The sequence below is a fragment of the Mytilus edulis genome, chromosome 4, assembly GCF_963676685.1.
Source record: "Mytilus edulis chromosome 4, xbMytEdul2.2, whole genome shotgun sequence".
Classification (NCBI taxonomy): Eukaryota; Metazoa; Mollusca; class Bivalvia; order Mytilida; family Mytilidae; genus Mytilus; species Mytilus edulis.
In genome coordinates this window covers 62,164,927-62,237,015 of record NC_092347.1, presented here as the reverse complement: position 1 = coordinate 62,237,015, position 72,089 = coordinate 62,164,927, and the positions used below count along the sequence as shown (strand labels likewise).

Below are 72,089 nucleotides of genomic sequence, written 5' to 3'. Positions count from 1 at the left end.
TAGAGCACACCCTGATCCAATATTTTTTAAATACAAAAAAAAATCATAAAAGTAACCTTTGAAGTCCTGGTCATTTATGATGTGAAAGTTGTCACATAGAATAACGGGTACTTTTCTCTCAAAATGACTACATTTGTTTGTTAAAAAAATGTTTGATGGTGGGCCAAAAGTCGTTGCTAATTTCTCTGGGTTATGTATTTTCCCCTATATCTTTAGATTTTTGCCTAATTATATTTATTGTAAAAGCTAGTCTAAGTTCATGATTCATGAATGGAGCAGGATTTTGTATATTGTTTTTTTTTTTCTCTTTTTCAATGGTACATGTATGTGTTATTTTCAATATCTAAAAGAACAGATTAAAAATTCTTCATATGCTACATTGACTTCATTGTTCACATTATTTTCATTAATTTTCTAGTTAAATTTATCTTCCTCAAGATCTCCCAAATAGTCAAACTTTTTGAAACTTCTTAACGATCTTACCAAAAAAAAATATAATTGTAAAACATATGGAAGCCCTAAAACACTTACAAAACCAAATGTTATCAACCAAAGGAACAAGTGAAAAACAACTGTTCTGTCTTTGTACAGACATTTTTTTCCGACTAAAATGATAGATAAACCTGGTGTTATAGCTAGCTAAACCTCTCACTTGTATCAATTGAGGCTAAAGTGCTAACGTATTTGTTTTAACTGAAACGATACCATATTGAGTACATCGCTTATTAGACAATTGCGAAGTTTTTGTATACCGTGTTTTCTTGTAAGCTAATATTGTCCAACAGCTAACATTAATAGTTGTTTATTTAATATCTAACATTTTATATTGATTAACATTTCAATCAGTTGTATACGAATCGAATTTTACAAACCAATCGTTTAACTGTTAGTTTTTAAAAGTGTATCCCCACGGTTCACTGATTTAGATGTATTTTCCTTGGCCAAAATGTCAAAAGAATGGATATGATATGTGCATGTTTGTATTTTTGTGTCATGATTTAATACAGCATATCCTTTTTTTCCAATATACTAAAAAGCAATGTAAAACCTAAATAAGATTCATCTCTAGCTTTTTTATCTGTTGTTTGACCTTTGAAAGCAAACTCAGACTAGAAATGCCCTTTAACAAACATTGTTAAGTACACAATACATATGAACTGCAACTATCGATGAACTTTGTCTTTTAACATGTAAACTAATCATATGGTACACTTTTTGATTAAACAATTTGATATGCCAAGTTTATAAATGACTGCATATATTGATAGCATGAAATGTATGAGTTCTGAATATTTTGGAAAAATGCAAGTAAGTTCTTTTATGCGGAATACATATGATTTATTTATAAAGATTTGTTTTTTAGAACAAGAGACACTGAGACTGGAATTGTTAGAACCATAATGATATGGGATTAGAATGAATGGATTACAACGAATGATTTTTCGTTCGTGTTTATGTGGAATATTAATCATGTGTATTTTTCTGAACTTAAATATTGATCCCTTGAACAACAATATACACACAAATGGTGCCTTAATCAGAATGCAGTTGTTGCAAAGTTCTGAATCATCAAACATTAGTATCACAACTAACCGTTTGTACAACCATAATTTACTGTTCCGTAAACAGATCTGTCCAGGGAAAGGCCTTGGATCAGCTGGACAAACAAAAGTCAATAAACTTTTAGATTTTCACAAAACGGTAAGAACAATTAGTTTCATTTCCAAAACAACACGTAAAACGGTATCATAATTTAAAATGGTATGTAAAAACTCACTACTACAGACTCAAACTAGAACCCAATCATATGTAATATCAATAATAATAATAAAGAGTTGGTTAGTTAAGCCTTTTTCAAATGATTTTTATAGTTCGTTCTTATGTCGTACTATTATACCACTGTCCCAGGTTAGGGGAAGGGTTGGGATCTCGCTGACATGTTTAACCCCGCCACATTATTTATGTATGTGCCTGTCCCAAGTCAGTAGCCTGTAATTCAGTGGTTGTTGTTTGTTTATGTGTTACATATTTGTTTTTCGCTCATTTTTTTTACATAAATAAGGCCGTTTGAATTGGTTTACATTGTCTTATCGGGGCCTATTATAGCTGACTATGTGGTATGGCTTTGCTCATTGTTGAAGGCCGTACGGTGACCTATAGTTGTCAATGTCTGTGTTATTTTGGTCTTTTGTGGATAGTTGTCTCATTGGCAATCATACCACATCTTCTTTTTTATGATCAGTTTCGAATATTAAGTATATCGAATCGTGTTAATTGGACATCTTCAAATAAACTCATGATTGGTTCCGAGATTAGAATAAATTTTGAATTCAAGACATGTTTTTTTTTTCTTCAAAAAATAAACCATCATGGACGCTCGAATCGAAAAAATTGTAAATACTATATAAAGTGTAAAGTTGAAGAATATTAAGTACTTCGAATAGTGAATATCTTTTATTATATTTTTTCAGGGTCCTTTTATGTTTTTTAAAAACTACAAGAATCCTTGTTTTTATCGTAATGTGACATACTTGGGCGGGAAAGAATTGAAGATGCCAATGCTTGCTATACGCTGTCTCCCTTACTTCTTTATTATTGGTATGCCTAAAAGTGGTACTACAGATGTTTGGCACGGGTTAGAGCAACACCCAGGAGTAGCCATCAAACATGGAAAAGAACCTATGTATTTTACCAGGAGACGTTATCCAAGAGGTTGTGGAAATGAAAATTTTTTCTTAAATGTTACATTCTTGAAAACTTGGTATGAGTGCCAATGAGACAACTATCCATCCCTAAACATTAAACCATTATAGGTCAAATAAGGCCTTCAACGCCTTACATTGGCTCACAACACACAACAAGCTGTAAAGGACCCCAAAATTACTAGTGTAAACCAATTCAAACAGGAAAACCGACGGTCTAGTCTATATATAAAAAAACGAGAACACGAAACAAGCAAACAAGCAAACAATGAGGAACAAAAATGCATTTCACATTGTGGAAACGGTACTCGCAGTTCCTGAAAGCTATTTAAAAGACAAAAACAATTAATAATAATAATAAATCATGCATCAGAAATCTGTTTTGACGATAAATAAAATAAAAAAAAATTGTATTTAAGTTATTGTTTTAAATTGGCTTATTTTATACTTTCATCTTTTGTGTTGATAGGAACATCTGTTACGTTTAAATACGTACGTGTATACAATAATGAAATTGTGGTAACGGACGCAGGGACTGAAGGCTAGTTAAAAGACAAAAACAATTAATAATAATAATAAATCATGCTTCAGAAACCATTTTTGACGATAAATAAAATTTAAAAAAAACTTGTTATTGAGTTATTGTGTTGAATTGGCTTATTTTATACTTTCTTCTTTTGTGTTGATAGGAACATCTGTTATGTTTGAATACGTACGTGTATACCATAATGACGTGGATAAAACAATTTTACAAAGACCATATGAAATTAACAAACATCTATTTAACACCAATCAGATACCGGCTAATACATGCGTTTTCAATTCTACTATGTCAACTTTTCTCTTCTAATAGATAATTAATCATTATTTGTGGTGATTAATTTTTCTTTTTTTTATTATTGTTAAAGCAAATTGGAGTCTAGATCAGTATCTAGACCATTTTGACGCTGCATCTGATATAATCAAATCAACACCATCACCAGACAAATGGACAGATGATGACTTGTATTACTTTCTGGTTACAGGTTTGTTCACAAGAATATTTATCAATGTTACAACTGTAAATTCGAACTATAAAAAAGGTCAATAATATATCATAATTCCATTGTTCTTCAATCTTTTAACATTTCTAAGCAAATATATATGCTTTTAAATTGTAATGTTTACCTACATTACTCTAGTACAATGAATTGCAATATCTGTGCAGATTTTTATTAATCTTTCTTTGGCCAACCTTTGCTTAGTCCATGCACTGATAGATATTTTAAATGAGGGATGAATTCTAATAAAACAAGCTTGTCCCATAACATGTTTATTGTTTGTCCGAATTCAGGAACTTTTGTTATCTCTATTTTTTGGGGTTTTGTCGTTAAGAATATTCAAATTTTGCCAATCGATAAGAGACTTTCCAATTTGAATTTTCCTTAGTGTTCGGTATTTTTGTTATTTCAATTTTTGTGTGAAACTTATTACAGGCGAAGGTACAGTGGACGTGTCACATGATAATGACAGATGGCAGGAAATCCCTGGGAATGAAGATTGTAACGAGCCTCGTATTTTAAATGCTCATTACCTCTACCATTTAAATCCGGACATGAGACTCATATTTATGATGAGGGATCCTGTTAATAGGTATATATTACTAGACTGAACATGCGGATTGAACGAACAAGATAGAATTGTTAGAAACTGAAATCTACTTTATAGTCTAAGGAGAAGTACGGTGACTTCCAAGACAAGAGCAGTAACAGCTTATTTCATTGTGGTTTAATAGTGGGTTGAATCTCCTGCTTACATCAACACCTGACACTTCTGCCAAAAAAATAACTTTTACTCAACACCAAATAACAAACACATTGTCAATATTGTGCTACTCAGTATTGAAATTTGAACACGTTGAATAACACCAGTTTCACTTGCATACAAACCCATCTTTTGAAATTGACTATCTTAACTACATTTCATCAAGGTAAACACGCAATTGTAAACTGTACACTCAAATGTGGATCCGGCGATTTTTTAAAGAGAGAGGGGGTTTAAGTCGACTAAGCGAAAACAAACAAAATAAACACATATTGATATCTTTAATATATTTAATATATACTGTAAGTCAAATCAATGAAATTCTGTTATGTTTAGAATTGTAAAATGAATACAAGCTTATCCGTCAAAAGTAAACACCCAGACTAAGATACTCGAATTAACGCGACTTCAGTGCATTTAGATTCGATGTTGTTTATAGATAATGAAATATCTTATTGGTTTCAGTTTTGCCCCTTTAATTGCAAGGTTATGTGATCCTCGTTTTAAATTAAAGTTGATGACTAAAATATTTGAATAATTTTTTTCTGTCTGGATAAAGAAAATGTTATGAATAGTACATAATTTTTGAAAAAAAAACCAACTGGAATCTTTTTCGTTAATTTTGTCGATCAATGTTTATATAGAATATGTGAGATATGGTATGATTGCCAATGAGACATAAGTCAACCCGAGGCTGAATGAAGTGGATGTATCACTATTCATTTATAGGCCAAAATAAAAAAAACTAAACTCATACCCTATAGTCAGTCATAGAGGGCACCGTTATGACTAAAAATATGAAACAATTAAAATAAGAGAAACCAACGGTTTGATTAAGGACAAAACAATTAACGAAAAGCAAATACGACCGAAAGTAAACAATAACCATCGACATAAATACCGGTTTGATACATATAATGGTTTTGATTTCAAGTTCTTCTAGGTCTACGAAAAATTTCAGTTTAACAGTATATGTGTAAAATAATTTTAAAATTATGTATGTTATTCATTTCAAATTATTTCCCTATATCGTCTACGCAGTATTCACTACTATTCTCTAAAATTGGTTGTAAAATTTGCTTGAAATTGTGTGTATGTTTATTAAAAACATGTTCAACCATAATTGCATATCAGTTGTGATTTGTGACCCAGATCTGTTTTCGCTCAATCGATTTATGACTAATGAACAGCAGTATACTACTGTTGCCTTTATTTGTTAACAATATAATTGCATATTCTTTTTCAGGGTATATTCAGACTATTTATACGAATCTCAGTTTTTTGGATATAATAAAACGGTAGAAGATTTCCATCTCGCAGTTCTTGAATCCATCGCTCAACATATGTTATGCCGAAAACATTTCTCAGAACGAGGTTGTGCTTACAATTCTTCATTGGAATCATTTAAGGTATATAAGTGTAATGTTCTTATCCATGATATTCTGTAAATGCAGAAATTATTGCAGATTAGTTTGAAATTGAGTCTTTGCAAAAAAGGAGAGAAAAATGCGATGCAGCTTCATTTCTCCCAATGTGTTCATATAAAAATCATAATACCAGGGTTAAACTGTATTACTTAGTATGGTTGTTATGTAAATGGATGTTCTTAAAAAGGACGCACATCAGTAAAGGTATTCAAAGGTCATTTTTTTATATTTCCATTTTAGTAATAATCCGTTTTTTATTGATTTTTTGTCGCTTTTGTATCAAAGTATTGGACCTCTTGATATTGATGTCATATGTTTTTTAACTTAAAATTCAAGAAATTCATAATAAAATTGTTGAATTTGTTATATTTTGACCTTTAAAATATATTACAGTAGGTGTTTACTTTATCTTGCAGGCTCGTTTACGAGTAGGAATGTACTATGTATTTTTAGAAGATTGGTATAGGGTCTTTCCAAAAGAACAAGTGATGGTGATTAAATTTGAGGAGTATATGCGAAATCGTATTGTGTACTTGAAAGAAGTTTTCAAGTTTTTGAAATTGAGTAAGTATATATACATTGTAATAATTAATGACGTCATAAATACATGCAAATAAATATGCTTGGATATGTAAAATCAAAGTTGAACTATTTCCGTTTGTAATTTAGTCAATTAAATGGATTTTTTGTGATATGGAGTGATAATTGTATCGTAGATATGCAATTATACAAGAACATCCTAATGACATCGATAGCCAAAAGACATATGGTGGACAGTATATACAGTCTTCAGTGCCGTAGGGTATTGATTGCATTTCATGCAATCTTTACCTTAAAATTGTGAATAGAGTTAACATATTTGCATATACATTTACCTTTAGGAAGTCCATCACTTCTTTCTTCTTCCTTTTTATCTCTTCAGAATCAAAAAAGCTTTCTATTGTTACCATATCATAAGAAGTCTTACCCTGAAATACAATCAAAAACTCTTTTAAAATTGATTAATGTCGGCATTTTAATTGTAAGCTGGAAAAGGTTATTGCCATTTATTCAAATACCGTTAACTTTATTCATGTATTTAAAAACAAAATCAAAACTTTCGGTGGTGGTCAAAGAAGTTCAACTATGGTATCACTAGCCTTTCAACAGTAGGGTTGTGAGTTGTGATCTGGCACGTGGCATTTGCGTTCGACTTCAATCTGAATTTTTCACTAAAATTCAAAAAGGAAAGTCCCTGATCAAATGGCGAAAACAAAAGCTAAAAAAAAACACGGCATATTCCTGACTTGGTACAGGTATTTTCTTATGTAAAAATGGTGGATTCAACCTGGTTTTATAGCTAGCTAAACTTCTCATTTGTAGAACAGTCGCATAAAGTTCCATTATATTGAAAACGATGATTCAGATTGAACAAAGCAAACAGACATAAAAGTTAAAAGTGTCAATAAGATAGGGGTACAGCAGTCAATTATTGTGTTAAAAACTTGCAAATGGTTTTGTGATATTTGTCGCAATGAATTAATTATGTCCCCATCAATTTTAGGGCCAATATCAGTGTCTGAAGAAAACAAACAAAGAAAAAGAAGTATTTCAAATACAAGAAGTAAAGAAGACCGACAGATTGGAGACATGTCGAAAAAAACTAGAATTTTATTGCAAGAATTTTATCATCCTTTTAATAAACGTTTGTCAATTTTACTAAACGATAATAAATACATGTGGGGAAGCTGACAGGAATGGTCAGAATTGGGTTTACGTTGCATGGGAAGTCAATATAGAAATATAACGCATTCACTTTTACCCTCAAATTAAAAAGATTGGGAACTTTGTGTGTTTAAAAGTTTAGATAGACAGAAGAAAGCATCGATTGAATGAATTACACAATACTATGTGAGCTGTATGATATAAAACATTGAGTTTGGTTGGATTTATTAAGATGTAACATTTGATAAATTAAAATCTAACATGTACTTGGGATAACATATTTTACATACATATTGTTAATGTATTTGACTGAGTCATGATCTATTTCATATTGAAAAGGAAGATTAGATACAAAAAAAAGTATACTTATAATGTTGACCATTAATTAGTATTTTACAAAGAGATCCATATCTAAATACAAAGTCATTCTGTAGTTAAGCAAAGAAGGTAGTCTTTGGTTTGTGTGTACAGTATGTGTTTTGACCTGTTAATGGTGTGTTCGTTCTTGCGCTTTTGTGTGTGTTATATTCATTGAATATGAATATTGTGTTTATGTAATGAATATCTGTTTTAAAAGTAAATCTAAACTTAAAAAGAATAGCCAACTTTGATACAACTATCTTGTCTTAGGGAGGATAAATTCTTCTTTGTAAAAATCACTTCAATTTCTCTGAAACGGACATGTCAAGATGCTTGATTTCTTGATTGACAACATATTTGATACGTTCTGAGGACGTTTTTTAAGCAAACTATCGGCATTTCCAAGGGAACCAAATGTGCCCCTCTTCTTGTCGACTTGTTCCATTATTCTTATGAGGCTGACTTCATACATGAGCTTCTTAGGAAGAAAGTCAAGAATTTAGCAATATCCTTTAACTCTACTTTCCGCTTTATAGATGATGTTCTCTTACTAAATAATTCAAAATGTGGTGACTATGTTGAACGCATCTATCCCATCAAACTAGAGATAAAGGATACAACAGATACAGTTAATTAAGGCTGCCTCATATCTTGACTTACATCTAGAAATTGACAATGAGGGTCTGTTGAAAACAAAATTTTACGACAAAAGAGATTGTTTCAGCTTCCCAATGTTAACTTTCCATTTCTATGAAGCAACATTCAAGCAGCACCTACATACGGAGTAGATATCTCCAAATTAATACGATATTGCTTGATAGAGGGTTGCTGCTCACAAGGAAGCCAATTCCAAATGGTGATGTTGAAATCATCCCTTCGTAAATTTTATGGACACCATCATGAGTTGGTGGACCGTTATGGAATATTCGTTTGTAATAACTTGAGCAACACGACGGGTGCCACATGTGGAGCAAGATCTGGGTAACCTTCTGGAGCACCTGAGATCACCTCCAGGTTTTGTTTGGGTTCGTGTTGCTAAGACCTTAGTTTTCTATGTGGTGTTAGAGTTACACTAGTACTGTATTGTAAGCAGATTTAACAGTCCATAGAGATTGCAGTCCAGCATAAGTTTAAAATTCAACAAAACCTCAACTGAGGGCAGGGCTATATAATCTTTATAGAATTAAGATGTACAATTGCTAAATCAACTGCATACAAAATACCATTATTGGACTAATAGTAGTGCGTCTTAAACTGACCAAATCACAAACTTTTACATGCAAACCTGGCAAGAGTTTTGAAGTCAACAGGCCAAAACTTGTGTTGATTAATTTTGCAGTTTTATTATGCTTCTGTATAACTTACTGGGAAAGTTGAAAAATTTAGATATCCGTGGAATTTATCACAACTTTGCACTATGCATTCCATCATGCTGATTAATCCAAACAAGCAATCAAAATGCAGTTTTGAAATGAAACTTTGGCGTGGTGTACTTTGATAGCCTAATTTCATATAACATTTAAAACATGTTGGTCACAACTTCTCCATTTACCTCAAGCTGTTTTACCATTAAAAAAAACATAAATTTTTGACCTGCAGGACCAAGAGATGCTATTAAACGTAACTTATATTTACCTAAGTCATGTTGACTTATTTTTAGGTCTTACTTTGCTGTACATTATTGCTGTTTACAGTTTATCTCTATCTATAATAATATTCAAGATAATAACACTATACAGTGTGGTCCAGATAGCAAGGGGCTTCCAACGAAAAAAGGGTTTCTTCGGAAAAGTGCTCTTAAAATTCATGAATGTCAAGCTGCTGTGGAGTCGTTCTGTTTAGAGGTTCCGGAGAAAAGTTTGACGAAAATATTTGTTGGACAATCAAGGAGGGATGTACAGACAATGCTATTGCCATAAAACCTCCACTTTTAGAGTGGGTGTATAATATAAACTAGAGGCTCTAAAGAGCCTGTGTCGCTCACCTTGGTGTATGTGAATATTAAACAAAGGACGCAGATGGATTCATGACAAAATAATGTTTTGGTGATGGTGATGTGCTTGTACATCTTACTTTACTGAACATTCTTGCTGCTTACAATTATTTCTATCTATAATGAACTAGGCCCAGTAGTTTCAGTGGAAAATGTTAGTTTAAATTTACAAATTTTATGAAAATTTTTATAAATTGACTATAAAGGACAATAACTCCTTAGGGGGTCAATTGACCATTTTGGTCATGTTGACCTATTTTTAGGTCTTACTTTGCTTTACAATTTATTGCTGTTTACAGTTTATCTCTATCTATAATAATATTCAAGATAATAACAAACAAGAGGCTGTCACAACGACAGCAAACCGGATTTATTAACATTTATTTGTGTCCTGGCAATATCACAAGAACCATAACTGATGAACGGTGAAAGTGAAAATAGTCAATATCAAATTGACCTGCATTTTGTCATCAGTATCAACATATTAAAATTTGAAAGAGCTTAGGTTGAATGGTTCATGAGTAAATGCAACAACATGAATGGAAACGCCATTTTTTTTATCTTTCAAGAACCATAACTCCTAAACGGTAAAAGTCAAAATCGACATTATCAAACTTGACCTCCATTTTGTCATCAGTAACAACATATTAAAATTTGGGAAGCTTTGATTGTACAGTTCATGCGTAAATGCACGGACACGACTGGAAACGCCCTTTTTCAATCTTTCAAGAACCATAACTCCTGAACGGTAAAAGTCAAAATCGTCATTCTTGAACTTGACCTCCATTTTTTCATCAGTAACAACATATTAAAATTTGGGAAGCTTTGGTTTAAACAGTTCATGCGTAAATGCACGGACACGACTGGAAACGCCATTTTTCAATCTTTCAAGAACCATAACTCCTGAACAGTAAAAGTCAAAATCGTCATTCTAAAACTTGACCTTCATTTTGTTGTCAGTAACAACATATTAAAATTTAAAAAGCTTTGGATGAACGGTTCATGAGTAAATGCACAGACAACATTTGGTTGCCACCCGCCCGCCGTACATCCCCAAATCAATAACCGACATTTTTGTCACAAAAATTCGGTTAAAAACGACAAAATTTCCTTAAAATACCGAATTCAGGGGCAGCAACCTAACAACAGTTTGTCCGATCCATCTGAAAATTTCAGGGCAGATAGAAATTCACCTAATAAACAATTTAAAAGCCAGTCAGATTTGCTCTAAATGCTTCGGTTTTTGAGTTATAAGCCAAAAACTACATTTTACCCCTATGTTCTATTTTTAGCCATGGCAGCCATCTTGGTTGGTTGGCTGGGTCACACCACACATTTTTTAAACTAAATACCCCAAAGATGATTGTGGCCAAGTTTGGATTAATTTGGCCCAGTAGTTTCAGAGGAGAAGAATTTTGTAAAAGATTACTAAGATTTACGAAAAATGGTTAAAAATTGACTATAAAGGGCAATAACTCCTAAAGTGGTCAACTGACTATTTTTATCATGTTGACTTATTTGTAAATCTTACTTTGCTGAACATTATTGCTGTTTACAGTTTATCTCTATCTATAATAATATTCAAGATAATAACCAAAAACAGCAAAATTTCCCTAAAACTACCAATTCAGGGGCAGCAACCCAACAACGGGTTGGCCTATTCATCTGAAAATTTCAGGGCAGATAGATCTTGACCTGATAAAGAATTTAACCCCATGTCAGATTTGCTCTAAATGCTTTGGTTTTTGAGTTATAAGCCAAAAACTGCATTTTACCCCTATGTTCTATTTTTAGCCATGGCGGCCATCTTGGTTGGTTGGCCGGGTCAATCCACACATTTTTTAAACTAGATATCCCAATGATGAGTGTGGCCAAGTTTGGTTTAATTTGGCCCAGTAGTTTCAGAGGAAAATTTTTTTGTAAAAGTTAGCGACAACGACGGACGCCGGACAGCAAGTGATGAGAAAAGCTCACTTGGCCCTTCGGGCCAGGTGAGCTAAAAATAGCAGTATTCTATCCTTGCATAAAAAATACAAAAACAAACAAAAACTCAAAATTAATGCATTTTCACTTTTATTACATAAATAAATGATAAAAATATTTACAAATACCTCAAAAATACATAGGTCCTACCTAAACTACATCACTCATTAGTACAGTACTAATACTAATAATGTTATATCTCTTTTAAACAATTAAAGCCCTATAAGTATTTTTAATCATTTTGAAAAATAATTTTCAAGTAAAACAAAAGTTGGTCAAATCTTTCGTTTAGGTGATAATGTTGGACAGTGTTCTTAAACAGATGTCTCACATATCCCCTCAAAAAAATATTTAAAAAAAAACTCCACTAACAATAAATAAACTTTAAAAAGAGTAGTTTCTTTGCTTTCAGTTTTGTCAAGATTTTAAAGGATTTTGTGTCATGAGAAAATATAACATATTGCTACTTTCCAATTCTTTATATTGTATTGATATCAATCCTTTAACAAATCTTTTTGTGAGAAAGGAATTGATTTAACTCACTTCTGGTATAATGAGATACATAGTATTTCATAATCAAATAAGTTAAGATTAATAAATATCAGCATTTCTTTTAAACAAAAATATCTATAACAAAATCATAGCACTAGCACCTGTATTGCTATATATATATTAGACGAGTTGTATATATATATATGTATACACATTTGAAAAAAGAAACTATTTTTTATCTGCTCTTTTAAATTACAACCATTGAAATTTACAAGTAATGTAAATGTGTTATTACATGTAAAAAAAGCATTCAAATACATGTATGTTATCTACTATATTCAAAGTGGACGGAATGTACAAATATCACAGTTATAATGGTGCTTGTTGGTTATACAGTGTACTAATATAATTATACAGAAAGACCAATTGTTCAACCTGATGATGAAAAAATAGTTCGGAACCACAATCCTTATTCAAAATGCTGCTTTAATCTGTAAATCCTAGGAATTGTTCCCGAATTCAGATCATTACATTCCAACATACAAATTGTAAAACTTCAAATATCATTGCATTATTAGTTTTGCTGGTTTCATATAAATATGAATAGTTATGATTGTAACCTGAGTTGTGAATTACATAAATGCACAATGTCTCAACAATGTAAAATATCATGAGTACATCTGACTCAAGAGGTCAACTCTTTCTTCCATCTTCTGTACAAACAGTTCTACTAATGGTATCACAAAATCATCCTGTAATAAAGAAAATATTTTACTATTAAAAATCCTAAAAAATATGTTGTGCTATTAAAAATCCTAAAAAATATGTTGTGCTATTAAAAATCCTAAAAAATATGTTGTGCTATTAAAAATCCTGAAATATATCAAATATTGTGCTATTAAGGTGGTACCTAACACTACAGGGAGATACCTCTGTAAAATAAGCAGCACGTTTTAATGACGTTGTGTTCATGAGGGAATATTAAGCTTCTCAATGATCAAAATAAGTGTTTGTCAAACTGCTATATAACCAGTGTAATTTTTCTGATTAAACGGTTAGTTCAAATTGTTTGAAATTTTTATATTTTTGTCAAAGGGACAAAGTAAATACTTTGTCAAAATTTTATGAAAATTAAACGAGCCAAATTAATTTTAGTGAAAGTGTTGGGTACCACCTTAAAAAGCCTTTTTGGTCATATAGCTCTTTTTATATCTGTTATCTGTTCTTGTATATCATTAGCTTTTAAATATTTGGTTATGAATGTTAGTGATGAAGGTAAATCCAGAAAAGCACTTTACACAATATGAGATTGCAGTTCTTGACAAAAATATAACAAAATATTACATTATATGCTAAATATTTCAGATGTATCAAGCAATACTGTTATTCGGACATTGTTGACATCCCTAATACATATCATAAACATTTTAAGAAATACTAGAAAATAAAATCTGCTAGAATATTTTTAAATCAACTAATGGGGCTAAAGAGTTTGGTAAGATCTGGAGTTTGTATGTGACCAGCAGTTTTATCAGAGTCAACTGACCAACTCATACAAATACTGTTGATTCATTTATTTTCATGGATATAAATTTCCTGAATTGAGGAAATTTTGCATTTTTTAGAAGTATTTAATTCCGTTGTTTTAACAAAATCTGCTAACAAGTCTAAAGATAATTTGTTCTTTGAATATTTAACTTTGTGGTTAATCTATGAAAATTAGTATCCCACAAAAAATTATGAATCCAAAGTAATGGGTTGATTTTGCATAGTTTTAGTCTTACCTTACTGACAACAAGTTTTTCACATTTTTTCAACCATCTCTTGTCTCTTCGTTTGTCATCACTCATATCATCCTAGGTAAAGATAATTGTGTTATATGAATACATAAAGTCATATTAGTTATAATATTTCTGACCCCTTTAACCAAATTCTATGGGGAAAAAAATAACAAACAATAGTTAAGTTCAGGATATATATGATCATAAAGTCATAAAAAAGTTGAATTTATTTTCATGGTTACCTCAAATGAGGCAACTATTCCTATTCCTATTTCAATTTTTTGTTGTCGATTTCTGTTTCACAGTAATAACAAGAAACAAGCAAAATAAATATAAAACAGACTGTTAAAGTTAATCTGCCTCAAAAAATCTGAGACGATGTAATAGCAAGGTTTTCAATGTTATCAAATTAAATCATACATACCATTGCCATTCTCTCTGGATCGCCGTCTGCACTCATGATATCATCTATATCTGATTGGCTAAGATTGAGGATATTTTTAGCTAGACTCTGAGCCTTTTGTAAGGAGGAGTTAGCTTCACGATTGACATCTCTTTCTCTCTTGTTTAATGATTCTCTGGCTTCAGATCTTGTTCTACTGGTTTTCTTTATTAAGTCATGGCCTAGTGACTAAAATTAAAACAAAATAGACTAAATTATGTATGCAGATTAAGAAATAATAATTCAATTCTATTGTTTATCTGCAACCAATATGGTGTAGAATTACAAATAAAATTTTAGACTCTCTGTTGAAGTGGTCAGCTAACTATATAAAGCCTTGAACTTTTCTTCTTTTATCCAGTCAAAATCTGACTTAAAAGGCTAGATTTTTAGTGGAGTCTATAGAGTTTCAAGCATAATTTTCAGATCAGTGAGGTAATATTACAAAATGTTTCAAGGCAAGAATTAACATGTTAACTGTAGATTCATTTATATTTTGGTTCACTTTTTTATTGATTAAGGAACAATAGTATTGTCCTAATCTGTCATTACAGACAAAACCATACACAGGTAAAACACTTCTTTACCTTAATGAATTGTTGGTAGTTTTGAATCTGTCTATATGCATTGGTTAGTTTATCTTGTGCTGCTTCAATGGCCATTTCACTTTGTGAAGCTAGTCCTCTCAACTGTTGCTGTGCTGTGTTTTCTAGTTCACCCACTGATGACTCTAGTTCCATCTTCTTATTTTGGGTGTCTATCAACTGCTTTGTCTAAAAATGGAAAATAAATAGAATGAAACCCCTGTTTAAGGCTCACTTAAAATTTTTAAGATTTACTGTTTTTTTTAAACAGTGCATTTAATGAATGGCTATAATCTATTTTGAATTTATTGAACCATAAAACTAATTTTTGACTCTTCACATTGAATACACAACGTCAAAGTGGGCGTGTCGCCATCAAAATTGACAACATTGAAAATAAAACTAATAATTTAACCAATCAGAAGACAGTAAAAACACAAAATTTATTTATATCTAATTGTTCTATTCTTTTTTGTTGCCAAAAAATTGTCATTCCATATTGTGTTCTTCTAAACTTAATTATTCTCTTTTATTACTTTTTCACATGGAACTTTCTAAATAAAGGTCTACAAAGTAAAATAGACCTTGAATTATCTTGTATAAAAATTGTTTTTACCTTTTTCTCTAACTCATTTGTTAATTTAAGGAACCTTTCCTCATAATCTCTTTTTTCCCTTGTTACTGCACTTAATCTTTTCTTCAGTGAATCAGCCTAAAAATAAATACAACGTGATAAAAATTTACATCTTTTTTCACTGTGAAAAGGCATTCAAAATCAATAATAATATAGAAAGAAAATTATTAAGTTTGAGATAAAGAATAGAAAGTTGTTCACTTAAAAGAGGTAAAACTAGAAATTCCTTCCATATTTGATAAAGAAAATAAACACAAATAAACACAAAAGGATTAGATTGTACATAATTACAATCAGTTATGTTTCATTTCATTCGTATGTTAACTATTTAAGAATTTCATCCATAAACTTCTTTGACAAGCAGATAGAGTGAGAGAACAAAATTTATATTTTATTTCATTCAATTGTAAACTATAAAAGAATTTCTATCCATAAACTTCTTGAAACACAAACAAAATAAAAGAACAAAACCAATATGATTTCTTAATATAATATAAAAGGGAGACATAATAACTACTTTAAGTTACTTTACAGATCAAAAATATTTGATTTCTTACTTGGGTCTTGTTTTTATCAATAGTCTCTTGTAACAATTTGATTTTTGTCTCTAGTTCCTCCTGAAAAATAAAATAAATAACATAAATAATTTATAATATTCTAAAATCAGATTACAAGTTTATTTAATAAATAGAAGAATAAACTGTTTTAGCTTACATAAATGAAGTAAGCAAGGATTTTTAGTGTGAACAGTAAGCTCAAATCGTGTTTCTACTTTATGAAATTCACAGATTACACATTATATCACAAGGTAAACTTTTCATAAACTATGATGGTAATTTCTAAACTAATTTGAAAGGTAGCTTTCAAAAGTCACATTTGTACTTATTTTGAAAAATCTTTCAGAGTCAAATGTGACACTAGTACCAGCATTTTGCTTTATACAAATTACCATGAGTTGAGACCTTTTAATCTGATTTCAAGTTGTGTTCTTATGTTGTATATAGCATCACTGTCGCAGGTTAGGAGGAGGGTTTGGCAACATCAGACATGTTTAAGTGGCCACATCCTGAATGTGCCTGTCCCAAGTCAGGAGCCTATGATTCAGTGGTAGTTGTTTGTTGCTATATATTATATTTGTTTTTTGTATATTGTTTTGTACATTAATTAGGATGTTAGTTTTAATTGTTTTACATTTGTCATTTCATTGCCTTTCATAGCTGACTATAAGGTATCAGTTTTGCCTATTGTTATAGGCTGTACAGTGACCAAATTATACGTCCTTTGGTCCCTGGTGGAGAGTTGTCTCATTGGCAATCATACCACATCTTCTTATACTCATAATGACAAAATAAGGATGAACAGTGTACTGATGTTTGCCCTTATAAAATAATGGTGATAAAAAATACAGCTAGTCATAAATATTGACTTTTAATTTGACAATTATAATTTGCCTCCATGATATACAAATCTAATTATTTAGTTTCTGTATACTTACAACTGCATTAGCATCTGTTTTTGCACTTGATTGAACTTGTTTTAATTTTGACCTCTGTTCTTCTAATAGGTTTCTCTTCTGGCTTGTATCTCTTTCCAATCGGTTTATTCTGTAAATAAAGCAAAATATTGCTAACCGAACATTATCACACTAATTATTAGGTTTCAATTCGCTGAGAGCTGGGACTTGAAACTTTCATACAGGTTGTGAGGAGAGAATGTGCTATTGGAATGTTGAATGGATTTGACACTTGGTCGGAAATGATGATATTTTGCTCCAATAAGGCCTAAAATGCCATCAATATGTTTGAACACATAAATCTTTCAACTAGACTATACTATGTTGTTTTTTGAAACTTTTTCAATATTGCAAAATCAAATCTTATCTCTTTATATCCTGAATAATAATATCACATGGATTTTGGTGTGGATGTTGGGGTGTTAAGAACTTTTTTTGTAAAAAAAATGTCTACAAACAAAAAAAAAATATCAATGTTTTTCTTCATTTGCTTAAAATATAATGTTAATGTAAATGTCACCAACCTGTCTTGTAGATTACGATTTTGTTCCTGTAACATATCATTATCTTGTTTCATCTGTCTCATCTGTGCAGACTGTCTACATATCTCATTTGATGATGCCTAAAATAAACATTAAATAGAAACTTGTAAAAAAACAAAATATAAAAAAAATCTAATTTTACAATACAAAATGTACTAAAATGTTTGCCTTGGACAGTACTGTCAAATAGATGACTATATCATTCTTGCATTTTCTTATATATTTCTAATGCCACAATGCCAATGTTATTAAATCACAGTAAGAGTGGATTATTCAATGTCAGACATCATTTATGCTGATAGACTACAGTTTAACCACTGCAACTCATTCATAAAAAGAACTCTTCAAAGTCCTAATATCTAGTGGTTACTATCTTTAGTTTTATCAAGTGCATAAACAAGGACAAACATGGTGGAAAATCTAAAACTCAGCAATGAATTATAGAAAAAAAATAGCATTTTTAAACTTATGACAGATTTTTCAGTGAAATCAATGTCACAAAATTGAAAAGTTGTGAAATTACCAATAAATCATAAGTTTAACAAGTTATGATAACAAGAAAAATAAATAGATAAAAAAAAAAATAACAATTCGCTTGGATTCTCTTTAAAATATATAAAATGGTTGACATTTGATCCTTACCTTAAGTCTAGTTTCTAATAACTTCCAATCTTGTTCTGAATGTTTATCTACAGCAGTGTCTTTAGAAGCCAGTAATACTTCAAGTTGTCCTTTTTCATGCTGCACTTTCTCTACATCTGTTGTCAGTTTCTAAAACAATAAGAAGTTATGGTCATTTAAATACTTTTTAAATATTTGAAATGATAAACTAAGGTCAAATACAACCATAACTCTTACTTAAATTTTCAATGTATCTTGTAGCTTCTGTTTTAGTATGAAATAATATATCTAAAGAATCAATTAAGGAGGTAGACCTAGGTTAAGGGAAATAACTCTTAAAATCATCAGTACGTTTGTGTCAAACATTTTCATAAATATATTCTAAGCTTCTAGGTTACATAGATTATTTTCAATCTGTTTCAGGTAAATGCTTAAAATTCATTGAGGAAACTTGACTTTCACAAACACATAACTGATTTAAAGAGTTATCTCCCTGTACCAAGGTCTACCCCCTTAAAAGGATTGACAGACAATAATCAAAATTAGTCTCCTAAATGATGTAATAACAAAATTCAATATCAGGTGCAGATTCATATGGGCAGTCCTGGTGTTCACAGCTCCAAAAAAGAATGTAACATAAAATAAAGGTTAAGTTGCAGCCAATTCTGTATCAAAATAAGGTCCTCCAATTTCTTATTATCAGGAGGGCCCATGTTACATCAAATCCTGGATTCACATATGAATGTCTGGATTTTTGTGTTGGAGAAGACAAGAAACCATCTAAAATGTTTTGCATATATTTTATATGACTACAGTATCTGTATAGTTTGTTTTGCCATCTGTTATCTTTTACTAGCTTGAGACAGATCTGTATGTAACTGTGTACTGGTCTATATTTTAAATATTTTATATGTATACCTGGATAGTTTGTTTTGCCATCTGTAATCTTTTATTAGCTTGTGACAGATCTGTTTGTAACTGTGTACTGGTATCTTTGTTGTCTTCCAAAGATTTCTTTGCCACAGATTTAGCTTCTCTTAGCGTTGTAACCTGAAATTTGAATATCAATTGATAAATTCTAACAGTATTTGATACAAGGTGATTTGCAATTCTGCAAAAAAAACATTTTGAAAATACCTAATACACAGAAGAATTTTTTTTTAAATGTGTATTTCGATAGGGTGTCCTATACAATGTAATCAACTTATCTAAGTGTTTCAGAAAACTAGTTCAAAGTTGTCATATTTTCCTAACATGATTATTTTTTTCCACTCTTGAATTTACTCAATTGGAAATATGTTTCTAATTCTAATATGATACTGTAAGTACACACCCATGGTTAAATATAAATATATTGTTTGGGTGGTTCTGATCATACTCCCATGTCACATGTTTTTGTTATGAATAAGCTACCTGACGTCTTTGAATATAAGCATTTTACATGAAAATGCAATATTGAGATAACCGAAAATCTTTACAACAAGGAAACGTAAACAAACGACGCCTGAAAAGAATGTGTTATAAGCCTTTTAAACATATAAGTAATATCATTATTTAAATAATTCCAAACTTATCTAAAACCGTTATTGAAAATAGTTTAAGCATGTCACTTATTCAGTTTGCTATGTTCTTTTGCATCATGTTATAGTGCGTTTAATTATGGGAACTGCAAATATACTTCCCCTAGAGTGCATGATCCAAAAGCATTGCTGTATTTGTCCTATATGAATAGAAATAATTCATTGGGCTTGTATTTTACCTTTACACGGATATTCTACATTTCACTATTGTTCTAGGTAAATGTTTAGCATAAAGAACCCTGTGGTAAATCAGTATATATTCAAGCCCCCATGAATTATTTCTGAAGTATATTCTAATCATACATATTGTTGAAATTGTATAACACTTTATTTCTAAGTATATTTTAACCATACCTGTTGCTGTAGCTGTACAACTCTCTGTTTCAATTGTTTCAGTTGTCGTAGGAGTTGATTATGGGTAGATTTCTGTTCACTACTCCTAGGAGAGGGTGAGGCTTTTAAAACTCCCCTCACTGGAGAGGCCATTGGTGAGGTGGCTGTCTCTCTTAATACCACTATAAATAAACAAAGAAATAATGACAATACAAAATAAGTAAAAAATTATTCATTCATGCAAGATTAACGTGGTACCCAACACTTTCACTAAAATTGATTTGTCTCGTTTAATTTTCATTAAATTTTGACAAAGTATTTACATTGACCCTTTAACAAAAATATAAAAATTTCAAAAATTTTGAACCAACCATTTTATCAGAAAAATTACACTGGTTATATAGCAGTTTGAAAAACACCAATTTTGATCCTTGACAAGCTTACTATTCCCTTTACAACACAACGTTATTAAAACGTTTAGCTGATTTTACAGAGTTATCTCCCTGTAGTGTTAGGTACCACCTTAAAAGCAATCACAATAGATACTTATGAAAAGAGGATGAGGAAAACCTTTTTTCAGGAAACACCAATTTTTTAGTTTGCAAAGGTTCAATCAAAATCTCTTTTAGAAATCAGAGTTAAAGAATGAGAATAAATTGGAAGTATTAAAATTTTAGATTTTTTTCATTTCAAAGTCGCATGTATTACCATCATTAGTAATAAGAAGAGAGTATGTAAGAATATCACTAACCAGTTCTAGTATTGGTACCACTACTACTGGAATAAGCCCCATTATTTACTTACCAGTTCTAGTGTTGGTACCACTACTACTGGAATAAGCCCCATTATTTACTTACCAGTTCTAGTATTGGTACCACTACTACTGGAATAAGCCCCATTATTTACTTACCAGTTCTAGTATTGGTACCACTACTACTGGAATAAGCCCCATTATTTACTTACCAGTTCTAGTATTGGTACCACTACTACTGGAATAAGCCCCATTATTTACTTACCAGTTCTAGTATTGGTACCACTACTACTGGAATAAGCCCCATTATTTACTTACCAGTTCTAGTGTTGGTACCACTACTACTGGAATAAGCCCCATTATTTACTTACCAGTTCTAGTGTTGGTACCACTACTACTGGAATAAGCTCCATTATTTACTTACCAGTTCTAGTATTGGTACCACTACTACTGGAATAAGCCCCATTATTTACTTTCCAGTTCTAGTATTGGTACCACTACTACTGGAATAAGCCCCATTATTTACTTACCAGTTCTAGTATTGGTACCACTACTACTGGAATAAGCCCCATTATTTACTTACCAGTTCTAGTGTTGGTACCACTACTACTGGAATAAGCCCCATTATTTACTTACCAGTTCTAGTGTTGGTACCACTACTACTGGAATAAGCCCCATTATTTACTTACCAGTTCTAGTGTTGGTACCACTACTACTGGAATAAGCCCCATTATTTACTTACCAGTTCTAGTGTTGGTACCACTACTACTGGAATAAGCCCCATTATTTACTTACCAGTTCTAGTGTTGGTACCACTACTACTGGAATAAGCCCCATTATTTACTTACCAGTTCTAGTGTTGGTACCACTACTACTGGAATAAGCCCCATTATTTCTCCCATTAGTTTTGCCTCCTCTCTGGTTTCTCAGGGAAACTCTGTTGATTCTATGTACTGGTCTACCAGATCGTTTACCCTATAACAATACAAAAGTTTTAGTCTGAGAACATATCAAATAATATAAAATGTTTCAAAATTAAAACACATGACACCAGTTGCTATATTTATCAAAACATAAATTTAAATATTGAAAATAATTCCTTCACATATGATACTTATAAAATATACAGGGATCATCAAAATCTGTCTTGACCATCATTATTTTCAAACTTGTGTAAGTTGCGAGTCCAAAGATACATCAAAATTGTAAAATGTTGCTTCAAGAATCCGAAGTGAGAACCCTGATTTATGTTAAATGCTAGAATACAATACTTTGAGAACAGTAGTTGTGAAATTTTAATGGCATGCAAATATTATTTCTGATTCATATATGACATTCTTTTTTTGCTCTGTAAGCAATGCCCTGTTCTAATTCCAATAGAACATGGGCTGCATGTGATTGACATCAAAACTGAAATTTCATTGTCAGTTGTGTTTTGAACAACACAGGAGATCAAAATGGACATTATTGTTTGATATTAAATAAAATCGTTCTCAAAGTAATTTTACATGTAGCTTCTTATTTTTATCCTGAAACGTTCAAGTTTCTATAACATTTTGGCTTCAACCAATCATCATGGTTGTCTTTTGAAAGTGTATTACAGGTCGGCTTTGAAGCACAAAAGAACTTAATTTCCAATTTGAATGGAAATTTTTCGACTATACTATGCTCATTGATCATTTTAACATGAGTAGGCATTATATTTGTTAACATATAAACACCTCGCTTATGCTCCGCATACAAATATTGAAACATATAAAATGCCTACCCATGTTAAAATGATATTCGAGCATGACATGAAAGAATAACTTTGAAAATAATAACCTGGATGCAAAATTTAAAGACAAGATATTATTGAGCAAGGACTAAATTAGGTTAAAATAATTTAATATTTACCCTATAACCAGGAGGACTATCATCATTAGTAGATCTGGACAATGATACAATAGCTTGACCTAATGTATCACTCTCTGTCTCTTCACTGAGTCTGAAAATATAAACTATGTTTTACTGTCTCAAATATAAACTATGTTTTACTGTATCAAATATAAACTATGTATTACTGTCTCAAATATATATGAACTGTGTTTTACGGTCTCAAATGTAAACAATGTTTTGCTGTCTCAAATATAAACTATGTTTTACGGTCTCAAATGTTAACAATGTTTTGCTGTCTCAAATATAAACTATGTTTTACTGTCTCAAATATAAACTATGTTTACTGTCTCAAATATAAACTATGTTTTACTGTCTCAAATATAAACTATGTTTACTGTCTCAAATATAAACTATGTTTACTGTCTCAAATATAAACTATGTTTTACTGTCTCAAATATAAACTATGTTTTACTGTCTCAAATATAAACTATGTGTTACTGTCTCAAATATAAACTATGTTTTACTGTCTCAAAAATAAACTATGTTTTACTGTCTCAAATATAAACTATGTTTTACTGTCTCAAATATAAACAATGTTTTACTATTTCAAATATAAACAATGTTTTACTGTCTCAAATATAAACAATGTTTTACTATTTCAAATATAAACAATGTTTTACTGTCTCAAATATAAACTATGTTTACTGTCTCAAATATAAACTATGTTTACTGTCTCAAATATAAACTATGTTTTACTGTCTCAAATATAAACTATGTTTTACTGTCTCAAATATAAACTATGTCTTACTGATTCAAATTGAAACTATGATTTACTGTTTCAAATATAAATTATGTGTTTCTGTCTCAAATTGAGATCCCCCCAGTTAGGTTTTTGTTGCTCAGTTTTAAGTTTCTATGTTGTGTTTTGTGAACAAGTTGTAGGCCGTACTGTTATTTGTCTATCGATAGCTTTTTGTTTTTTGCCATAGCATTGTCGTTTTGACTTATGGGTTTAAATATCTTTAACCTCTCTTTTTTTTATCATAGATCCTATAATATGATTAAGAAATAATTCCTTCATGTCATGCTCTATGCTCATTTTAACATGGGTAGGCATTATATTTGTAGATATTGTACACTGAGCGTTAGCGAGGTGTAAAATGTGGTCAAATATAATGCCTACCCCTGTTAAAATGAGCATAGAGCATGACACAAAGGAATTATTTCGATTCTAATAGGACAAATAAAGTATTTTTGTAGGTAGAAGCGTACGAAAATACTGTACAAATGTTTGGCTTTTCCTGTTTCCTCCCCGAGGAGTCTGTGCATTACATTTCATATTGTATAAGTTTAAAAACTATGAGCAGGGTAAATATATGTTATTTTATAAAAATATATAATAAAAGTTTATGCTAGCTGCTTAAATGTATATATTTTAAAGGATAACGATGGAAATAACGTTAATATACACAGTAAGTTCGTGCGCATGTGTCAAACATATTTTGTGCTCATTAGAACACGGCTTTGTTTACAAAGCGTAATAAGGAAGTCATATAAGAATTCCTGTTTCTAATTTGCAAGCATATGCAGTCTTTTGATAACTGGTCTTTCAACATATCAAAAATATTTGACACACAATAAATAAGTGTACTTACTCTTCCACATCTTCAGATATCTCTTCCCATCCTTCATCTTCAAAGTTTCTAAACACTCTCTTCATCTTATCAATACTTTTGTTTAGTGATCTCTGGTACTATGAAAACATTAATAATACTGTTAAATTATCAATTTTAAATAGCTTAAATTTATAGTATCAACAGTCATTTGGCATATGCCTTTCACAAGGTTGTAACAATAATATCACATGTATTTTCTTCTTTTTAATTTTTTTTTATAAATGCACTTTTTCAAATGCACTTTTTCAAATGCACTTTTTCAAAAGCACTTTATATTGTATTTATGTAGGTGCACCTAAAAATAGGAGGTATTAGTAATTCACTAAAGAATTATCGATACTTACTATCATGTAAAAAGGCATGCAACACATTCGATAACCCAAAGATATAAAAAGAAAAGCACAAAAAAAGTTTACTTAAAAGCTTGCAAGACTTTATAAAATTGTACCTTGAATTATTCTGAAGTACTAAAACTGATATAATTCAAAATACTGAATTCCGACAACAAATGTCTATTGAAGCAAAGGGTATGTCAACAGTGAGAAAGCTTGCTAAATCTTTGGACAAAGCAATATCTTCAGTTCTATTTTTCCAATGTTATCAGAAATATTTTTTTCCTCAAAATTACTAAAAGATAAATTAAGAAGTACAAATCTCTTAGGGACGACATCAAAAGATCAATGTAGGATAAAAAAAACTTAAATCAAATAGTTTGGGGGTGGGGGGATTAAAATTGCTGCAAGTTTTGTTTATCCAAAATCAATTTAACATGTATCCATATTGGTCAATAAATTTTTCTCAAATTAAGTTAAGAGGGGGTGGGTCAGGGAAAAAACTATGTGAATTTTAATTTTAATTTAAAGTTTTTAATCCTACATTGAACTTTTGATGTCGTCCCTTATTGACATGAAATAAAATAGTTGTAACATTTAATCATTTGAAAGAAGTGAACAAAATATCCCTAGGATGTGTATTATGAATAAAGATGTTCTTCATTTTCAATATGATTTACAAACACTTCAGATAAAGGGAGACGAGTAAAATGAACAAATTTAATCTGAATTAAAAAAAAAAATTTGGACATTGTGTTTAGAAACTTTGAACAGTTCTTTTTTGATAAATGCTAATTTACAAAAAATACCCTCTGAATGTATTTTTGTTTTTTATGATGCAAGGTTGAGTTTGTATTGGTGTTAACTCCATATATCCCTTTTTATCCACACAATATGAAAAAAAAGTCTTTTATTGTGTTGATCAGTATCAGTGATAAATATTCATATTTCTTTATACCATGCATAATACTTGTGAATTAATTTGGCATTTTTTTTACATAAGCAATTTTTCACCTCGTACATAAAAAGTTCCATTACATCAATGTTAATGATCGTCCATGACAGCCGAGACATTTCAGTACAGATTGGCAGAATGGTTTTTCAATGAAAATATTTATGATGACAGACAGTATACAAAGTTATTAAATTGACTAAAGTGAGGACAAAATACTGTTTTCAAAAGGCACTTTGGTCCAAGATGAGCTAAACAAAATTTGGGATAAAGCTGTAGCATTTGTCTTAGAATATAAAGTAAATTACGAAAAGTACTCCTAGTTGAATATTTAAGGCTTTTTACGTTTTTTTAATAAAAATTAAAGCGTGAAATCCACATCTAGTTTAAAATGTCTTGCTGCAATCGGTAGATGAATCAAAAATAGAGGGAAAACACTTCTAATTTAATCTTTGTGCTTTTTGGTCTTTGAATTCAAAGTAAGGAGTCAAAAACAACTTCTAGTTGAATATTTTGTGCTTTTTTTGTCATTGAATAAAAAATAAAGATTGAAAAAAACACATTTAGATTTATAGATCTTGCTGCAATGTGAACATGAATGATATTTAAGAGTGTAAATGGAGAAATTATCCTCATCCATGATAGCAAACTGTTCAACAAATTAAAATAAAAGCTCTGTAAAATGCTCCGATAAATACTGCACAGCACACATTTATATAATTATATCAACATGCACCACCATCATTCACCATTTCACTCAATGAATGAATTTAGTTTCTGGGATGTATAACTGGTTCCCTATTACCTTTATATCCCCCATAAAATACTATTAATAAATCTGAACAAGAATGAATTAGATATTTTCCTAGACTAGGTAGAAAAAAAACCAATATACTGTAAATTCATAAATTATTGCAATGTTTCATAAATGCTAAAAAAAACAACAGTATCAGGTTCCACTAAAAAACGGGCATTCATAATTTCAGTATTTTAGTAACGATTTTCTTTCACAAAATTTTTGCATTGCATTAATTAGATCCCACATTCACATTAATAACTGGATGCATTGATAAATCTGAATTTAGAGTTCACAAAACCCCGAATTACTGTAAAAATATTGAACAGTTTTGAGTGTTGTTTAGGCAATAAGGGAACCAGTCAGTCTGATGTGCTAACCTATCTCCTTGACAACAATGTCACATGATCAGAGTATATATGTTTATACAACATAGACCTACCTGTTGACCTTGTAGGTTTAAATTCTACAAAATGTTGTCATATAATATGAATAATTCAATACAAACTACTAAAAATGAATATTTACATCTTGTATTGAAAAACGGAAGACTAACTATAATATTAGCAACAAATACTATAAAGAGGACAAAAAAACTACGAAAAAATGAGCCGTACAACAATGCTTCATATTTTGACATCATTAAAGGTTTGTTGTTTTCAATATTAATTGGTTAAAATACAAATTTCAAAGCCATCCTAAGGTTTCACTTTTATGACCACAAAATAACACTAAAAAAAAATTCATGAAAAAATAAGACTTTTGTAGACTTGAAAAAAGTCATCCAATATTTAGTCTAAACATAATCAATAAATCTTTAAAGAAACAGGTTCTGCTACTTATTTCTATTAAGATATGATACATTTCCCCTCATATTTCAAACATCAAAAATAATTGGTTTGCAGGTTTTAAATTTGAGAAAATTAACCATCTGGAATAGGGAAATATTGCCAAACCCCAAACTCCCTTTGTGTATCAATGAAATACATTAAGATATATAAATAGAGATCCAATAAATAAAAGAATCCTGATGAAAGAGGAAATTCTTCTTTGTTTAACAACAAGAGGCTCTCAAGAGCCTGAATCGCTCACATGAATTTTTTTGGTTTAATCTCTCATCAATGATTATTTTGGCTTTTCAATTTATTTAAATGTTCTTTGAATCGTCCTATTTTCTTCAAAAGCAAAAAAAAATCATTTTCTCCTATGTTCTATTTTAGCCATAGGAGCTATGTTTCTTGACATACAAGGAAATGAAATATAAAATTTATACTAGATACTCTGAAACTCTGAAACTCATTTAGCCTAAGTTTGGCTGAAATTGATACAGCAGTTTCATAAGAGAAGATTTTTTAAAGTAAGTCAACATGATGAACAAATTGTGAAAAAAGTCTTTAAAGGGCAATAACTCCTAAAGAGGTCAATTGACAATTTTGGTCAAATTGACTTATTTGTAGATCTTACTTTGCTGATCATATTTGCTGTTTACAGTTTATCTTTATCTATAATAATATTCAAGATAATGACCAAAAACTGCAAAATTTCCTTAAAATTACCAATTAAGTGGCAGCAACCCAACAATTGGATGTTTGATTCATCTGAAAATTTCAGGGCTGATAGATATTGACCTAATGAACATTTTTACTCCGTGTCAGATTTGCTCTTAATGCTTTCGTTTTTGAGATATAAGCCAAAAACTGCATTTGACCCCTATGTTCTATTTTAAGTAACGGCGGCCATGTTTTTTGACGGATCAAAAATCAAAGCACACACTTTGTGCAGGATAATCTAAGGAACAACCATGCTAAGTTTTAACCAAATCCATTCAGTAGTTTCAGAGGAGAAGATTTTTTAAAGTTAGCAAATATGATGAACAAATTGTGAAAAATTGTCATTAAAGGACAATAACCCCTTAAGGGGTCAATTGACAATTTTGGTCATATTAACTTATTTGTAGATCTTACTTTGCTGATCTTTTTTGCTGTTTACAGTTTATCTTTGTCTATAATAATATTCAAGATAATGACCAAAAACTGCAAAATTTCCTTAAAATTACCAATTAAGTGGCAGCAACCCAACAAGGTTTTGTTTGATTCATCTGAAAATTTTAGGGCTGATAGATCTTGACCTAATGAACATTTTTACTTCGTGTCAGATTTGCTCTAAATGCTTTCATTTTTGAGATATAAGCCAAAAACTGCATTTGACCCCTATGTTCTATTTTAAGTAACGGCGGCCATGTTTTTTGACGGATCAAAAATCAAAGCACACACTTTGTGCAGGATAATCTAAGGAACAATCATGCTAAGTTTTAACCAAATCCATTCAGTAGTTTCAGAGGAGAAGATTTTTTAAAGTTAGCAAATATGATGAACAAATTGTGAAAAATTGTCATTAAAGGACAATAACCCCTTAAGGGGTCAATTGATAATTTTGGTCATATTAACTTATTTGTAGATCTTACTTTGCTGATCTTTTTTGCTGTTTACAGTTTATCTTTATCTATAATAATATTCAAGATAATGACCAAAAACTGCAAAATTTCCTTAAAATTACCAATTAAGTGGCAGCAACCCAACAATGGTTTGTTTGATTCATCTGAAAATTTCAGGGCTGATAGATCTTGACCTAATGAACATTTTTACCCCATGTCAGATTTGCTCTAAATGCTTTCGTTTTTGAGATATAAGCCAAAAACTGCATTTGACCCCTATGTTCTATTTTAAGTAACGGCGGCCATGTTTTTGACGGATCAAAAATCGAAGCGCACATTTTGTGCAGGATATACTAAGGAACAATCATGTTAAGTTTCATTCAAATCCATTCAGTAGTTTCAGAGGAGAAGATGTTTGAAAAATTGTTAACGACGACAGACGACGACGACGACGACGACGACGACGACGACGACGTCGACGACGACGGACGCCAAGTGATGAGAAAAGCTCACATGGCCTTTTAGGCCAGGTGAGCTAATAATATTACTGTGAAACATTGTTGTGAAAAAATATATCAAACTGGCAACATATTTGACTTTTCAACCATTACATATATTAATCAACCAAAATTTTAATTTTAGGAAAAACTGCATACCTGTTTGGCCACCTGGCTTCTGCTCCTTGGATCCTTCTTCTTTCCCTTAGGTCCTGACTTAGTAGACATGACATACTTCTGTCCCATTTCAATCTTGTGACCCAGTTCTATATTGTCACGCTCAAGCTTTTCTTTTACATGTTTCTCATCTTCAACAGATCGTTCCAGTCTATAAAAGTCAATTAGATATTTTAATTTATTGTATTACATAAGTAAAAGTTTTAATACAATTGTTGTCATGTATTGCCAAATGCTTCAAATACAACTTGTACTTTGTGTCTTTTGACTTTTGTTAGTTTTTTGTTTGTTTTCTACTTCATGTAAATGTGAGTGTCAAGCCATTTCAAACATTTTCAACATGTTTCTATGTTGTATTGCTACACCACTGTTCCAGGTAAAGAGAGGGTTGAGTGCTCACAAACATGTAAAATATCCTAACATTCTACATATGCATGTCACAAGTCTGGATCTGTAATTCAGTATAAGTATTGCTTATTGTTAAAGATAAAAGGGCGACCTATAGATGCTTTTAAAAATTAGCTTCATTTGGACTCTATTGAATAGTTGTCAGCGGCAAACATACCACATTCACTGATTTTATATTAAAAGTATAGTTTTTTTTATCAAGGTTACACTGCTAACATGTATTATTATTATTATTTACAGTGCTTATATAGCGCTTATCTAAATAAACATTTACTCTAAGCGCTTTACAATGCATTTAAAAAACAATGATACAAGTACATATATATAAAATGATAAATAAACACAATTTAAAAAAAAAAAAAAAAAAAAATTATATATCTTTGTGTCAATGGCTCAATAGAATCAAAATAGAGACCGTAAAAAAAAATTATAATTTTAAAATATAGATAAATTTCAATTTAAAAAAATAAAAATAAAAATAAAAAATAAAATTAACAGAAGAGCTTCAATTTCAAGGAAATAAAAATGCAATAAAAAATAAGTCAGTATGAGAAATGACTAAAAATAAAAAGAGTAAAGGAAATAAAAATGCAATAAAAAGTAGATATGATACATTAAAATATATACTGAGATCGAATAAAAGTCTAAGTACTGTCCGATTATTAATCATGTGGATAAGCCTGTCTAAAAAGATGAGTTTTAATGTTTTTCTTAAATTCATTCACAGTTTCCGTGTTTCGCAGTTCTTTCGGTAAGTCATTCCATAAAACGGCGGCAGCTCTATCAAACCGTCTCTCTCCATATGTTTTTGTTCTTACTGGTGGTTTGACTAATAACATATTGTTTTCAGACCGAAGAGTTCTTGTTGGCTTGTAAATGTTAACTAGTTCTTGAAGGTATTCGGGTGCCTCTTTTTTCAGAGCTTTAAACACATAAAGCAACACTTTGTATTTGCAACGAAATGTTATTGGCAGCCAATGAAGTTGTTTCAAAATTGGGGTAACATGTTCGTTTTTCTTTTTCCTTGTGATTAATTTTGCGGCGGTGTTCTGTACACGCTGTAATCGTTGGATTGCATTTGCCGGAAGTCCATATAATAATGCATTTCCGTAGTCCAAGCGAGACGTCACTAAAGAGCAAACAAGTGTCTTTGCTGCATTCTCTGTAATGAATGGACGAATTCGACCGATATTTCTGATTTGGTAGAAACAAGATTTCGAGGTCGCACTAATCTGTTGGTCCATCCCCAATGTTTTGTCAAAATAAACACCAAGGTTCTTAACGCATGCTGAATCACTAACGATGTTTTTGCCAAAAGTGAGGTGACAGTCTGTGAACTCTTTTACTCGGTGTTTCGGAGAGAAAATTATCAACTCGGTTTTATCTTCGTTTAATTTCAGCTTATTTGAACACATCCAAGAGCTTATGTATGCTTATGATCAGCATAGGATTTCAGTTTTCCAATACTAGTACTTATTTTTGACATGATTTGTTGATTATGTATTTATTTTATTCATGTTGTCACATACAAATGCAATAAAATAGTAGCAGGAACTCAGGAAAACTAACAATATATGTGTTAAATGGTGAAAATTCTTAAAAATTCAGAATTTTTAATATAAAACTAATTTGTACATATGTGCCTAATAACTAGCTGTTTTAATGAAATGGCAAATTATCTCCCATGCATACAATTTATATGAATTATTTACATGAATTTCAAATAATTCCTTTACTACTGAAAGTCTGTAATATTTGTTTGTACTTAAGTTCAACTGATCTGCAAAATTACATTTTCTCTTACAATTTCTTCTTAATTTCATAATTGAGGTGTTCTCAAATAGTTATTAATTCAAAAGTGACCAATAAGTCACATAACAAACCTGCTTATCTCCCTTTTAAGATCAGCTACTTCCATTCTATGTTGTGCAGCCTGTTGTTTTAACTCTAATGACTCTGACTTCAACATTCTATTAAAATATAAATAAAACTTCAGTACTTTGTATCCTTCCTACATATATAAATGTGAAAGAGCTTTCACATTACAATAAAATATATGGTGCATCCTTCCTACATATATAAATGTGAAAGAGCTTTCACATAACAATAAAATATATGGTGCATCCTTCCTACATATATAAATGTGAAAGAGCTTTCACATTACAATAAAATATATGGTAAATTTAAAAGTTATATGAAAAATGTGCAAATTGGTCTGTATCAGAAATTGAGTTTGTCATCATGAAAAACAAATAAGATATCAGAATTATAAAAGTCTAGTTCCATCTAGGACATTGATGATTATATTCTACCTCTTTTCTCCTTGTAGTTGATCACGATTTTCTCTGACATCTCTTAATTCCCTTTCTAAACTGTTAAGAGATATAGTCTTACTCTGCATCTGAAATATAAGACATAACATGTGCATTATTCATAGTTAAATGAGTAGTAACTTATATAAATACCTTCTACTTATGATAAGGTGAAGTAAGGACAGGGATATATATATATATCTGTTTTTGTTTGGTTAATCACAGCTCCTGAGAGACATTTTTATCACAAGCTTTGTTTACTTTGCTTTAAGTTTGTCCTTAAGAGAGGGTTTTTGGTTTTGTCAGTTGCATATAGCGTTTTGGGTTTGATCGATTATATGAAGCCATTTGTGGTATGTCCATAGCATGTACAGTTTGGAGTTTTGAATGATTAAAACATTTATACAAAGTATAATTATGAACTTTATGTTTTACCTCAGATCTTAGTAAAGTGAGTTCTGACTGTGAATCAGTTCTGTCCTGCAGTCTTTGGTCAGTCTTTCTTCTATCATGTCTCCTTTCTAAAATGAGAAGAAAAATAGATATACAATTCTAATACTGTATTTTGAAGTTGTAATAATACTTTTCTGATGAAGAAGAAGATTTAAAATTACACAATAAGCCACAATTCTGATTTCATACTCTTTAAATTTTTTTTATCTGTATGAGGTACAGTTTTGTCATTTATAATTGTTTCACATTTTCAATGTCAGGGCCATTTATATGCCAGCTATATGGTATGGGGTTTTCTCATAGTTAAGGTATGGTGTTTTTCTCATTGTTGAAGGCCATATGGTTGCCTATATTTTTTTATATTCACTACATGTGAACTCTGATGGATAATTGTCTCATTGGCAATCATACTAAATCTCCTTATTTTTATGAGAAGATATAAAATTCTACCCAAAGAAAAAGTATCATTACCTTCTTTTTCTTGTTCCACAGCTATTCTAAGTTCATGTATAGAGGCAGCATCCTGACTAGCTTTAACCTTCATGGAATCTATGTCTTCTTCCATAGCCATTCTGCAAAATGTATATTTAATATTTAGAGAAAACATTGGCTATGAATATAAATGTAAAAAATGTCTTGCATCAAAGTTCAGCTTGATGTTTATCAAAGAAAAAACCAACTACTTTTTACTTTCTGAATTATCTATATTGTTTATTAGATGAAATTCAAAATATTAGCATTCAATATTTTATAATAAAGAGGAGGCCTACTGTAAATACTGGTATATTTTTCACATTTCTTATTACAACAACTACCTTTCAACCACAAGGTTTCTGTTTTCATTTTTAAAGTAGGCCAGTTCATTCCATACAGCTTTACTGTCTTCATGACGGAGGTCTTTAGGATCACTTCTTTTCTTCTTTTGTCCTTTGGATTTAGAACTGGAATGTAAAGCATTATGTCAGCAAAGGGAAATTTCTCTCAGTTAACATTTTATCATTGAAACTGCTATAAGTTTAGTTTTCTAATTCATACATGTTCTTGCAGAATTTCAAAAAAAATATATGCATCTCTACTCTCACAGAAAAAAATCGTTATTATTTTTAATTTTTGCAAATTGAGACAACCATATTCAGTTCTTCGACCTTGGCTCTTTTGATTTCAAATAGTAACAAATTCTTTCATAACTTCTGATCTAGTAAATTGAAGAAAAACATGAATTTAGGAAAAAAAATCAGTTTCCTTTTTATGATTTCAGTGATGGATACTAAAAAACAATTGAATAACTAAATCTATAAATATTCAATCCCACCACATTTTGTGTCTGTACAAAGTCAGGTTAGCTTGACCATGTGTTTTTTGTTTGTACTTTGCTTTTACATTTATTTCTACTTAGGAGTTGGATAAAGGTTGTAGCCGTGGTCAGTTATGCTGCAGATACTTTCTTGAGATTTCTGTCATACTTTTTAGATATAATCATTCAAACAATTATATCTTTCTTATTAATTTCATTTCTTTTCGAATATTCAACCACTATTACCTAAATCTATCTGCAGATTCTAGAGCTCTGAGTTGATCTTTAACTATCTTATTATCTGCCTGGACATTCTTTAGTCTTTCTAATCTCTTGGCATGAGCTGTCTTTAATTCTTCTAATTCTCTGTTCTGTGAAATATTTTGAAAAATATCATTATAATAATGGTAAACATTCCTAATAATTTTCCTTTGAAATCTGTCATTTTTGGTCAATATAAAGAGTATAATGTGGGGAAAAAATGTGTTACTAATCAATTGACTCAAATCGTTTGCAATACATGAAAAACTCTTTTACTGTATGCTGATTTTTGACACCATTTAAATGTTAAACAGATAAACTTGATGGCTGCATCATTGAACTGTCAAAGTTATTATTCCAGTTTGATATTTACAAGTCTGTATTCATGTATTGAATAGATTTCATGCCCAACAAACAAACACATGACATGAAACACTCTGGTCTAAAACCAAATACTTTGATGAGAAGATAGCAAGGATTTAAACAAATTACATTTGCAACTTTTGGGATTTTCTTTTTCATTTATCAAACATACAGTGCACAAATTTTGTTCTACTTATACTAAACGATCATAGTTAATGTATTTTTGTATCTTCCTAATACCTAATTAAGACATACCTTCAGCTTAAGCATATTTTTATAATCTTCAACCCTTCTCTCAGCTTGTATGACCTGGTATTTAGATCCCTTTGGATTCCTGACAGGTGACATTGACCTTGCCCTTGAATTTACTGTGGTGTCCTTCATTGGACTTGTTGCTATGCTACGATAGTCCTTCAAACCTCTGGATGGTGTAGAATGAGTACGTTCATGGTGATTTAGGTGACTGACATCAAACTCTATCACAGAATGATCCCTCTTCCTTTCCAATCTATCAATATATCTTTGAATAGAAAAATAAAAGTTTCATTATTATCGTCCAGAAAACTTTTAAAATCTTCAGTATTTATCAATATTTGGTAGAATAAAGGTATGAGTATTGACAATTTCAGTCTATCATCTCAATAGTGTTCTTTGTAAATAATTGTTATCTCCCTTACAATGTATTGTAAAATATTTCTGTATGGATAACCATCAATAATAACGATCATTATATTAAATAACAAGAATGTGTCCTCAGTACACGAATGCCCCACTCGCACTATTATTTTCTATGTTCAGTGGACCGTGAAATTCGGGTAAAATCTCTAATTTGGCATTAAAATTAAAAAGATCATATCATAGGGAACATGTGTACCAAGTTTGAAAACATAATGCCCCTCTACTATCGTAGGTGGGGCATAAAAATAATATTTTAATAAAAATAACTGTATAAAGATTATAATTAAAGTAAAATTTGCCTCATAAATAATGAAAAATTTGAGCTCTGTTATAAAAAGTACAATAAACAAACTAAGGAAAATTCAATGTAGAAAGTCCCGCCAGAAATGGAACCAGATGCTCCACAGGGTGCAGCTTTATACGTCCGCAGAGGTTGAACCCTGAATAGTTGGAGCAAGTATGGACACAACATTTTAGCTTGATACAGCTCTGAATTTGGATTGTGATTAAATAGTTGACACAACATAGGTTTTTGACACAGAATAAATGTGGTCTAAGAACTTAAACTTTTAAAAATTTTAACTGGACATTTACCTATTATGGTCCAATATCCAAAATCTAAATACATGGTTAGATTCAGCATATCATATCAAATAAAATCAAATAATGTTCAATTTTAGACCCTTTAGACTTCAATGAGGACCAATTTGATAACCGGGCCCAAATATTAAAAATCTAAATACATGGCTAGATTCAGCATATTGAAGAACCCCAATTATTCAATTTTTGTTGAAATCAAACAAAGTCTAATTTTGGACCAACTTGAAAACTGGGCCCATAATCAAAAATCTAAGTACATGTTTAGATTCAGCATATCAAAGAACCCCAAGAAATCAATTTTTGTTAATATCAAACTAAGTTTAATTTTGGACTCTTTGGACCTTAATGTAGACCAATTTGAAAACAGGACCAAAAATTAAGAATCTAAATACACGGTTAGATTTGGCATATCAAAGAACCCCAATTATTCATTTTTTTAAGAAATCAAACAAAGTTTAATTTTGGACCCTTTTGGCCCCTAATTCCTAAACTGTTGGGACCAAAACTTCCAAAATCAATCCAAACCTTCCTATTGTGGTCATTAACTTTGTGTTAAAATTTCATAGATTACTATTTACTTATATTAAAGTTATTGCGCAAATACCAAGAAAAATGCTTATTTGGGACCTTTTTTGGGCCCCTAATTCCTAAACTGTTGGGACCAAAACTCCCAAAATCAATCCCAACCTTCCTTTTGTGGTCATAAACCTTATGTCAAAATTTTATAGATTTCTGTTTACTTATACTAAAGTTATTGTACAAAAAAACAAGAAAAATGCTTATTTGGACCCTTTTTGGCCCCTAATTCCTAAACTGTTGGGACCAAAACTCCCAAAATAAATCTGAACCTTCCTTTTATGGTCATAAACCTTGTGTTTAAATTTCATAGATTTCTATTTACTTATACTAAAGTTATAGTGCGAAAAACAAATATCTTCAGACGACGACGACGCCAACGTCATACCAATATATGACCAGCGGTCTAATAAAAATCAAACATAACCACAAATACATTAAACTAAAGGAAAACAACTGTCATATTTCTTACTTGGCACTGGCGTTTCCTTATGAAGAAAACATCGGATTTAACTTGATTTAAAATATGTTTTACCTTTCTTTTTCATTTAATTTGTCTCTTAGTAGAGCAACTTCCCTGTCCAGACGTTTAATCTTGTATTCAAAGTCCATAAAAGGCTCATCATTATTGACCTGAAAAATAAAATATGATTTGAATAATTTCAAAATATCTATTGGTCATTTGATCAATCAAAAAAAATTGGAAATCAATCAAAGTTCCTTTGTTAAAGTAAATTTAGGTATTTTTAAGTAATTTTTTTAACTTATGCAGGATGACCTACTTGTGTAGCAAATAAATGAATTAAAAAACAAATCTAATGTTTTCTAAAATTATCATCATCAAAAGAGAAAAAAAGCAATTCAGTCAAACATGTTATAATTGTCAATATCCCAAGGGTCTAGAGCTAGGTCGAGTCATTTTCATTCTGCAGGTATTTCACAGTATAACTTGATTTATGCAATCATCATTTGTCTATCATGGCTACCTTTTCGTGTCATAAAAATGGAAATTGCATCTATGGATGATTTCTTTTACATTACTTTTTTATTCAAGGAATGACTATAATTTTTGTTGAGTCTATGAAGAAATAACATGAAAAATGTGGTTCACACTGGATAACCCACGTAGCAGGTTATTTAAAAGAGTGCAACACATTTTTGAGGTTATTTTAAATAGACCACAAAAATATTGCAGTCAATCCTTATCATTTAATTCTAAATTTCATGAAAAACATTGATGACATCAAGGTCTAATGACAAAATTAAGTATTTATAAATTATTATATGGGGAAAAAGTTGTACAGCTAGTCATAAGCCAAGCAAACTGGGGGTTAATAACAAAATAATGTTGACCCCATTAAACAGGAGCTACTGCATATACATATAAAGAAATATAAATACCAGTTTATCAGATATAAAACTTCCATCCAGAGCTGATGCTCCTCTAGAATGAAGTTTGGAGAAAGAATCCACTCTGCTTTGTAATTGAGCCACCACATCATCTTTATCCAAAAGATCCTGTAATATATGAATTGTGAAATGAGGAAAACCGAGTGAGGTTTATACAAAATTAAACATTTTAAAACCACATATATTAAAGCTTGATTCTTAGATATGCGTAAGACAATACTGTGGTTTCATTTTTATTAGTGAGATATACCAATTTTTGTGGCTTTCAAGGGTAACTGTGAATCATGAGTTTAAATGTTCAAAAATGCATAAAATTTAGTTAGGCAAGTATCAAAACTTCGGCAAAAATCAAAATCAAAGTATCTATGAAAATAATAATTTTCTGCAATCCACAAAATAAATGAATCCACAGAAACAGAAGTGGATACAAATATTAGTTTCCCAATATTTTGAAAAGGAGTGGGAGCTAAATTATGATACATTTATAACAAAGTGTGACCAGATGGATTTTCTATTAAAAAATTATTTGACATTACAATGGTGGAACTCTCATAGGGAAAAAAAAGTTTTTTTTCTTTAAAATAACACTAGCATGGAAAAAGACAGTAAAAGAAAAATACATCTGGTGTAGCCTTAAATTGTCTCATTGCATTTTTTTCAAAATAATTTCATGAAATCTTTGTCCAATTTCTTGTCCATAGGTTTTTGGGTTGGTCATCAATTTCTTTTTCTGCCATTATTTGAAATGCATTAAAAAAAACAAATAATTTAAAAAAAAAAGTTTCTATTCCAAAATTAATTTCAAATGACAATGACATGACCTTAAATATTACTGTTATAACAATATTCTTCAGATTTGACTATCCTTAAACAAGATCAAATGAATGTCTTTGTTAAAACCTAATTAAGTCTTCAATGCTACTCCATGTCACGTCTAAACAATACATGCTTTTCAAGATTAATTATCAAAATCAAGTAAAAATGACACAAAATAAGTACATATTACTTTTAAAAGAAGATCACACCAAAATAAATTGTCTGCGTTCTTGTTTTACAAGACAGAACATCACAAATATTGAATTTCAAGCTCCTATGGGACCATGATTTATTGTCCTTAACATGTTTGTCTACAAACCAACTAGTAAATCATTGGTGTTAATTTAATTGTTGTCAAATTCCCAAAACAATTTCAATCTCTGGACTAATACCTGGTGCCATCCTTGCCATTTTCATTACCTAAATTAGATTTTTATTTTTGCCAATATCCTTGTCATATTTCGTCAATTGACGATACTTGTCGAATGTTACACCTTTATATAGGTAATAAACTTGTCCATCCAAATTTAACCATAACAAGAATTGACATGTTGTGATGTTTTGCGGAAAAAAGTTGCAATGAAGAGGCAATAAGAGGACTATGCTTTGACACATATTTGCAAAGAACAACACTTACGAAATAATGAGACGATTCTGAATTTACAAACCTACAACAACCAACAAATCAAATGTTGACAGAAAAGGAAATGAAATTTGGTTGACGCGACAGCAAATGAATACTATATGAATAAGTTAATTTGTAAGTCATGGCTTAAATCACACCTTGGGGAAGGAATTATTTGTATCATTAATGATATTACTACCCACGACAATCATAACAAAACGTCATAAATACGCGAAAGGTGACAAGAATTGACGGTCTTTCTAAATTACTTTGTTACAGCTTACACTTACTGTTAACCTCCTTTTACAGACAAATTAAAATATATGTTTTTCAATTAATATCTATTTCAGCATGGCCATTAACCTAAGATTAAAGTAGGACAGAATAGTTATCATGTGACATGAAATGGATAACTTCATTATTAGTTTGCAACATTTGTAAAATTTAAGGTGGAAATGTCTTCTTCTGATCTGTATTTTTCTACATCTGGTCAGTTTAATTTAATCAACAGTTTGAAAAAACTTGTAATCCATGAAAATCAAATTTGCTCAAATGCTACAGATTTACTAGTTATAATACTTTGATTTGAAAAGGCCATTTTGATATGAACAAATCTTTAAAGACTGAGCAATAAATAAGTACTCAACTTTCCAATATTTGCACTGACATGACTGAAGTAAATTCTGTAGTGGTCAAAGACTTCCCTTACGGTCAACTAATTCTTTAAATCTATTTAAAGAATGTTTAGTAGCTGTGATTAATCTGTACACAACAAATTATTAATTCTATGACAAACTGTTATGAAAAATCTATATTTACAACAAAACATCAAAACATTATGACTTAAAATCAGTGAATATTATTTTTCATTATTTTCTTGTTTTTCACACTTTATTATTAAAGTTTGTTTAATGGATCACAGATTTTTCATTAGTTAATATTTAAACAGTTATATGGGACCTAAAAATGCCTATAAATCTTGCAATAACTATTTTCTGCATAAATATATTCTTTTTCTATCAAAATTGGAAAAAAAAGATTTAACAATTTCTTTTCTTTTCTTTACTACTCATTCTTATAATCACTGTGACAATTTGCAAGAGTTGTTTTTACCAAGTGACTTACTACACCAATACAAGTATTGAGTAGATATTCCTTAGAGAACAAAGTAACCATACTACATTGTAATATAATATAGTTAATGTAGTTGTATTGTAGTTATTACACATCTGTATCATTAATCTCCAAACAAAAATTTATAGAGGGGATATTTGTATGACTGATTGTCCAGTGCTTAACGTCCAGTGTAGAATATTAGAAGGGAAATAGAAACAAAATTTTGGATCACAGTTTTAAAAAACACTGCCTTTGATTAAATTCAATTTTCTACCACCCTGAAGGTTAAGATGTCTTTAAATTGAAAATGGAATAGAATAATAGAAAGATTGATAGAGCAATTGCCAAATCGAAAGAAACAAGAATATGTCCATAGTACTTGGAGGCATACATGCACTATCATTTTCTATGTTCAGAGGACCGTAAAATTCTGGTCAAAACTCTAATTTGACATTAAAATATAGGGAACATGTGAACTAAGTTTCAAGTTGATTGGACTTCAACTTCATCAAATACTACCTTGACCAAAAACTTTAACCTGGAGGGACAGACAGACGGTAGAACAGACTCACAGACCAAAAAACATAATACCCCTATTTGGGGAATAAAAACAGAAAAATTATTGATGACCAACCCAAATTACAGGGTTATGCGGAAAATTATTTACAATACTATATCATGAGGCTTTACAGCTCCCCTTAATATTTACAAATAGCATGTGACCTTTCTCAAATTGGACTGCATTCTTTGTTCATTTCACTGGAAATCATGGGTGAAACTTAATTAGTTTTCTGTCAATTTCAAAGTACATTTTATCCATGATACTGTGGATTCATTTATTTCCGTGGATTAAGGAAAACTTGGATGTTTGTGGATATTCAATTTCGTGGTTTTACCGAAGTCTGCATACAAGCCTATAGAAAAAAAATTTTGATTGATTTTTGGTGTTTTAACGCCACTTTTAAGTACCGCATTTAGGCTATTTCGTAGCGGCCAGTTTTTATTGGTGGAGGAAGCCGGAGTGCCCGGAGAAAACCACCCACCTTCGATAGGAAAACTGACAATCCTATAGTCAATTAAGATTGGAGTCGAGTGCACCTATATTTTTTGAACATTTAATTTCATGGTTAACCTGTATCCACGAAAGCCACTAAAATGAGTATCCAACGAATAATAATGAATCCACAGTATATATATAAACAACTCGCGCGCATTGCCTTACCTTTCTAACAGAATGTAGTTGAGCTCTCAGGTCTGCTTCTGTCCTCTTTGCCTTCTCATATCTGTCGGACAGTTCACTATACATCTGAAATATATTGTATATTCTATGTATATATTGTATATTCTATGCATATATTGTATATATTCTATGCATATATTGTATATTCTCTTCATAAATTGTACATTCTATGCATATACATTTATTGTATAGTCTATGAAAACTGACTAAGTAACCACTAAACTGACTCATATCTACTGTCTAAAAATATTTTATGAAATATTTAAAACGAGTCTCTGGTAATCTTATTCAAAAACCAAATATAAAAAGTTAGTACTATTTATACCCTTAAAATGTCGTTTGTTAATAGATTAGGATATACATTTCTCCCTCTGTTGTTGATAAACTATTATATGGTCGCTTTAGACTTACATATCTGTCTGACCCAACCTCCTGGGTTTTTGAATCAGTGTGAACGGTGAAATGTGAGACAAAGAATCAAATACCAGACTGAATGCAAGACATAAAAATCTCAGACACCCTTTGGTAAGATTTGTTTCATCATAAATTCTTTGAAAAAAAGCTTTCTCCCATATTCAACGAAGTTCTGATTTGTTTTCAAATTCCTAGGAAAAGTACACTGAAATGTCATGGGATTGTAAGACAGACTGATGTCAACCAGTATAAAACGCTTCCTTTAGAGCAGGGGAGGTGAGTAAAATAAGAACAATGATAAATAATAATATATTACTAATTTTTCATACATACATGACATAACACACCAAATATTTAAGCATTTACTGAATCACTAAATACTTACATCTTGTATAGAGACTGCTTCCATGGAGTAGGCATCTTCCTGGCTCTTTAACACTGCAAAATAAAATATTTATCAATTAATGATAATAATGACTATTATTGTTTGGCAAACTTTATGTTCCATCCCTCTGAACTTTAAACATGCAACCCTGTTATCTATTTTCAAAACCAAACCTCTGACCCTGCACTATATTTGTAAAACATGCAATCCTAGTTTTCATTTTAAATTTTAAGACTATGACTGAACTCAGTTTTGACCTATTGAGGTTGAAAACAATAACTTTTGGTGTGTGACATCAAATGTTTTCTGTAATGAAAATCAACAATACAGGAAAATGCTTATAATTTCATTCATGGCAGTTATACTTAAGGTTGGTGTTCAGGTATCAATCAACTTTTCCTCCTCCAGAAAAGGGTTATCTCACAAAAGGTCAGCCCCTAATCTTATCACAAAGTTAACTTGAACAAAATTCAAAAGTAAAATAGGACAAACATATTAATTTTTCTGCGCCAACAGACAACTTACTTTTCTGAGTATCTTGTTGTAATGATTGCAACTGTCTGATCAAGTCTGCCTGCTGGCTTGAGTGTTCTGTTAGTTGATTATGACTGCTCCATAGCTCTGACAATTCTCGTCTACAAGAAAAAACAAAAAGCATTCAATAAATTATTTTTCATTCTATCTCAGCAAGAGAATAAAATTTAAAAAAAACGTTTTTTTAGACCCACAACTGTCTTTGAAGGACTTTTAAAAGACGGAGTATTCAATACATTTCAAATAAAACATCATTCTATCATTTATATATTTTTATCAATCTTTTCGATCACATGTTAATCTAATCATGATCATAATCACAGTGAACAATCAAGAAGATATTTGTGTTGGATCAAAAAACATTTTTATATTGATTGATTGATTGATGTTTGCTTAAAATGCAGTGGCAAATATTTCATGTTAAGGATGAGAACAAATTTTAAAACAATGCATACTGCAGGTAGGTCCTATAGGGGTGTCGACGAGATGGAGGGTGGAAAATTTTTAATGCTATTAGGAAATAAAGGTAATTTGGATAAGGACTGAAATTTAGGTCTGAAACAGGCCACCTATGGATCAATCGAAGAGTTGTTAAAATAAATCTTTATCTACAGAGAGCATGGCCTTTTCTCTACTCGAAGCATCAGAATAAATGTCCCCATTCTGACTGCACATGGCAAATTAAAACATCCCACACAAGCAAAAGGACACCCCACTTTGGCTAGAGTTTTACTTCTGGTCGGATGATGATCAAGTGACATAATTTCTATTCCTGAGTCAACCTTGGGGTGTTAATATTTTTATAAACTATAGTTTTACAATCCTTACCTAACATTTTCCAGCTCATGGTTTTTGTATGTGACATCTCTGTGTGTTTTGTTCATTTGACTCTCATACTGCTGCAGTAATTTCTTTGCTTCATCAAGCTGAAAATGTATTAAAACAATGATTTTATGCTTATATTTACTCATGATCATTTTATTTTAAATGCATGTGTATCCAAAAGTTGATACAATAAATTACGATTTTCTTTTTTGTCCCTGATGTTTTAAGCCTATTTGAAATTGAAATTTTAATCTTGATACTAGTTTACTGGGTGGTTTAATGCTAGTTTCTTAGAAAGGTTGTCAGTTATATCATTGAAACAGACTATATAATCTGAGTAAGACTGTCTACCAAATGCATATACTGGTAATTTCACAACATAGCTATATAGTCCAATTAATCATACCTATATATATTATAATGTTTAACTTCAGTATCAGGTTAAAAAAAGATACATGTAATAATGCAAAATAATTAGTGAAACCATCTGAAGGTTTTCCTGGCTTAAGACTTCTTCACAGTTCAATTCAATTTGTTAATAGAATCTACAAGTGTGGACACAGACTAGTGTTGTTTGATGGGCAAATTTTGATAATGACTGTGAAGGGGGTCATTCTGACTTTTCCCTGTTTCCCTTCTCAATTTTATCTCTATAACTAAACATTCTCGTGTGTTGTCTGGTGGTTAAGAAACTACAACAAGAAATTCAAATCCTCCTAAAAATGAAGCTCTATTAGTATTACATATAATAATTACCTCAGAAATCATTCCTTCAAACTTTCTTACTTTATCAGTAACATCCCTTTCCAACAGCTGAAAAATAAATATAAAAGATAATTAAAACAATTAATAAAGAATTTTAAAATGATACTTAAACTTTGACAAAAGTAACACTAAAAAGAGTAAATCTTCATTTAAAAGGTGGTGCTATTAAAATATTTGAAAGATGTGAATATGTATAGAAGAAGCATACACTTCAATGTATTGCTATTTCAAAAAGGTGTTACATATATCTTTAAAACTTAGCCTTATTACTACTTAAAAGCCATATATATGCAAGCCAGCCATATACTAAAGAATTAGAAAGTACTTTCAATTATTAATGCTGTTGACCCTTGAAAAGAAATTCCTCGTTAGCAACTTTTATCACAGGCTAGACAATAAACAGCAACAATATAAAGAAAAATGCATGTACAGAAAAAAAATATTTCTTTTTGATGAACAAGTAAACTTCTTATTGTAGACTAAAATACATATACATGTTTCTCTAATTCTTCGTCAATTTATCCCTTTTTGCACCCATTGTATAAAAAAATTTAATCAACGTGTGGTTCGTTTGATCTCAGTTCTTCATTGGTTAAAATCTGATTATGACGTCAAATTTTCTTGCTTTCCTCTGAAATTCCTATTGTGACGGCATGAAAAAAGGTGACCATGCCTGATGACGTCACATAGAAAGAACACATCTTTTTGCAGATCATTCGAAAAGAAGGAATAAGTTTGCCTGCATAATGTTAGAAATTCGTTAGAGAAACAGATTCCACCACCAAATCTCCTGTAATACGATATTTATCCACTCTCGACAGTTAAATTTTAAATATTTAAAACACTCGGGCAAGCCTCAGGTTTTAAATTTGAAGTTTTTAACTGTCTCGAGTGGATAAATAACGTATTACACTCGATGCAGTGGTAGAATCTATATATATAACAAACCATGACTTGATTTTCTAGAGTCATCCTATTTGCTTCACTTTCTGCTCTATTTGACCTTTCACTGTCTAGTTTCTGTTTCAGCTCTTGAACCGTCTGCTCCAAATCTGTAGAAATAAGAAATGAATATGAAATTTCAATAAATTAACCATCCAAACCTGTAAGCAAATCATACATGACTTGAATACTGTTAATTCAGAAAAATATTGTGTCAATTTATTATTATGATTTTGTCATTTTACACCTAAAATGCCATTTTAATTGTGATATAGAGAAAAATCCTGTTTAATTCCTATAAGAAATTACAAAACGCTAGTTTTAATTATTGTGATTATAACCCGCATTTTTCCCAATCATAAAAACATCACAATAATTACTGAATTTACAGTATTCCTTTCAGAAAGAATTTTGACCATAAAATTGCAGTTTTCTTTTTAATGTTATCAGTGCCAAATATAACAATGGTCTGAAAGAGTATATAATGCAATCTAAAACAATTCTCAAGAGTAACAAAAATAAACCTTAGGGCTTAATACAATGTTACATCTCCTTACCCATTCGATCCCTCTCTGAATTCTCAATAGTACCTCTTCGGACATCATCTAATGTTCTTTCTCTGTTTTCAAAACTTCTTAGCTGCAAAAGGAAATGAATTTTCATGTAAAAAAGTATAACAAAAATATTGAACTCCAAAGCATATTCAACAAGGGTTTAAAAAAAAAAGAGCTCGATTCAGCAAAACTAGTGAAAAACAACTGCTATACTCAAGACTTAATTGATACACGAATTTTAAGAACTTGCATAGACTCAGATATTTAACAATTTTCAGACAGTGTACGTTTTGACCTTCAAATGTTATTTTTGTGGTTGTGTAATTCAGTTGCTTCCTTATTGAAGCATCACCTATACTTTCTATTTTTATACTAATGAACAGTTTGTTTCATTATATTTTGTGTAAAATGTAGCTGAAAAAAGCTACAGCTTGTAAGGACAAAGGATATATAAAAAAAGAAGATTTGTTATGATTGCCAATGAGACAACTCTCCACAAGAGACCAAAATGACACAGAAGGTCACTGATCATTTTAAAACAGCTTTTTAAAGGTGCATTTCTTAAAATTATGTGTTTCTGCAGTAATATGTAATGTTTACTCTATAGCTAGCTTTTCTTAAATACTTTTAATTCAAAAGTTAGCATGTTCATTTAATAATGCAAATCCTTGACCACAACCAAAAATGTGAAATCTAATAAATAATTTCAAAAATTTTACAAAGGAAAACCACAACAGAGACTGTGAATGTAAGTTTTTATCATTGTGAACCGGATCTTGTTGCATTTTTCCATTTTTCGCTGAATAATTTCTGAAATTACAGCACATAACTTAAGTCAGATCAAAGAGAATGTTTTTAAAGACCATTCCCTAACCCTTAACAGAAGTAATTTTGTTCACGATTTTCTTGATTTTTTTATTACCAAAAAACTGCTATATGCCACAGTGTAACTGTGTACCGTTTTTACTTCGCCTATAATCTATCTTAATACCAACAGACAACAGTGATACAATGTCGTGACATAAGCATGTGATTTTAACAAAAATGTGATCATGCAGAAAAATAATCTGTGGAAAAAGCAACATGCAAATAAAAACTGCTCATATAAATCATCATAAAATTTCAATTCAATTAAAGTTTTATGGAGAAGTTAAATGTTTTATCAGATAAGACTTTTTTTTTTTCATTTTGGAAAAAGCATAAGATTTATATCATATCAAAAAATCATATTTGACATTTCATAAAAAAGGAATATACATCCATACCCGTCTAGCATCTATAACCTAAATATCTTTTATCGAATAATAATAAAAAATTTAATAATGAAATGACAAAAGTAGCCTTTACAATTTCTAAATTAGATTTAAAGTCTTTTATGAGCATATCTAATTTTCTATTTGTATCCTCTACAGCCATTCCTTTCCCTTTCCCAAAAACATTTTATTTTGTTCTCTCATTGTATTTTGAGTTCCTGTTCTTTTAACTGAGTAATAATCAATAATAAATGCTTGCTTTTTTTAAGCCACCTCTATTATTATGCACCAGTATAACTGTGCAGAGTTATACCTAGGATGAGAACTATTCATCTATACATGTACCAATATTAGTGTATCTTGAAATTATTGCAATGTATATTGAAATAGTTGCTGCTAGTTTTAATTTTATGACAACATGATATAAAACAACCATTTATATTACATAATTTGTAAGCATCAATAAGTATACCAATGAGGGAGGGGGAGAAAATATTTGTACTGAATTGTATATATACATGTAAAGCTGGGACAGATAAGATAAACATTAACTGAGAACCAGTATAAAACAATAAATAAAACTTGTTTTCTGTGGAAATATGTTAGTAAGGAGATAAGAGTAATTTGTAAGTAACGACTATTTCTCAAAATAAGTATACTGTAGTTGTGTCGTTCGTTCAAATTAAGGATAATAATAACTTAGAAATTAAAATTAAAAAGAAATGAATATTTATGCACAAACATATAAAACTACATTGCAATGTTAAATATCGTGATTATGTACAAGTTTATAGTATAAAAAATCTCACCGATACGTTCGCCTGTTAGAAATACATAAAAATTACATAATAAAACAATAATTGGACAATATTATCTTTTGAATCGTCTGAAGAGACCTCAAATGGCTCTTCATAGTACTTCAGAAATCATATCAATCACAACGGTCCTCAAACAATGGTATTACCTAGCTGCAAATGAAATTTATTTTTTTGAAGTTCAAAATTATAAAACTGCAATAACATTGTTTTTAAACAAGTTTAAAGAAATAAAATCTAAAATTGGCTTTAGAAACAAAGCAACACATTTTGGTTAAGTACTGCAGATTTTATAGACTTTAAGAAAATGTCATTTCTTATCTCTTCACAGATGTTATTGCAACAGTTGAATTAAGAACACAAATCCAAACGCATACATTTTATTCACTGATTTCCATTTATTAATGGGTTTATTCTGATTTCATAACTGTGTTGCATCATGGGAAATCCTTAGTCTAAACTCGTTTTATTTTATTTGACAAATATTAATGGTCAACTGCAAAAGGGATAACAACTGCACAACATTATGATGGACATTTTTAACCCATATATATACAGACAAATAGATTTATTTTGTATAGAGCAAATATGAATAAAAGGAGATAGAAGCAGGGTAAACATCGATGAAAAAGCATACTAGAAATAATCAGAGGGCAACACAGTCTTTTCAATAGATAGGTGACCTTTACAATACATCCATTCAAAATGGTCCGATAAAAGTCTGATAAAATTAGGGAATAAATTCACTCATTCTTTTTTTTTAAATCTTAATTGAGATCTCAACCCTCTTACAGTTAAACCTGACTTGCCATAACATCTTAATGACTTTGAAGGATATCTTAAGTAGAACCAGATCCAAAAAAGACAAGTTTTAAAAAGAATAAAGTTCACACTTTAAGTAAATGTCCACTATTCATATCTTTTAAAAGTATGAATAAATAAAATCCCTATTATACAATTTATAACACAGGACATAAAAAGACATGTGATAAAATTTTACAGATTCTCAAGCATTGATATGATTCATAAATTCATAATCAATCGAATGACACCATAAATAAGAAAAGTCATCACACACAAGAATAAATTCACCGTAATCAAGAAATGATAAAATGTCATGTATTACAAAGTCAATATTTCCCGTCGCAATAGGATGACAACAATATTCTAAACTGATCATAATACAAATTTGATCTTCTCCGAGCCTTAAATCAAGTACTGTTTGTCATGTGCAATGATGCCTCCCTAATTAAGTTTTGTCTTTTTCTAATTCTCTTCTCATCAGTCTTGGGCAAAAAATTGTCACAATAATTTCTCCTCCAATTACATTACATTACATCTAAATGACCATCGTCTGGTTTCTTGTTTCTTTTTCATTTCTCAAAATTCAAAACTTACGACGCCATTGACAGAAACCTCTGACCTGAAAAGCCATACTTTATTGACACTGATCAATTTGATGACTTTTATATCTGAGAATTACCACATAATTTTGTCCTAGACTTTACGTCAAGATCTACAACTTATTCTATGAAAACAGCTTAAAATAACAAATGTTTTTTTTTTTAACTGGAATTCAATGAAAATTGTTTTTCCTGCTTGATTTCATTACTTTTACATTTAGTTGACAACTGCATGTAAACTTGTGAACATTTCAACACATTCCTTCAAATCTTGTGTTTTTATGTCCCTATAACAAACATTTGGTGACTAGAGCAGAAAACCTTTGACTTGCAGTGGTTTTTTCTAAATTGCATACTGTACCACAATCTTAAAAAAAAAAGGAAGATGCTAAGGACACATTAAAAAACATTTTATGTTGAAGTCAGACATGTATTAAAGAAAATAAACAAATGAAAGATAAACAAGTCCTCAAAACTTAAACAGAGAATTCCAATGACTGAGCAACTTGAACAACACTCAAAACTGGGTTTATCTCAGATGCTCTAGAAGAATGGTCAGTTTCTCCTTCAGAACAGTACCTGATCTATAATGATTAAAAAGCAACTTTAAATACTTTATTTTGAATTCTTGTTTTTTTTTTCATGTCTCTTACATTTCTCTGCAGGTGACAGTTAACAATTACCATCTCATTCAACGTATCAGAGCTGTTTGTTTATACTATTGAATTATTCAAACTAAGTATTTGTTCAAAAAAGTGTATTGTATTTGGAATGACTTTGATCACAGACAAAATTGATGTAAGAAACAAATGTGCTTCAAAATATGCCTTGTTTCATCAGTAGCTTGTATGTTTATCTAGCTGTATGTCTTACAATAACATCATTATTACAAACAAAATAACGAAAATTTACCCAACAAATTGAATTGACAAAGTTTAATTAAATTCAACAAAAAATATATATCATCCAAAAAAAAACATAATAAAAACAATTTACCTTCTTATGCCATCCCCATAATATTAGCTAAAAAACAATTTCAAAATTTGATTAAAAAAGGTCTGACGACAGTTTTTGAATCTCATGGGATGCCGTCAGTGACGTTCTAAAACAAACACAGCATCAAACTGTTTAACGGTTTGTCAAACGGTAATCAGCCGTTATCCAAGTTGTCACAACTTCATCCTCATAACAAAATTACAGAAAAAATATGTCACTTTTTTCGTGACACTTTCTTCAACCTTTTGAAACCTTTCGGCATATGTTATTTACTAGTAATCTTGGTCTCACGGAATGTTGTCATATTTGGAATGACAGCGTCGACACTTGATCTTCAATGGTCTGATAGAATTTCAGATGACAGTGGAAAAGATTATTGGACACTTAATTACCATACCAACTTCAAAATGTCAGCCGTTCAAATGTCTATTGCAGAAATTGACAATTATCTTATGGTCGATTATTTATAAAGTGCAAAAAATATGATACTATTAATTCCTTCATGAAAAATACATTGACAGTGTTCTTAAAATCATACTTGATTGTTCTTTATCAATAATGAATGGTACCAGTTAACAGTCTGCACCAAAAACTTTTTCAACTACTAGTCCAAAGACCAATATTCTGACATTTTTCTTATTGGGCCAAACAAAGTTTTGCATAAACTTACTAGTCTGAATGAAATTTTACTATTCTGGGGCATCGGACTAGTGGCTAACCGTGCAGACTACATGCAAGTCAGTATTGAACTGCTTTCTCAACAAAATCTTTTGATTTATTTTTTTAGACTTTTTTAGGAATCATAAACCTAAGAGAAGGATACTAGGCGAAATCCTTTGAAAGGGATTTCACAAGTATGTGACATTTTCATAATTTATTAATCATGTTTCTACATGAAAAAAAAAGTGATGAAAAAATCATTGTGTCCCATGTTACACTTACTACCATTAAATTTCCAATTTTTAGAGAACTACGAAAATCTGGGTCAAGACTCAAAATCCTAATATGGCATATATTTTTAAAAGTTCACATGTTCAGGGTACTACCAGAAAGTTCAAGTTGATGTGATGAAACTTCAATTTAATTCAAATGTCAAAATTTCCCAGGACTCTAGAAAAATGTCAAAGAATCCCACTGTAAACATGACCTTTGATTAACCTTGAAAACCATGAGCAAAAACCAAGTCACCAAATACATAGACTGGTTCCTTTTTCACCTTTTCTTAAATTTAGCTCAATGGACATAAATGTACTCTGAAGTAACAGAGATACCTGCCTACACAAAATCTTCCATCATTTGTAAATTGATATATCTCCGTCTACTTAACATGTCGCCAGTTTAATTCCTTGTAACGACATTTAAAATTTGATTTAATGTATTATGTAAAGCTAACTAGTTACTTTTCTTATTTGGTAATTTTACGTAATAGAAATTTCCCTATGAAACTTGATTGACAGAAATGACAATTGTTTTAAGTTAATCTTAAAATGATAGAGTTAAGTAGAACATCTTAAATAAAACGGTTCATTTTCATGTCATTCTTCAGTTTCATTAGCGGTAAGATCTACTGAATTTACATATTTATTTGAAAGAATGCTTTTCGTAGGCCCATATAAACGGTCGAGTGAAATGTTTATCTCCAGTAAAGAAACAATTCAATTGTATTTTATTTGTCACAAGTGTACACTTTACTGATGAAATAAAATGTGACAGCGGAAAAATAACAGAACATTGCTTCGACAAGAAGCAAAAGTCTATTAACTTGATTCGTCACCAGAGATTCGACTATTGCATGTTTGTCTTTCCTCTATTTAATGTCCTCTGTGGGACATTATATAGATTTTTACGACTCACTTTCAAATCAACAAGACCGAAGCTAAAGTAAGGATAAGCTTTCAATGCTTGATCATTTTGTCAAAGTTTTATGACTCAGTTAGGAACGTTTGGCTTTTTAGAATTTAGCACTTCTCTGTCCTTTTTATCTCTTTTTTAATGTGTCAATGGTAAAATTGATTGAACACTCACTGGGGAAAGCCATGTGGATATCTATAATAGTTTGTATAACGACACAGTCGGGCCATTAGTTTCAATTTGTATTTGCCTATCTTTGCAGTCCTTGCTTTGAGAGTTTATGTCTTGTTTGTAATCAAATTTATTCCATTTCATGTGACGTCAAGTTTATATGTAATGACATTCGATGAATTCGGTAGATTTGGCTTCATGTACTGTGTAATTTTTCTGAATCCCATATCCAAGTTTCGAATTCATTTAGTCATTTGGGTCGTCTGAATGTTTTTGTTTAAAAGGAAAGATCTAACGGAACGAAGACAAAATTAAAGATCTTTATTTTGATGAATGATATTATAAATTGCATTTTGTCGCTTGACTGTGGCTTTGTGTAATCACAAAGGGACAGATGAATTTGTGATCGTTCTATGATACGACTCTCCACAGCTGAGATATAACTTGAGTAATGTAATAAAAATGTTATATTTTGTACCATTTCATAGCTCAATTATAATAACAATTTTAGCTAAAATTAATGATTCCTTTGACAGAATTTGATATGTATTTCTATATATTAAGAGGTGAAAGGCACTTTCAAATGCAGGGAAAATTAAGCTTTATTGTATCTATGTCAGGATTTCCTACCACCAAACACATGCAGTTTAATATGTATAACTGATTAAAATATCATTTGCAAAATTCAAAAAGTATTTGAATATGTTTCATCCCTGATGTTTACTTGTGTAGCTTTCAAAATCAATGGCACTATTTTTAAACGCAAAAATTTTGTAAGAACTTTAACAATAAATTTGAGAATGGAAACGGGGAATGTGCCAAAGAGACAACAACCCGACCATAGAGCAGACAACAGCAGAAGGTCACCAACAGGTCTTCAATGCAACAAGAAATTCCCGCACCCAGAGGCGTCCTTCAGCTTATTTTCATATAGAACTCAAATGAAATCTAAAATGGGAGATGGGGAGGGGGAGAAGGCTCCCTTTTAAGAAGACCTTGACTTGAGAGCCTCCCACAATAAATGAGAAAGTTTGGAACAACCCTAGGATAAAATAATCTGATTCAAGTTGTTTCAGAAAAAGGAGGTTTGATTTCTCTAACTAACAATTTTTTAGTAATTCTTGTAGAAACCTTAAATGTTTCAGGAAAAGGTTCTCTAACTATTTTTTAGTAATTCTAGTAGAAACCTGAATACCTAATAACTATAAAAACAATTTGTCTGAAAACGTAGAATTCAGTATATGCATTCAAGTAAACAAACCATGTGGTGACTTCCAATTACATGTAATTTGTTAAGCTAGGTATCTGATGCTTTCTGTCACAAAGTACTATCTACTTAATATACAAGTAAAGAAGATGTGCAAAACAAATTTGATGACTAATGACAAGAAGTACTAACTGTCCTCAGTATGTGACAACAAATAGATCTAATACTGTCTAACAAATTATGATAAAAGTAGCTACTATAAGGTCGCTCACCAGGAGAGAATTACCAACAAGCATGACATCAAAGTGCATCTAATGACACTCTTATCTGCACACATTTTATTCTCTGCTTGACTAGAAATGACAAAAAACACAATTCCTCTATCTTCTTGACAAACATTGAGGTTCTATAACAGGGTCAAAAGACTGGCATTGTGTGTTTTTTTTTAACTGCACTGTTGCAATTACATTTAAATTAAAATTCCAATATTTTTAGATAGCGTCAAAATATTCTCAATAAAAAACTATTGCAAAAGTGTTCAGATTCAATTCAGATGGAAAAAAAAAATCTGATTCATGTATTTTCAACTATTCTAAAAAATATCAATAAATTAAATAATAATTAACTTTCAAATTTCTGATACACTTATTTTTTTAAAGAAAATATCAATTCAATGAAATTGGCTAAAAATGAAAAAGAAAAGCTAAAAAAAGATAATTTCTAATATTTTATTTTTTAGAACTATTATTTTTCTGCAGTTATTGATTAAAAACCTATAAAAGATATACGCACTATGCATAATATTTGTCAACTTAACCCTACAAGTACCCCTATAAATCTGCAGCAGCAACATGACATCAAATATAGTCATCCTAGCATGTGTCACTGGATTCCAAAGTCATTCTGTCAAACACATACCTATGGATACTATAACATAGTACTTGTAGAACTCTATTATAGATATCTACGTGACAAAACATGTTACTTATTACCTTCGTCACAATGACAAGAATGTTCTGTAAACAAGAAAACAAACATGGAACAAGATGACATCAAACATCTCGTCAGTTGGTTCTATTTTAGCTAAAGGTTATCATGATGAATCTGATAGATTCTTTGTCCAGATGTAGCAGGTATTTTGTGACTTCAATATTAGAGAAGACAAATTTTATACCCTTTCTCCAAGTAATAAAATAACTTATCAAAGATACTAGGGTTTGATAGTATGCTTTCAGTTATTCTGGTATATATTCAATTTCAATCATGATCATGTGATTGTAGCAATTTTATTAGTCACCAAATGTAACAAATACTACAGATCTTATATTAAAAAAAAAGGGGGGAGCAAACTTTGAAAGTGGCACGCAAAACAATAAATGAATAATCTCTATAATCTTGTAGAAAGGTGTTTTTCAGTATCCTCTTTCATTTTCATTTCTTTTTGCATTCTTTTTTCTTCACAAAATAAGGGGGAGGGGCAATTCTCATAAAATGGACTTGAGATCCTAGTACCCGTACATGCATTTGTAAATATAAGTCCAAAACCACAACCAAAGAGTCAAACCTTGAAGTGGAATAAAATTTATAAGCATAATTTCCAACAGATTTTTTTTAAACTACCATTGAGTCACTGCAAATTGCTTGTACTTATGACATGATAAAAAGTACTAAACTGAACTATGCAACTGACACAGAAAATATCATCAGTACTGAATTATGACATAAGACAGTCAAAATAAAAATATATATAGATTTATGGATAAGATTATTGAACTATTCCTTTCCTTTTTAAAATTTTATGGGCAAAATTTAGATAACAAGAATGTGTCCCCAGTACACGGATGCCCCACTCACACTATCATTTTCTATGTTCAGTGGACCGTAAAATTGGGGTCAAAACTCTCATTTGGCATTAAAATTAGAAAGATCATATTATAAGGAACATGAGTACTAAGTTTCAAGTTGATTGGCCTTCAACTTCATCAAAAACTACCTTGACCAAAAACTTTAATCTGAAGCGGGACAAGACGTACGGACAAAAGGATGAATGAACGGATGAACGAACAGACAAATGGACGTACAGACAAGAAAACAAAATGCCCCTCTACTATCGTAGGTGGGGTATAAAAATTACAATTTTCAAAATCTGATGAAAATTCTGAAGTTAAACATACTTTTTCGTTCTTGTTATGTTATGCCCCACTTGCCATCCTTAACAATCATGCTACAGCGTATATCAAAAAGGGGCAACTATTGAGCAATAATCAATTTTGAGGGATTTCTTTTTTTTTCAAATTGCCATTTGCCAAAGTTTGCCAAATGCCAGTGCATTATGTGTCTTTATGATGTTCAAATAACTCAAGGATAGAAATAAACTTTTCAAAATGTAAATGCAAGATTAATCATGAGACAAATGAAAATTATCTTAGGGAATTTTATAAAGCAAGGCAAAAAAGAGGATTTATCTATGCTGTTTCTATTGATACACCACGAAAAATAAGTTATAGAAAGAATGTGTCCATAGTACATGCATGCCCTACTCGCACTATCATTTTCTATGTTCAGTGGACTGTGAAATTTTAGGTCAAAACTCTAATTTGGTATTAAAATTAGAAAGATCATATCATAGGGAACATGTGTACTAAGTTTCAAGTTGATTAGACCTCAACTTCATCAAAAACTACCTTGACCAAAAACTTTAACCTGAAAGTCAAACAAACGAACGAACAGACCAATGAAAGGACCCACAGATTGAAAAACATAATGCCCATAAATGGGGCATAAAAATTGTAGATTTTGGTTTTTCTAAGAAAAGAAAGACATTAGCTCATTAATGATGCAATGATCATGACCTGGATTTTTTTCTTTGATCAACTTGTGTTGCTGGGTTACTCAGTTTTTTAATATCCTTAATAGACTTTTACATTTGGATTTCTATAAATCGGAATATGATCCTCTGTTAAAAATTACAGACGTATTTTTTTGATAAATAATTAAACCTATATCATACAATGTAGCATAGGTATTAGACCATTAAATTAAGTTAAATGGAAATAATTCCCTCTCCAGCACATCCATGCATAAATAGACTCCCAGCCTCCAGGAAGTTTTTACAACTTGACTATGCATTATATAGACTCCTAGCCTACATGCAGTTTTTATAACTTAACAAAGTTGTGAAATTACTGTCGTGAAGTTATTGGTTATTCTATCAATAACCATATGCACTGAAAACCCTCAATACAAACTTAAATCAAAAGCAATAAACATAGTTTATAGATGCTAAAAACAACTACAGATGATTAATATAATTATAAAGCTTTATATAACATCTTGTATCGACAATTCTAATCTGTTTTATAACTTGTTGTTTTGATTACAGAGACAATTACGAATGTAACCATGCATTCTAACCATATTCACAAAAATGACAATGTCTAATATAGCAATTAGGAAAGCATCACATGCTTGGCGATATTCTATCGCTACATTTAACTACAAATCGTCCATTGTCAAAGCATTTGTCGCTTCATTGACTCCTCCATATTAGGAATCCCATTCTGCCGAAGAATAACCGTTTCACGTTTTATATGGCGATAAATCATATTTGGAGAAAAGAGGAAAAGGGAAAGTGGACATCCATTACGTCTGTATTATTGTCATTGTCAATTTCAAAAAGTGTCTCTTAATGCAAATAATTATTGGATCATTTTCCCAGACATTTTTTGAGTAGTTTAATCTCAATCACAAAATTACTTTGTGACATTTTTTCTAACGACTTTTCTCAAATATCCCTTTATTCCATATTAACTGTCTCTATTTCTATGACAAGATAAATGCTATTTTTTTTGGCTTTTGACATTGGTCTTTTCAAATAGCAGCTTATACTTTACTTGATAAAATTAGACTTGATTTTCATATAGAGGATCAAAGCAATTATATAATTGTATTTGATAGATTAAATACATATTTTTCTGACTGGTTGGAAAAACGGAAAGATAATCTGGTTTATTTTCATCTGTATAATGACGCTACTTTTCTAAAGGTTATAAGGTCGCATGGCCTGAGGTCCTTTCTTTACGAGAAAGAAATAATGTTATTACAGTAATACAATGAAACCCAGATTTCAATAATCTGAATTCACTACTCTTGATTGGATACCAATTTTTGTGAAATTTTTAGGTTAAAATTAAAATGATCAACAAATTACAAATTATCTATAAGTTTGTATCGAACTTTGACAAAACTACAAAGTTTTATATCCATGAATTTTTTTTTCTTCATCCACAACAGTTAGTACCCTCAATTAACTGTTGACACAGAGATATGTCTCCCCTTTTTGTTATTTTGATACATAAAGTAAAAATGCAAATGTTGAAATTAAAATAATAATAATTAAACATGTAAGTTATGCACAAAATATTCAAAGTCAATGAACAGGGCCAAACAATCTCTAGAGAAATGAGATGTGCCAATCCTAATACAACTACATACCAAATATCATTGACCTACCACTAGTAGTTCCCTATAAACTGGCCTATTCACAAACTAAAACATTGTTGGTGATGCTGCTGCCACAGCCACAGGAAACTGCATACCTATGCCATACTTTCGGTTGCTGAAACAAAACACTTACTTAGCATGTAGAAAATTAGGATTTTTTTCACATTTGTGTATGTTTTAGGCCATTTATTTAATTTAGCCTCTACATCTTTTGATTTATTGGATTTAAACAAACAAATAATGCTACCATTGAATTCTAAGATATAAGTACAGTAATGATTTTAAAATTCACTTAGTAATTTTATTGATTAAATAAATTGCAGTTGATATATTTATGATAAAAAAAAAACTATCAGTATTAACAAAGTAATCAGAGGAATACCTACTTTAACCAGAATAAAGACCTACTCAATCAGGGAAAATGCTCTTATGTTTTATTGTATTTAGGATAAGTTGGGATGTAAATTTAAACCAAAATCAGGCAAATTCAACATGAATGGTGACTTACTTCGTAAAGTACATCCCAAACTAAAGAGATTTTAGATTGATCACAAATGTATTAAAATTATAAACTTTGACCTAAACTTTTAAAAAGGCCACTTGCAGTAACATGAAAATAGGTAAATCTCACCTTCTTTGCCTAGAGGTATTTTACTCACAAGAGTGCAAGGGCCTACCAGAAAAGATGATCCTACATTTAACAGGACATAATATATAAACTTTGACTTACTGGTAACCTCATTATCTTAAAGTATTAAAGTAAAGAAATTTTTGTACAGCAAGATGGTTCTAAATTTGATTTCAATATGGAATATTATACCTTCATGATGATGAAGATCCTTTCTCATAATTGTTGAAATGAGTGGGATGCGTTTGACCCATTTGGGACTATCATGAATTCTTTACTTTATCAAATAATGCATGAAGAAATCATCATGAAAGAAGCCTACAATTTTCTTTTGACAAAAACAAGACCAAAAATGCACATTTTAATCAGCTGCAAAAAAGAAAAAGACATTATTCTTCCTTAACTAAACAAAATTCATACTGAAACTGGTTTGTATAAGACGTGTGTCTATGTAAACATTGACTGACTGACGAAATCAATGCTTTAACAAGTTATTTAATTACTTCTTGTTTAAGTGCCTACTCAAAAATTTGGTGTGTCATAAAAGGGACAAATCTACTGGTTAATTTACACTTTATTACTACTAAATTAATGAAAAGAAAAAATAAAGCCTACTTTATTGAGTTGACAAATGAGACAAATACAATTATGCAATAAAACAAACTTTATGTTTTAGACGAAAATTACATCAGAAAGTATTCATATTTTCATTTCTAATGCACTTAAAAGGTTATAAAATCACGACTTTCTGTCAACTTGAGACTCCACATTATTCGAAGATATAGAATTTCAAAATTCAATTACAGAACGAGTAATTTCAATTGTCTCAGAACAGATATAGAAACTAATAATAACAGTACGATATGCCTTCTCAATAATACAAATACATGAAATATAGCAATCATTAAAACTTTGTTATGTATTTGTCGGGTATTTCTATGACACTTAATTTGTCAGCGGACGAAATACAAGCAAAACTGATTTTTTTACGACAGTCAAACTGATTAGCTGGCTAGTTAGTCAATTTGTGCTGTGGTTTAAGATTGTATCATTGAGTAGGACATAGTGTCATCCCTGATCTTACAGTTACAAACAAAATATTTCTGACAAATTAGTTTTCTGACAGTTTTAATGATTTACGCGAGCTAGATTTATTGGACTGCTTCTAGATTTTATGACTTATTGCACAAGGAACGACTTCCGTGATTAATGTCCTATTAGATGTCCTTTTGTCCTTTTTGGTAGATAAAATTAATTAGCTACGTTCTTTTTTAATGCCAATGATTTGCATAAGTTTTTTATTTGTTGACAATGCCAATAGAGTCTGATAGCATGTCCATGTATCTTCCAGAATCAATTTCTCTCACTAAGAAATTTGTTTACACAAAAATACATTTCCCTAAATTAGAAAAATTGTCTTTATGTTCAAAAACCAAATTAACTTAAAAGCTAAATAATAAACTTGTTACTAATACTTCATTATCTATGATGTAAACAGCATTAGAAGGTTCTAAAACCAAATGTAAATGCCGCTGCATACTTGTGAGATACATGTAGTAAAACTATAGTGCACAAGTCAGCTATCAGGTACATGTATACCAAAAAGTAAGAAAATTAATCTGAAGATGTTAGAACTCAGATTAAGTCATAATAACAAAATTTATAATCTGAATTTCATAAAACTATGCAATCTTATCCAACTATACTGAAAATTTATCAATTTTTTATAGGTTACCAATTTTTTTAAAGGATTAAAATAAAATAGTGTTTTCAAAAATATTTGATTTTTCAAGGTTTTTCCAAAGACTGTAGAAAACTGCTGAACATTAAAATTGGTGATTCTCGTATACCAATGACATACAAAATTAGGAATCCCATCAATAATATGAATTCACAGTATATTGCAATGCTGTGGTTTAAATAATATAACTAGTCTCTCAAGTTATGTGGATGCAATAAACTGGGTCCCTACAAATAACCATTTAACATATATGGAGTTATTATCTATAACAAAATTTCTCCAGGCATAACAACTTTATCTTGTCTCAATTAGAGAAAGTTTAGGTTTAAAATCTAAATATACACCCCATCCAATTTCATTGTCTTTTTAAACATTACTTTTTTGTAAAGTTTTCCATTTAAATTGGTGTCTGTTTGGAGTTGTTTTGACCATAAAGTCCTTTGTGAGAAACAAAGGTAGAGTTTGCAAACAGACTTGACTAGTATTCACAACTCAATTTGTTCTATGAAAGGGCTATTGGTGTATACCAAAGAATAATAAAAAGTTCCCCATTCAAGTATCTCTTTGAGTTTTTTTCAGGCATATCGCAGAAACTACTATACTATTCCCAATTTCAAAATCAAATGCATTATGGTTAATATTCTAAAAGCTGTGATTGGCCAAAAAAGCTCTTAACATTGCTAAATCATCCAATGAAGTGAAGTTATTTCAAATCTCTAGACCGCTTCCTTCATGCATTTGTTGCTTCTCGATCATAAGTAAATGTTAATCTTATGCAATTTTCATTTTCAAAAAAGCTTCTCCGTGAATCTATTAAAATATTAATTTAACAGACTAATTAATATAGACCAACTTTTAATCTTTTAAAAGGTCACGCAAAGTCAAATATGTGTGCATCTTATATCATTTTACAAAGCAGTCATACTGTAATGTCCATCACTGAACATCTTAAGCTTAGTTACTACAAATGTACATGCAACAAATGATCATGTAAAATATTGCTTTAAAGTTAATGGAAATTTGTAAGTTACCTGTAGCTCTAAGTTGGCATTTTTCTCTCTCAGTCTATCAACCTCATTCTGAAACTTGTTTAAATCTTCATTTACATTTGATCTAAAAATCAAAGAAGAAATATATGAATCTAGGATTTAGATGGTCATGAATTGGTTTTTATATAACAAAATTGTAATTTTTTTTAGAATAAACAAAAAAATTTAATCAACTGTTTTAATCATTTTAAATCACCATGCCATATAATAAAGAAAAAGCGAGACTCTGGTCTCCTTAGTTCGATAACACAAGGCAAATCTTGATTTCACAGCAGAAAAACTACTGAAGAGCAATAGATCTATAACATGTTTTGATAAATTGAAAAACTTATTGGACATTTCATTTTCAGTTTGATTGGAAATAATTAGAAATTTAAAAATGCTGCAAGTTAGATAATCTGATTGATTGAAAAGATACTTTAGTTTATAATTACCAAATATATTCAATACTTGGAATTGTATTGCTAATTTAGTAATACATATATTAAAACAGTGAATAATTATTACTTGTCTGTCTCGGCAAAAAAATATCTTTTTATTAAATATGTTGCATCACAAAAATAAACTTCATGATGTATTACACTCTGCATAATCACCAAAATACAAATTTTCATTTATTTAACATGAAATCTTTTTTAAAAAAGTCAAAAAATTATTGCAGCAATAATGCCAAAAGTAAATATTTTGTTTGCCTTCACTAACAATATCCATAAATATTTTATTGTTTTTCTATTTAATCATTTTGAAATATTCAAAAGAACATTTCTTTTGTCTACTAGCTTGAGGATAAAAGTTATTAAAATTTACCAACCTTTTTCAAAGTGAAATTTGAAATATGCACATAGCTTATATTTTCAATATACTGTAAACCTGCTATTTTTAGCAATCAATATATTTACACAACCTTTGCGAAAAGAAAAATACCTGAATATTAATAAAATGAAAATTTCCTTTATTATGAGGGGGGGCAGAGGGGTCTTGATCCAGAAATCCTTGGCTTAAAAACATGAAATCCCATGGTGCCGAATTTATAAAAAAAATCCTGACCTCCCGAAATTCGAAAAAAAATTCCCGAATCTTGATAGGATCAATCCTGAATTCCCAAGCTTAAAAACACCTGCTCCTGACTTCCAGAAAAAGTTCTTGTCCCCCTCTAATATGACTATATCAACTAAGTAAGAAAGTAGCTAACATTCACAGCAACATAGTCAGCTAAAAAGGACTAAATGGGAAATCATTTGTGCATGATTAACCTAATCTTAATTTAATCAATTGAAATCTTCAGAATATCATTTCTTATATATCAACTTTAAAACCAGATAAAATGTACATGTTAAACCTAAAGCTGAACATACCTGATAGCTAGTTCTGCAACTTCTCTAGACTTTTGTGTAAGAGCATGTTGCAGTTCTTCAATTCGCTCATCCTTGATTTGAAGAACTTCCAAAACTTTTCTGTCCTTAATTTCACTCTTTTCTTTCTCTCTGAAAAAAAAAATTGCAATATCTTTGAACATGGATGTCAAAATACAGGAACTAAGCAAATGGTGAATTATTTTAAAGACAAAATGACCAAAATGTTTAACTTGCTGTAATTTTTGGAAATAATTAAAGCAATGTACTATGAAACTGATGTCAAGGTCAAATGAAAACATTTTGTACATGAAATGAATGTTAATGCAACATATTTTTAACCCATGTAGGATCACAGACCTATAAATAAATCAAACGGCACCCCTCATCCGGTCAATTGCAAGCTAAATATAAATTTATAGCAACACTACCATAAGCCCCTGTTTGAAGGTACATCATAACATGTAGTATAGTAAAATGAAAATGAGCTTTTATTTCCCCAGCATATTCTTATGTTGTACTGTTACACCAAAGTCCCAGGTTATGGTTAGGGTTTGGTGCCAGCAAATATCTTTAACCGTGTCACATTATGTATGTGCTAGTCCCAAGTCAAAGAGCCTGTAATTCAGTGGTTGTAATTTGTTGCTGTAAATCAGTTGTTTTTAATTTTATTCAAGTACATGAATCGGACAAGTTTTCTTGTTTGAATTGTTTACATTTGTCATACTGTGTTCTTTTATAGCTTACTATGCATTAAAAGTTTTGCTCATTGTCGAAGGTCATACAGACACCTATGGTAATTTGCTTCTACATTATTTGGTCTCTGGTGGAGAGTTGTCTCATTGGCAATTATACATATGTACCAGTGATACCACATCTTCCTATTTCTATAATGGATCATACAAGTAGGTCTAATGGACACATCAAAGATACACCAAACTACAAGATAATACCAGCAATCATTGTACTTTTTAGGTGACAGTAGTACATGACAATGATGACAATTACTTACCTCTGAAGGACTAGACTGATGGCCTGTGTAATGTCTGGATTAGCTACTTGTAATTTCTTCCATAATGACCAAACAAAATCTTTGTCAGCCTATAAATAGTTTATAGATAATTTCCAGCATGAACACATAACAATTATAACAATGTATAAGTTTGAGATTTTTTATTCTATTGCTCAATTAATGCATACCACACATTCATTATCATGATGATACATACTAATTATTCAGTTTCTTTGGTTTTTTTAATTTCACAATGATGTCCAAATTATACCAAGAAAAATTAAAAAGAGAAAAAAATTATTTGTTTGATCCTTAGTTCATTTTCTAAATTCAAGAAATAAGTCCTCCCTCATATGAATGTTGCAATTTGTTTTACCTGGCATTGTTTTAAATCATCTGCCAAAGCTCTTATTTCCGCCTTCAGACTACCAACATCATCAATACCTACAATGTAAAATACATACTACTAAAATAATACTATTATCGCTATTTGTGCATTTTTCCTTTGATCTTTTTTTGTGATAATTTTTCATATCATGCTACTCGCTTGAGATGGAAAATTATTGCTAGAAACTAAGCATGCACATGGTGTTGCTAACGAAATTGACATGAAATTGACAACGTCGTCATAGGTAAAATAGCGATAAACAGATTATCATTGGTCATCTCAACTCGATTGCCTTTTTCGCTTTCGCCGTCCCGGCTCAAGCGAGAAAATCAATCTCCTTGAGATGATCAACGATAATCTATAATTATAAATAAATACAAAAAAAATCATTTCAGTCTAATTCTAATATGATAAAATAAAGAACTGGTAAACATTTCAAAATCAAGGGGCTCATCTTTATGAGACAATGCTAAATCAATTAATTTTATGTACATGTAGTGCCAAACATAAAATTTGATGGAAGTGCAAAAGTAGAATTATGGTGTCCTTCATTAGTAAAGTATCATTAATTGCTCAATTTAATAATATTTTTTCTGAAATTTTGATAGTTTACGGAAACGTAAGTATTGCTGTGTTGTGTAACTGTGAGACATAAAGTCAAGAATTTGTACAATTTTTTAAATTCACAATATTAAGTTTAATTTTTTAGTTTTATAATCAGCTTTAAACAAAATGACAATGTAGTGTAAATGTCAACAGTGCAAAAAAAAAGAATTAACAGAAATGTTGAAATCCTCTTGTTTCTAGGGTAAATTATGACCCTAACATTATCTTCTTTTTTGTTGCAAATAAAAAAACTATTGTAGCAAACTTTAACTTAACATCTTTTTCAAGAAGAGACCTTGTTGGCTAAAAAAAAATACCAATATGTTTTTTTAATCATTCTTTGAAACTTCCAACACCTCTCCTGTATAATCATTTCTTAATGATAGCACAAATATGGATCTTGAAAGAATTGCTTTTCTTTTTACAATTTGAGAACTATTTGTTACATGTATATTTAATAATAAATTTCAATGCAATTACAATATGTACAGAACTCAAGTAGATCATACCATAATCGTACATTCCAGCCATTTCTTTGGCTTTTTTCAGCCCATCAGTTCTTCAGTGAAAGATTACTTTTTTCAAGAAGTTCTTCATAAAAACTAAAAAAATAAAATAAAGTTTTAACATTTGATATAATGATAAAAAGTCGCTCACCTGTATTTACTGATGCTTTGGAAATCATGTAAAATAAGGTAAAAATCATAATTAATAGTATTTAATACATGTATCATTAGATGTCTGCCATCTTGTTGTAATATCTAAGATAATAGCAAAATTTGCAAAATTTCCGAAAAAATTACTAACTCAGGGGCAGAAACAACAATGGTTTATCAGATTTGTCTGAAAATTTCAGGGCAGATATATCTAAATATGATGAACATTTTTGCCACCCGGCACATTTGCTCTAAATGCTTCAGTTTCAGATATAAACCAAAAACTGCATTTTACCCTATGTACTATTTTTAGCCATGTCTGCCATCTTGTTTCGTGGGCAGGGTCATAGGTCACATTTTTTAAACTAGATACTCTAATGATGATTGTGGACAAGTTTGCTTAAATTTGTCTTATTAGTTTCAGAGGAGAAGATTTTGTAAACATGGTAAAAGATTACAAATATTTACAAAATTGTTAAAAATTGACTATAAAGGGCAATTTAATCTCAAGGGTTGACTGACCATTTTGGTCTTGTTGACTTATTTGTAGATCTTACTTTGCTGAAAATTATTGCTGTTTACAGTTTATCTCTATCTATAATAATATTCAAGATAATAACCAAAAACTGCAAAATTTCCTAAAAATTGCTAATTCTGGGACAGCAGCCCAACAACAGGTTGTCCTATTCGTCTGAAAATTTCAGGACAGATAGATCTTGACCTGATAAACAATTTTACCCAGTAAGATATGCTCTAAATGCTTTGGTTGCAGAGATATAAGCCAAAATCTACATTTAACCCCAGGACTGGTGGCATAGCAACAAGATGGTATGATATTTTGTACATTTATCATCATTACCAATTTTGTATAGCCTACGTTCTGTTTGTGATAGTACACTTATTCAATGTTGTGAGCATGTTTGTAACACTACTGGTATAATATGGTATTTATTGCAGACATACAGAACTGCTCGTTGATAGACCATCTCAACTTCGGAAACTGATTGGGTTGTGTGAGGGTCCCAAACAGAACAAGAGTATTCAAGTTTGGGTCTGGTGTTATGTGTTCCCCTTTACTGTATAATGTCAATATAGCTCAAGTGCTGCAAACTCTCAGACTAAGTGTTGCAGATTCCCTAATACAGTTTTCACACTGAACAGCAGCCCAGGCTTGTAAAGTTGCTTTCGGGCCTGTAAAATCATATCTACAGGCCAACAGAATCTAACTAAACATTTTCAAAAATTGAGCTCTGGGTCTGTAGATTTCAGGGCATACGATACAGTTTTGATCCCGTATTTAAAGTTTGATGAAAATTTCCATATAGGCTTTTTTTTCCTGATTAAATCAAATATATGTAATAAAAAATATACCTTCATGTGCTACGTTTTGAGTTAAATGAGATCGATATTTTGTATATTTGCTAAAAATTCAGATTTGTGGCCGTATTTTCCCTTTCGAAAGAAAGACATAACTTTTTTATTTTAAAAGATAAACACAAATTGTTTTTTGTTAAAAAATTTGTAATTTTTGTATTTTCTATAAGTATTTTAAAAATTCATGCATTTTTTATTCAGAAATAACTCAGAATTTACTCTTATATCAAATGGTCAAGAATTGAGAAAAAAAACGTCATTTTTTGTTGTATATTTATCAAAATTAAAAAAATGCACTATTTACAGTTTTATAAAATTTGGTCCACATAATCTCCCTGCAAAATGAAACAAAAGGTCGTTTTAAAAAATAGGAGTCCATGCACTCGTTTTCAAATTAAATACATGTAAGTTTGAATGATAAAAATCAGTCGAAAAATGCATCTTTTACCGATATGTCACAGTTTGACGTTGCGAAATTATCATTTTACGTTAGCAACATCATTACCTCCCCTGTAACTGTATCGTATGCCCTTAGAAGTTTATCTTGAAGACTGCTAATATGGGGTCGTAGTCTCAAATTACAGTTGATAATAAAAAATTAAAAATTAGATAAAAAAAAATTCTGGACAATGTCCCAAAATTTTCATTCTACTAATTATGAACTCAGTATTTCAGATTCTTTTTTTAACATGTTTGAAAGGTCTAAGGTAATACACCTTATCACTATTTGTTCGCCATTACTGGATATCACACAGGTTCCCGTAAAATTTTGACGTCATAAAACAAAATATCTGACGCCACAATGGAAAAGTGATTGTTGTATGCGTCAAAAGTTTAAGCGGCCGGGTCAGCCGGCCGATAAGGCTAATAGTGATAAGGTGTATGCCTGCCTCATACAGTACCCTTCAAGAGGACCAACTCTCCCACACCCTACACCGAGGAAAATGTCGGAGCCACTCCGAAAAACTCCGATATTCCTCCCAAAATGTTGGGAGGAATTTGGGAGTAATCTCTCCCAAAATCAGGTAAATGTTTATTGTGATAACGAGCTCACTCTCTACACCGAGGAATTAATTGCCCTTATCCTACTTTGATCTCTACCGCCACAAGACTGAATGGGTAATTGGATTACCTGACAGGTAAAGGTTGAAGTAATAAAGAATTATATTTCCGGTCTACTGTATCAGTTTAAGTGTCAAACAGGTGTATAATTTTAAATGTCTTCTATTCTTATTAAATTTAATTTGTGGTAATAAAAACTAAAGTCAAATTATTTTCGTATTTTTTGTTAGCCTATCTAAAAATATCTTAACCTTAATGTACTTGCTTTTTAAAAAAAAAAACGATTATAAAATATAGTGGAATATGTGAAAAACCAAATATTCTACTTCAAAGTTAAAGTCTTTATTTAAAAATTATATGTCTAAAAGTTTTGCATATGCAAGTAAAAAGGAAAATTTATTCACCATTCATTAGGCATAATAATAGCCCCGTAATAATTTTGTAAATCTACGGCCGTTTTTTTTTACGATTATCTAATTGCTGGAATGAATAAAAGATTTAAAAGCAAAATGTTGTTGTTAATTCTTTCAATTGTATTTAAGTTTAATAGAAAAATAAAAACTACTTAATTTTGACCTCGATGTCTTCACCAGTAAATTAATAATTCATTTACGAAATGAACATACTTGTGTAAAAATAACCGGAAACTTTCGCTAAATTAATCTGAGCAGTTGAAAGAAAATTATAAAATTACGTGTCTGAAAGTTTTGTATCTTTGTATAATATTTATTTTCGCACAATGAATGTAAATTTGTGTATTTTAAACAAAAGATTTTAAAAACAATTATTTGCCGTGAGAAGACAATTCCACGATACACATCTCAGTTATCAACAGTTTGGGTTGAACTTGAACTTGACTTACTTAACAATATTAAATGCTAAAAATAGCTAACATCAATTTTATCCAAGCACGAGTTTTTTAAAGGGCGGGAAAAAATATTGCGTACTAGTAAACTCAGGTGACCTTTCTAGACGACCGTGGGAAAGTCCATTCAAGGTTTCTAAAGTTGCAGAACGACTTTTTTGTGCAATCGTATTGAGGCTCCGGAAGGTCCTTTTACAATTGATGAATCAGACAAATATAATTCTTATCCGAATAAACGAGAACACATCTTTAACTATTTGAATGTTAATGTTTTATCTTTCAAAAAGTGAAGTAGCCTGGACATTAGTTATATGTACATGGTCAATAATATAAATTACGGTTGATGAAATATTGAAATTATGATGGAAATTGTCCGGGTGAATAATTGTATTCAAATGACAATAATACGATAAAGAACTGCCAATTGTAGGCGTTTGGGAAATTTTGAAAATAAAATGATGACTGATTTAACTGGAATAGAATATTATGATGGGCAATTTTGAGGTTTGATATTAATTAAAGGATTAGTGACCTATCGGATAGCGATAAGCGGATTACTTATCATCACAACTTTTAACATCTTTTGTAACGTTTACTGATTGAGCGTCATAAACTTGTCAAACGCATGAAGACCGGTAGAATTATAATACTTTAAAGTGAAAATATTTTTACACTTTCCAAATTTAAATGACGAAATTGATATAAATACTTTCGTCAATTTGAAACCCGTTCTGTAAAATGCGAAAATGACGAGCGCTATCAATATAACTTGAAGTTATTTCCTTTGTTCATCAGACTTGTCATTTTACAGTTTCTGTTAGTAATTTAAATTATTCTAGTCTGTATAAATGTACCGAGGTTGTGAAACATAATATTTCACATGGCGCATTTTAATTAAGTTTACTTGATGATCCGATGAATCGTGTTACCGAAAAAACAACATGATTTTTATTTTTATTAGCCAGTTGATTTTTTAAATAATGAACAATTAAGCCGATATTGCTTATTGAATAAGTTATAAAAGATGCTAATTGTGGCAAAATCGTCCTTGTTGAAAGAACACAATGTATGACCTGACGGGATTGTAATAGAAACACAAAATAACAAGTATTTTCTTCATACTTTTTCGTATACATGTACGTTTTATTTCAAAGATAATGTCAAAGGACAAAAACATATAAGATAATAATAATCTTATTCTAAATGATATTGTCACTTCTTTATTTGTCAAAGAAAGGAAAACATTTTCAATTTTTAATACCGTGATTTTAAAGCACACCTGTGCAACCAAGATCGTTTAATGTTCATTGGTAAATTATCTGAGTAATCCGATTATGTTGTCACGCGTCGTTAATTTTTAGTAATTCCGATGGCCAATAAACCAATTAACAGCCACACAGTGTTGGGAGAGAATCTTTTGAGGATTTTAGGAGTGAAATCCGCGAAACACGGAAATCGGAAAAAAGCGAAATCGAATCGATATTTTTGAAGGGTACTGTACATGTATGTATTACAAATCAAATGTAATAAAAGTGAGAAGGAAACACACAAATGGGGATAAGATTGTTAGTCTGTGCATAACATGGATATGTTGTTGTCTCAAAGGTTTCAATGTTAGTTAGAGTGCTTGTAACATTAGAATTTTCATTGAAAAAACATGCATACTACGAAAACATATGTCTGATATGATCTGACCATTCATTGTTCTGAACAGTCATTTAAGAAGATAATAACTTGCAATATGGCATTCTTTTTCTCCAATAACGATAAAATCGAATGTTTGTGTATTCAAATTTACAATAATTTAAAAATGGTGTCAAAGAGAAATTTCTCAAATCAAGATCGGACATGATTTTGAAGAAAGTTTTAAAAAGGCATATCCCTTGTTTGCCCACGTTTTTTCCATATCACTTACAACACCTGAAGTATAATGATTCAGTTTAACATTTTGTTTTGTAAATGATGGAAAATACTAAAGTAAAATGCTTAAAATGTAGTTGTTTACCTTTTGAAAGAATCAAATAGTAAACCGGAAGTTTGGAAACCCGCTGCCAAACAACTGCCGTAAATCAGATTGTTGTCGTAATTTGAAGGTATTAATATTACTTTTTTTTAAACCGTCAGTCTGAGTTTTTTTGCTTATGTTATTAAATTGAAAGCTTTTATTCATAATATTTTTTAAAGTATCCAGTAATTATTATTTTTAATAAATTACGACAATCCTCTTAATATTTCCCGCCAAACTGTCACTTGTAAATATATTTTATGCAGTTCTATTTTTCAATAAATGTAGATTATGTTCAATGTTTTAACCAAACCAATTATTCAGATCCTGCTTAATATTGTTTGTCCTCTATTGTTTGATTTGTCTTATAGTCATAGTTTAACTGTCTTTTCAGAGACCAAGGATTTGTATAGCAGGCACTTTTAAAATTGTTTTCTATCCATGACCATGGGAAGATTTACTATCGTATCCGTATATATAACCAAGGACGTATAACTAACTAATATAAGTCCTTGTTACCATGTGACAATTTGGGTCATTAGTATTTTGTTACTTTACCCTGTCTGCTCACAATGTCTTTTCAGTTTGTTATTC

The 72,089-nt window shown here is 30.5% G+C and overlaps 2 protein-coding genes across 6 annotated transcripts in view; one reads left to right on the top strand and one right to left on the bottom strand.

The window, feature by feature from the left end:
• LOC139521960 (carbohydrate sulfotransferase 15-like) overlaps positions 1–8,247 on the top strand; it is an 11,059-nt gene extending 2,812 nt beyond the window's left edge. Inside the window, exons 2-8 of the mRNA XM_071315795.1 lie at positions 1,364–1,701; positions 2,472–2,712; positions 3,611–3,727; positions 4,178–4,334; positions 5,752–5,914; positions 6,349–6,496; positions 7,476–8,247. Of these exons, the coding sequence (XP_071171896.1) occupies positions 1,417–1,701; positions 2,472–2,712; positions 3,611–3,727; positions 4,178–4,334; positions 5,752–5,914; positions 6,349–6,496; positions 7,476–7,663 (1,299 nt within the window). The 5' untranslated portion in view covers positions 1,364–1,416 and the 3' untranslated portion in view covers positions 7,664–8,247. The remainder of the gene's footprint in view (positions 1–1,363; positions 1,702–2,471; positions 2,713–3,610; positions 3,728–4,177; positions 4,335–5,751; positions 5,915–6,348; positions 6,497–7,475) is intronic.
• A 3,798-nt stretch (positions 8,248–12,045) lies between these two features.
• On the bottom strand, positions 12,046–71,559 carry LOC139520148 (centlein-like). 5 transcript variants are annotated; one of them, XM_071312614.1, is made up of 39 exons: positions 71,496–71,555; positions 66,043–66,135; positions 64,916–64,983; positions 64,540–64,628; positions 63,531–63,659; positions 62,158–62,239; positions 51,026–51,052; positions 46,562–46,643; positions 46,011–46,114; positions 45,054–45,110; positions 44,301–44,398; positions 43,464–43,573; positions 42,939–42,991; positions 42,122–42,205; positions 38,334–38,450; positions 37,468–37,565; positions 35,334–35,598; positions 34,701–34,825; positions 33,976–34,101; positions 33,632–33,732; positions 33,143–33,228; positions 32,708–32,796; positions 32,279–32,365; positions 29,970–30,138; positions 27,322–27,345; positions 24,779–24,876; positions 23,142–23,232; positions 22,094–22,220; positions 20,516–20,676; positions 19,500–19,631; positions 18,603–18,731; positions 17,943–18,040; positions 17,401–17,509; positions 16,463–16,522; positions 15,888–15,983; positions 15,275–15,460; positions 14,670–14,876; positions 14,249–14,320; positions 12,046–13,216 (listed from the first exon to the last, which is right to left on the bottom strand). In XM_071312614.1, exons 2-39 carry the CDS (start codon positions 66,062–66,064, stop codon positions 13,133–13,135), a joined length of 3,942 nt encoding a protein of 1,313 aa, XP_071168715.1. In that variant the 5' UTR covers positions 66,065–66,135; positions 71,496–71,555; the 3' UTR covers positions 12,046–13,132. The 5 variants fall into 5 exon arrangements, with proteins under 5 accessions (XP_071168715.1, XP_071168716.1, XP_071168717.1 ...); XM_071312615.1 differs by lacking the exon at positions 51,026–51,052 and adding an exon at positions 48,621–48,632; XM_071312616.1 differs by lacking the exon at positions 27,322–27,345.
• Between the last annotated feature and the right edge of the window lie 530 nt (positions 71,560–72,089).

Bases quoted from the DNA above. Each gene is read 5' to 3' on its own strand.
- LOC139520148 (XM_071312614.1), bottom strand. From the start codon at position 66,064: ATGGCTGGAATGTACGATTATG. The intron at 23,233-24,778 runs GTAAGTACACTT...TTATATTTTCAG, and splicing joins ATATCTGAAGATGTGGAAGA to ACTCAGTGAAGAGACAGAGA. The intron at 20,677-22,093 runs GTAAGTAAATAA...GTTTATTTATAG, and splicing joins TGGTACCAACACTAGAACTG to TGGTATTAAGAGAGACAGCC.